Genomic DNA, 72,089 nt, shown 5'->3' with positions numbered 1-72,089 from the left:
TTGCAAGATAATTAATTTTACAAATAATGATTAAATTAGTCCTAGTAATGGCGCAAAAAACTTGTCGCAAATTTTCTTATGATATGCAAGTGTACACAACCGCTAGCAAGTAATATAGTAGTAAATACTAGAGTTATCGTCTCTACAAGGACTAATTTTAAAACATAAATTGCAAAATTAACATGTAACACCCCTAACCCGTATTCGTCGCCAGATTAGGGTTATGAGGCATTACTGAACAAAACATAATTCCAAACATTCACATATTCATGCAAGTCATACTCATACATATTAAGCACATGACTAATTAAATATAATACATGCATTATTAATCACATTGTCATTATGAATCATACCTCAAATTTAAACCAAATCCATGGCATTCAAACAAACATAATTCCAACCCAATAATCATACGCATCTTCAACTGAATAATCTTTATCACAAATCATTTATTCATTAGCAAATATATTCAAACGCAAATACTTTCATTATAAACCAAACCATTATGTCAAGCTTCAATCGAATACACAACATGTACATGTATATAAATATATATAATTAACATCGTATTAAAAATTCATATAGCTCCCATAGTACATTATTACTCGAATCACTATACATTTGATAGATATCTTTATATCACTTACAATCTATATTAAACAATTTTTCACTTTAAATACACATACACTTACATGCAAACCGAACTAAATTCTATTCATTAACACAAAACATATCCTATATCATGTCATTCAAAATATGCGTTAACAAGCTTAGTATACGAATTCACATTTATAATTAACCAAACACGTACCATAACCGAATTGACTAACCACATTTATACATACCATGACCGATTTATTAAGTACAAGCAAATCCAATAATCATTTTCAAGCTATTTCTAAATCATAAAACACTAATCACATATACTTTTCATTCATTTCACATAACATTAAAATCAAAATGAGATAAACCATTGCCAAACATAACCATATTCAAACTTTAAAGATAAGCCATATTCGCATGGCTCAATATATATACACATTCAAAGTTGTACAAAATACATATTAGCTTATACATGCCATAAGTTTCAAGATAAACTTTTAATAATACCGAAAGTTGACGATAGTGTGGATGACTTTGATCACAATCTCCAAGCTTGAAACTTACAACCAAAATCTATAAAACAGAGTAACAAAAACACACACAGAGTAAGCCAACTTAGCTTAGTAAGCCTTAAGCAATTTAAACAACTCAAGTAAATAATCAAATCATTTCATACAAGCCGAATTGTACCATTAAAGTTATACTTTAACTCAAATAAGTTAACTTGGCCGAATGTTCAAGGTCAATAATAACACCACATAAATACTTACCTATATAACCGAAAATATATAAGATCCAATATATCATCTCATAAAAACTTACCTATATAGCCAAATACACAAGGTTCATTATAATATCTCATATGGCCGAATATATAAGTTCAAATTATCATCACATGTAACCTAATGTTCAAGTTCAATAAAATATCTCATATGGCCGAATATACAAATTCAATATAACCTCATATGAAATCGAATATACAAGTTCAATATAACTTCACAAGCAGCCGAATGTACAAACTCAATATGACCTCAAATGTACATACTTATGTGGCCAAATATAAAAGTCATTTAGATCAACTTACTTGCTCATTTCCACATCAATGTGAAGTCTTATAGACATAGTCATAAAATAAATCACCGGTATAAAACCTGCTAGGCATAAGCCTGAATCACACACTGGCACAAAGCCTGCTAGACCGAAGGTCTGATATTTATTCACCGGCACTAAGCCTGCTAGGCACAAAGCCCGATCAAAGTCACCAGCACAAGGCTTGCTAGGCTCAAAGCCCGAATATCACAAACATAAACTCATTCCACAACATTTCATATATCGAATCATACAATAACCCATGTAACACATACACACTTCCAGATGTTTTGATGTCATTCAAATACAACTCAATCACATTGATTCGTTAATATTTCTCATTCGGCTAACATACTAATACATTAAAAAAATTTGAATCATCATAGTAAATCATTTTATGTTCAAAATAAACCATGTTTAACTGCTTAAAGACTTACCTCGGATATTGACGGACGTTACAAATCGGCTATTCGACTATTTTTGTTTTTCCCCGATCCAAGTCTGATTTCCTTTGTTCTTGATCTATATAATTTCAAATTAACCTCATTTAAACATAATTTCATTCAATTTAATCTAACAACACATAAATGGGGAAATTACCATTTTACCCCTGATATTTCATACTTTTACAAATTAATCCTAAATGCACAAAACACAAAATACTCAAAATCTCACAACATTATAGTCGGGCCGAATCTTCAACATACTCATACTAGTCCATATATTTCACATTATAATCCCTCAAATTATTATTTTTTCAATTTAGTCCTATTAACTCAAAATTATCAAAAACTTCAATACAAAATTTGTTAATCTAAAACATATTTTTGATATTTCATCATCAAACATCACAAAACACAAATATTCATCAATGACATAACACAAAATATTCACCAAATTCAAAAATTCAAGCATGGGTCGAGTAGTACTCGAAGCAACGATCTCAAAAACGTAAAAATTATCAAAAATTGACAAAGAAACAAACCTTGTATTTAGCTTGCAAAATGGCTGAACCTTAGTTCTTTTTCTTTTTCTTTTTCTTTCTTATGTATGGTTTCGGTGGATGTTGATATATGAACATAACTTAATATATTTTTATGTTATATGTTATATAATAACTTAACATTATTTTACCTTTTTAACCTTTGTTTTAAACATTTTATGTTCACTTATAATTGTCCATTATCTTCCACCCATTTTAATAATGTCCTATTTACAACTTAAAGTCTCCCACTCAATAAGCCAACATCAATTTGACCCAATACTTAAAACCATCAAATTTTGAATTTACGCGATTAAGTCCTTTTATTTAATTAGAATCCTAAATGACAAAATTAAATCACGAAAATTTCACAGATATAAATTCACACAAAATAAACACAGAAAATAATTTTAAAATATTTTTCTGACTCGGATTCGTGGTCCTGAAACCACCGTTTCGATTAGGGTCTAAATTGGGCTGTTACAGCTCTCCCCCTTAGGAATTTTCGTCCCCGAAAATTTTACCAGTGAATAGGTTTGGATAACGTTCTTTCATTGCATTCTCTGGCTCCCACGTTGCTTCCTCAATTCCATGTTTATACCAGAATACTTTAACTAACGAAATTTTCTTATTTCGTAACTCTTTAATCTCATGAGCCAGAATACGAATTGGTTCTTCCTCGTAAGTCAGATCTGAATGAATCTCAATCTTTGATGGACTAATCACATGAGAGGGGTCGGATCTATATCTCCGAAGCATCGAAACATGAAATACGTTATGGATATTTTCTAACTCAGGTGGCAATAACAATCTGTACGCAACCGGCCCAATTCGTTCGATAATCTCATATGGCCCAATAAATCTCGGACTCAATACGCCTTTATGACCAAATCTGAGTATTTTCTTCCACGGTGAGACGTTCAAGAAGACTTTATCTCCAATCTGAAACTCTATATCTTTTTGTTTCAAATTCGCATATGATTTCTAACGATCTGATGCTACTTTCAGACTTTCACGGTCACTTTCACTTTCTGTTCAGTTTCTCTGATCAAATCAACCCCGTATGCCTTATTTTCACTGAGCTCAGTCCAGTACAATGGTGTACGACATTTACGATCGTACAAAACCTCATAAGGTGCCATTTTGATACTCGATCGAAAATTGTTATTATACGAAAATTCAATCAAAGGTAGGTATCATTCCCACATACCTTCAAACTCAAAAATGCAACATCTCAGCATATCCTCAAGTATCTGAATGATTCGTTCAGACTGACCATCTGTCTGGGGATGAAAAGCAGTGTTAAAATGCAGTTTAGTACATAGTGCATCTTGCAGTTTCTTCCAAAACCGCGATGTAAACCTTGGATCTCTATCTGATACAATAGAAATAGGTACTCCGTGTAGTCTCAGAATCTGAGAAATATATAACTCAGCAAGTTTATCGAGTGAATAATCTGTACGAACCGGAACAAAGTGAGCCGATTTAGTCAATCTATCCACAATAACCCAGATTGCATCTTTCTTGTTCAGTGTCATCGTTAACCCAGATATAAAATACATCGTAACTCTGTCCCATTTCCATTCAGGTATCATGATTGGCTGTAGCAATCCAGAAGGTACCTGATGCTCAACTTTTACTTGCTGACAAATTAAACATTTCGATACAAAGTCAGAAATGTCTTGTTTCATACCTTGCCACCAATAATGCTTTTTTAGATCCTTATACATCTTCGTACTACCCGGATGAACAGATAATCGACTGTTGTGAGCTTCATTCAAGATCATCTGAATCAACTCTGTATTTCTTGAAACACATATTCGGTTCCTGAATCTCAAACAGTCATGAACATCAACTCGAAACTCTGAATCTACATTTAAATCACATTGAACCCGTTTCACTATCAAATCATTATCAACCTTCTGGGCATCACAAATTTGCTGAATAAATAATGGCCTGGCTTTTAAATCAGCTAATATCGTACCATCATCAGACATAGTCATATGCGCATTCATTGCATGCAAAGAAAACAGTGATTTTCGGCTTAAAGCATCAGCAACAACATTAGCCTTTCCCGGGTGATAGTCAATGACAAGTTCGTAGTCTTTTAGTAATTCTAACCATCGACGTTGTATCAAATTCAGATCTTTCTGAGTCATCAAGTACTTTAAACTTTTATGATCGGAATAAACATGACATTTCTCCCCGAACAAATAATGGCGCCATATCTTCATTGCAAACACAATAGCTGCCAATTCTAGATCATGTGTCAGATAATTATTTTCATGCAGTTTTAACTGTCTCGAGGCATAAGCTATAACTTTGCCTTCCTGCATTAAAACACAACCCAAACCATTTAAAGATGCATCACTATAAATAACAAATTCTTTACCTGATTCTGGCTGAACTAACACTGGAGCTTCGGTTAAAAGAGCTTTCAACTAATTAAAATTTTTCTGGCACTTTTCTGACCACTCGAATTTGACATCTTTCTATAGCAGCTTCATCATCAGAGTTGATCGTCTATAGTAACCAGCAAGTCCCAGAAAACTTTTGACTTCAGAAACGTTTCTCGGAGGTTCCCAATCGAGTATAGCTGAAATCTTCCTCGGATCAACTCGAATACCTGATGCTGAAACAACATGTCCCAGAAAGCTAACTTCGTGTAACTAGAACTGACATTTACTAAACTTCGCATACAACTATTTTTCTCGCAAAGTCTGTACCAAAAATCTTAAATGCTCGGCATGTTTGGTTTCATTACGGGAGTAGATCAGTATATCATCAATAAACACGACCACAAACCGATCTAAATACTGCCTAAAGATCCAATTCATCAAATCCATAAAACCTGTAGGTGCATTAGTAAGTCCAAACGGCATAACTAGAAACTCATAATGTCCGTACCTAGTTCGAAAAGTAATTTTTGACACATCGGAATCTCTGACTCGCAAGTGATAATAACCCGATCTCAAATCTATATTCAAAAACACTGAATCCCCTTTCAACTGATCAAACAATTCATCAATTCGTGGCAACGGGTATTTATTCTTTATAGTCATCTTGTTCAACTGGCAATAATCAATACACATTCTCATAGTTCCGTCTTTATTTTTCACAAATAAAACTGGAGCACCCCAAGGAGAGAAACTCGGTCGTGCAAAATCTCTATCTGTTAACTCTTGCAACTATGCTTTCAACTCTTTTAATTTTGTAGGTGCCATCCGATACGGAGCTATTGAAATAGGAGTCGTTCTCGGTACTAACTCAATACCAAATTCTACCTTTCGAATAGGTGGCAAACTCGGTAATTCTTCTGGAAACACATCCGGATACTTACACACAATTGGTATGGATTCAATCTTCTTTTCAGTCACTTTACTATCAAGCACATAAGCAAAGTATGCTTCACAACCTTTCCTCACATATTTTTGAGCTAACATCGAAGATATTACTGCTGGTAAACCACTCAGATCATTAGATTCAATCCGGATAATTTTGTTGTTCTGACATCTCAAATCAATGGTGTTTCTTTTGCAATTAACAACGGCATCATGCAAAGTCATCCAGTCCATACCTAAAATTATATCAAACTCGTCAAATGGTAACAACATCAAATCGGCCGGAAAGCATGAATCTCGAATCATCAACGGGCAATTCTTACACAGTTTGTCAACTAGAACACACCGGCCTAGGGGGTTTGATACTCGAATTACAAACTCAATAGATTCTACAGGAAAAGTCTTACTAGATACTAATGTTTCACACACATATGAATGAGTCAAACCAGGATCAATCAATGCAATAGCACTAGTATCATAAAGAGTGAAAGTGCCAGTAATAACATCTGGGGAAGAAGCCTCCTCGCGAGCTCATATGGCATATGCTCTGGCAGGTGCACGAGCCTCAGATCGAATTGCTATATCTTTTGTCCCTCTCTGACTACCACTTACATTACCCGAATGTCTGGTTTGTCTTCCTCGTGCTGACATGTTACTCGGTCTCGCATTCTGAACAGTGTTTTGCTCAGCTAACTTCGGACAATCTCGAATGAAATGATCCATCGATCTACATTTAAAACAAGATCGATCATGCAATCTATAGCTTCCAGAATTCCATTTACCACAATGCTTACACTCGGATCTATTCTGTCGATCATTACCAACACTAGCAATCGGAGTAACTCGTGAACTCACAGGAGGTCGATTTCGATCTCGTCTAGAAAAGTCAGAAGTAGCTTTAAATCGACTAGAATCATCTCAAAACTTCTTCAATGCTGATTGAAAAGTCTTACTCGGTGATCTTTTATGGGAATCTCTAGCTTCAAAATCAGCTTTTCTTTTCTCTTTCCCGAGCTCTTTGGCTTTGCAAGCTAGCTCAACAAGTACCACAAACTCTTTAATTTCAAGTATACCAACCAGCAATGTAATGTCTTCATTTAAACCGTCTTCGAATCTTTTACACAAGATAGCTTCGATTGAAACACATTCATGAGCATATCGACTAAGTCTCAAAAATTTTCTGCCGTACTCGGTTACAGTCATACGACCGTATTTCAATTCTAGAAATTCTTTGCGTTTCTGGTCGATAAATATCTGGCTGATGTATTTTTTACGGAACTCTGTTTAAAAGAATTCCCAAGTCACGATCTCTTTCGGGACCATTGATAGTAGTGTATTCAACCAGTGATATGCAGTGTCTCGTAATAAAGATATGGCACATTTAAAACATTCATCTGGAGTACATGATAACTCATCGAACACACGGATAGTATTATCAAGCCACAACTCGGCCCGTTCAGCATCATCATCATCATTAGCCTTAAACACTTCGGCCCCGTGTTTTCTGATTTTATCTACAGGAGGCCTGTTAAGTCTTATCTGATCAATCATCGGAGGTATCACAAGTATCGGAGATGGATTATTCGAGGGTGGAGGTTGTTGTACAGCCGGATTAGTCTGAATATACTGAGTAAACCAATCGTTCATCATTTGATAGAAGGCTTGCTTAGCTTCCCCCTCATGGCTACTCGAGATTGGTCGAGTCAACTGGCACTGTCCCATGCGTGGGAGTAGGCGCTACACTCTCGACATCATCAGCTACAGCTCTATTAGGATCCATTTACTATATACGAAAGCACATTTTCAAATGTCAGAAGTCATCACACTATCGCAGTATAAATTATGGCATGTATAGCTAAACTCACACACGCTACGTTAGTCCTAGAATCGACTAAACCGTAGCTCTAATACCAATAAAATGTAACACCCCTAACCCGTATCCGTCGTCGGATTAGGGTTATGAGGCATTACTAAACAAAAACATAATTCCAAACATTCACATATTCATGCAAGTCATATTCATACATATTAAGCACATCGCTAATTAATTATAATACATGCATTATTAATCACATTGTCATTATGAATCATACCTCAAATTTAAACCAAATCCATGGCATTCAAACAAACATAATTCCAACCCAATAATCATACGCATCTTCAACTGAATAATATTTATCACAAATCATTTATTCATTAGCAAATATATTCAAACGCAAATACTTTCATTATAAACCAAACCATTATGTCAAGCTTCAATCGAATACACAACATGTACATGTATATAAATATATATAATTAACATCGTATTAAAAATTCATATAACTCCCATAGTACATTATTACTCGAATCACTATACATTTGATAGATATCTTTATCTCACTTACAATTTATATTAAACAATTAATCACTTTAAATACACATACACTTACATGCAAACCGAACTAAATTTATTCATTAACACAAAACATATCCTATATCATGTCATTCAAAATATACGTTAAATAAGCTTAGTATACAAATTCACATTTATAATTAACCAAACACGTACCATAACCGAATTGACTAACCACATTTATACATAACATGACTGATTTATTAAGTACAAGCAAATCCAATAATCATTTTCAAGCTATTTCTAAATCATAAAACACTAATCACATATACTTTTCATTCATTTCACATAACATTAAAATCAAAATTAGATAAACCATTGCCAAATATAACCATATTCAAACTTTAAAGATAAGCCATATTCGCATGGCTCAATATATATACACATTCAAAGTTGTACAAAATACACATTAGCTTATACATGCCATAAGTTTCAAAATAAACTTTTAATAATACCGAAAGTTGACGATAGTGTGGATGACTTCGATCACGATCTCCGAGCTTGAAACTTACAACCAAAATCTATAAAACAGAGTAACAAAAATGCACACAGAGTAAGCCAACAGAGTAAGCCAACTTAGCTTAGTAAGCCTTAAGCAATTTAAACAACTCAAGTAAATAATCAAATCATTTCATACAAGCCGAATTGTACCATTAAAGTTATACTTTAACTCAAATAAGTTAACTGGGTCGAATGTTCAGGGTCAATAATAACACCACATAAATACTTACTTATGTAACCGAAAATATATAAGATACAATATATCATCTTATAAAAACTTACCTATATAGCCAAATACACAAGGTTCATTATATTATCTCATATGGCCGAATATATGAGTTCAAAATATCATCACATGTAACCTAATGTTCAAGTTCAATAAAACATCTCATATGGCCGAATATACAAATTCAATATAACCTCATATGAAATCGAATATACAAGTTCAATAGAACTTCACAAGCAGCCAAATGTACAAACTCAATACGACCTCACATGTACATACTTATGTGGCCAAATATAAAAGTCATTTAGATCAACTTACTTGCTCACTTTCCATATCAATGTGAAGGCTTATAGACATAGAGTTAAGATAAATCGCCAGTATAAAACCTGCTAGGCATAAGCCTAAATCACACACTGGCACAAAGCCTGCTAGACCCAAGGTCTGATATTTATTCACTGGCACTAAGCTTGCTAGGCACAAAGCCCGACCAAGGTCACCAGCACAAGGCTTGCTAGGCTCCAAGCCTGGACATCACAAACATAAACCCATTCCACAACATTTCATATATCGAATCATACAATAACCCATGTAACACATACACACTTCCAGATGTTTTGATGTCATTCAAATACAACTCAATCACATTGATTCGTTAATATTTCTCTTTCGGCTAACATACTAATACATTAAAAAAATTTGAATCATCATAGTAAATCATTCTATGTTCAAAATAAACCATGTTTAACTGCTTAAAGACTTACCTCGGATATTGATGGACGTTACAATCAGCTATTCGACTATTTTTGTTTTTCCCCGATCCAAGTCTGATTTCTTTTGTTCTTGATCTATATAATTTCAAATTAACCTCATTTAAACACAATTTCATTCAATTAATCTAACAACACATAAATGGGTAAATTACCATTTTACCCCTGATATTTCATACTTTTACAAATTAATCCTAAATGCACAAAACACAAAATACTCAAAATCTCACAACATTATAGTCGGGCCGAATATTCAACATACTCATACTAGTCCATATATTTCACATTATAATCCCTCAAATTATTATTTTTTTCAATTTAGTCCTATTAACTCAAAATTATCAAAAACTTCAATACAAAATTTTTTAATCTAAAACATAGTTTTGATATTTCATCATCAAACATCACAAAACACAAATATTCATCAATGGCATAACAGAAAATATTCACCAAATTTAAAAATTCAAGCATGGGTCGGGTAGTACTCGAAGCAACGATCTCAAAAACGTAAAAATTATCAAAAATCGACAAAGAAACGAACCTTGTATTTAGCTTGCAAAATGGCCAAACCCTAGTTCTTTTTCTTTTTCTTTCTTATTTATGGTTTCGGTGGATGTTGATATATGAACATAACTTAATATATTTTTATGTTATATGTTATATAATAACTTAACATTATTTTACCTTTTTAACCTTTGTTTTAAACATTTTACTTTCACTTAAAATTGTCCATTATCGTCCACCCATTTTAATAATGTCCTATTTACAACTTAAAGTCTCCCACTCAATAAGCCAACATCAATTTGACCCTTATACTTAAAACCATCAAATTTTAAATTTACGCGATTAAGTCCTTTTATTTAATTAGACGCCTAAACGACAAAATTAAATCACAAAAATTTCACAGATATAAATTCACACAAAATAAAGACAGAAAATAATTTTAAAATATTTTTCTGACTCGGATTCGTGGTCCTGAAACCACCGTTCCAATTAGGGTCTAAATTGGGCTATTACAACTCTCCCCCTTAGGAATTTTCGTCCCCGAAAATTTTACCGGTGAATAGGTTTGGATAACATTCTTTCATTGCATTCTCCGGTCTAAATTGGGCTGTTACATAACAAATGGCAACTTGGAAAGTAAATTAAAATTTGATTGAATACAAAGAAATATGCAAAGCATTTTAAAACTAGTAACACAAATTAATAGTAATGAACTGAAAAGCCAGGAAAATTATTTCCCCTAATATGCAACTACTGGTAGTGATGTTGTAACAATGTTGCAGCATTATGATAGTTTATTAATCTGGAATAAACAATTTATAGGCTTGTTTCGAAGTCACTATCTTCAATCCTTAAACTAATTTAACAAATATCTATGCCAATTTAATATCAAGAATACAATTGCATGCACCATTCCTGGAGGATTATGCACGGTATGTCACACCAAAAATTGGGCCTAGAAGTTTCAAGGGTAAAATAGGAATTTTAGCCCATATGTGTTCAGAATTTCTTAAGCATGGTAATCATTAGTGTTCTCGAAAATGGCTTTTAGAAAATTAAATCAATTTTTGAAAATGAGCTTTAAATACCTTTAATTTTAAAAATAGGACTGATTTGTAAAAGAGTCAAACTTGTGAGTTTTTAAGAGGTAACTAGACCAGATTTTAAAATTCCACCTAAAAACCCCTTTCTTCAAGTTGTTTCACAAAAGCTCTTCCCTATTTTTTTTTGACGTCCCTTTGTTCTCCCAACTTTCCCATTTGGTTTTGATTTCCAAATCCTAATTCCTTTTAATTTCTATCATCTTTTAAGCCACAAACCTCCATAGAAACTAAGAAAAACTCCCCAAAACACCATTAATTTCTCTATTGTCAAGCATGTGGGTTTTTCGGGTTTTTAGCCAAAAGTTCATTTTTCTTCCATCAAAGGTAACAGTTCAATTCCCTATTTGTTTTAAATGTGATCTAGTCTCTAAAATAGAATTCTTAGCCATTAAATCTCATGTTTGAAATAAAAGCCAAAAATTGGGTCGTTAATGGTGGATTTTGGGACTTTGAACAGAAACATAGTTTCAAAGTGTTTTTCAAATTATTTTAATAGGATTTTAAGGTTTCCACACTTACTTTGAAGCTTTATTAAGGATTTCTCAAGTTTTAATGAATTTTCATCATAATAGCCATTGTATGTCGAAAAATTTTCATACTATGAATTGAGAGATTTTGTGTAGTTTAAAGGTTAGGAATTAGTCATAGATGAATATGTAGATGAATGAATTTTTTCTTCATGCAAAAAGATTAAGTGCAGACCAAGATATTTGAGTTTTAAGTTTTTTATGTCGAAGGTTTTGGTCACAAAAGAACTTAGCTTAGGCTTATGTTTTTGATTGTTTGAGGTAAGTCATTGGCTACTTTTTGGTTGTGTATTTGTGTGGTTTGTCTTGTTGATACGTTGGAGTTGATTGGACCTTCAACGAGTAGAGACAAAGGCAAAGAAAAGCTTGTTTGAGCTTTCAGCTTTCGGTGAAAGCATATTTGGTGAGTGTTTTGGAATCACTACTCGTAGATGATTCATTTTGTAAATTGGGAATTTAGAGTTAGCCTAAACCCCTATTCTAAATTCTGACTATAAATTTTCTTATACCAAGATTCATTGTGATATAGAGTGCTTGTGCAAATGTGGAAATGTGAATAAATATGTGATGCTATGACATGTGTTATAAGCTTGTGATAACTATTGTGAAATTGAATATGTGGGCATGTTATTCATGCCAAGTGGTAGTGATTATATTGTGCTAATAATGTGAATATGCAGTGAATATGTATGGAAAGTCAATAAGCAATATGTGATAAAATTATGGATATTTTGGCCTTGTGGCCTTATGAGACCGTTGGATATAGTTGGCATGTAATACGATTGTAAGTACTCACCTTTATGTTATGATTTTGAGGCGCTGATGCCCGTGACAGTTTTGAAGAGATAAGGGAATGTGAGATAAGCTTTATTCACCAGAATATGTCTGGTGTGCTGGAGCGTGTTTTAGTCCCTTAATTATTCTTAATTTTTGGTTGTGGATGTTGTAACTCTACCCCCTAAAAAAGAAATTTCATCCCCAAAATTTCATGTCATGCCAAACTTGGAGGTGGACTTAGGGATCTTTCCTTATTCTTATGGTTCACTACACATTCATTTATCCCTCTTACAAGTTCTCCTAATTTGGTTCCCTTATACACTCTCATTACGTTTTAGTTCTACTCGTTTTGTATATTGATTCTATAATTAACGAAGTAGAGGTTCCCGCTTCTAAGTAGATATCTGGTTACTTTGTTGTGGGTATTCCTTGTCCTACAACGTCTCCTCTCTTTTATAATTTGGATGGAAGTTCCATGGTGAACACTGCCTGTCTACCACCTCGTCACTTTATCATTGGTGGATGCTTTCGGAAATATTAAATTTGCTTACGTTCTAACTCGCCCATCTTGCGGATCCTTAACATTAGTGAATCCTAGCTTCCAGTTCATTGACGACTTTTAATCCTACCACTATGCACTCTAACCCATAATCTTTTATCTAATCCCCTAATTTAGTGGATACTCAAAGATGGGTACCACTTGACTTATCTATTATTTTTTCTTGGTTAAACGCCTCAAGATTTCTAAGTTCATTCACATGCTAACCTTACCCATCTGATGGGTCAATTCCTTCTTTTCACAGGGCAACCAAGCTCACATGTGACTTATCTTTTACTACTATTCTTGCATAATGTCAGAGTGATTACCCTGACTCTAAAATCTTACTCCAATGGTAATAAAGGCTTCCTTCCTTACTCAAAAGGGCTCACAGGAGATTACACATCCCCATCTCTGATCATCCTAAGGTGTGTCAACCACCTACTTTCAAACTCAAAGAAGCTTTGGTCCATAGCTTCCCAAATCTGCTCCTAGACTCAGCTCGCTATGACTCTTTCTGCTACATCGAATAGAATCTATATTAGTATCACTTATCTCCTCTTTGTCTTTCTTGGTAGGAGTCTATCTCCAACGTACCTAATGACTTCCTTCCACTATTGGTAGGGTGGGAAGATCCTTGTCTGCCCTTCAAAGTGAAAGCCAAATTAAACTTGCCAGAATCTAGAGGATCACTCTTTCTGAATGACACCCAAGTGTATAACTTCCTAGATTCATTGAAGTCTATACGCCAAAGTTAAGGATTTGCTATTGTTCTCCCACTCTCTGCTAAAAGCTCAAGTAGAGTCGTTCTCACTTCTCTCGAGAGACTCGTCAGGAAACTACACGGACGCCTTTAAGGTGGTCATCACTTTAGGCGTATTAAAAACTCTTACTTTTCTTTGTACCTTTTCTTTAAATAAGTTTCCTATTTTTAGTAATTGTACTTTTCAATCAACGCACTTTTCCTCTTACCTATATTCATCTATTCACATTCCCTTATTTATAGTTTTCTTGTATCCTTGCAACATGCAATTTTTCGAACTTATAGTACTTCATTTTCTCAATCATACTTTCTACGTTATAGTTTCACTTATGGGTACTTACCTCTCAATTCTCTAATCTAGGCGTATGCATCTCTATGGCACATGTTTTCTCTTTAACACTACTAAAGACTTGAGGGACTGGGCTAGTTTGATCACCATGCACGTAGGGGTACTTCTTTCCAATCTTCTAAGTCAGAGGATCGACTAAATCTATAACTCTGATACCACTATATTTGTAACACCCTAAGCCCAACCTGTCCTCAGAATTCGGGTATGGAGATCATAAAGGACCTATATTTAAACTTACCAATTTAACTGTTATAAATAGTATAAAATGAAATTTATCTAATAAAGAAATTAATAATAATTCCTACAACTAAGGCCTTAAGCCACTAAATGCTTAATCCTTGGAATTATTTCTATCTCTACTCAGATAATTTCCTAAGATTTGGCTAAGGGCTAACTAATTCAAAATTTAGACCCTAAAGATGTCATCTGCCTACACTATGGTTGATGCTGAGGTGAAACCTCCAATGATACCATCTCTCTATGTGTATGACTTGATCCATCAGCTATTATTGATCTCCACCCCATCTGGCTTGGTCCCTTCTCGAAGTCCTCAATTATCCTCACAAGTCTTACGAACATCCATCAACTCCGTAAGTTTGAATGAACTTAGTGAGTTCCTTAACTATACCATAATTAACCCTATTGCATGAAGCTAAAAAACATAAAATAAATTAAATGTAAATACTCTGTGATTCTATCAAGGCAAGTTACCTTTCTTGGGTGGCAGAATCCATTAGACTCTTCGAGCTACTCGGCTTGCCATAAGTCCCTTCTCTGATTAGACTCTTTACATGACAATACCCTATGCTGCTTCTCTATAACGGCAAAACCTATCCTTATTTCTCGTCTTTCCTTTCCTCATTACTCTTTCCCCTATACATGGGTGTACATTATCCCAATTAGATCTAACTGCTTACCGGTTTCCCATCATGGACCCTTATAGTAACCTTTCCAACTATCCACCCACAGATTCTTAGAACATACTCTCATTGGCAAACTTGATCGTGCCTGTTCTTTCTGGACTCTTTCTTTCCCATACCTTAGGCCCAGAGGACCCATTGACATCTCTACATTTTGCTAACATTCAACATGACTCCCCATTCTGGCGAGTCTATTCTCCTCCTTTTTCATTGTTCATAGTGAGGGATTACTATTAGTAATTCGCTCTTTAGCGCAACCCTTAATAGGGGACTTGCCTATCTCATTGATCGGTCTGACTTTTTGGATCATAGGTTATAGCCTATGTGGCCACATGACTTGTCATCCAATTTCTCACCTCTTTCCTACCAGCTATTATCATGGTGACGTATCCGCAATAGACTTTCCTTGAAAAGTAAGTCTTGATAGACATACTGTCTCTATGTAACACCCTATACTCGTAACCCATGCCAAGTTGAAGTAAAAGGCATTACCTAACTATATCTCTTGCATACAAACAATTTCAAGTCACCAAGACTTGGCCCAAATTAAATTTTTTTCAATTTTTACATAAACTTCTTACTGTAGGCCCATGAGCCACAAGTCGATCGTTAAAAACTATTCGGAACCATTCCAGGTCCTTAAACCAACCTTAAAAAATTTACCTTAAAATAAGGCACAAGCCCGTGTGGAAAGGTAACACGCCCGTGTGACCATTTCAACATTGGTGCTACTAGCCCGTGTGGCTCACATGGCCTAAGCACCCTGGGAAACGCCCGTGTCCCACACCCGTGTAGAATTAATTTCTAATTCTCACCTACAGGGGTTTTCACACGGCCAGGAAATGCCCTTGTTCTATCCTGTGTGCAAAAACTTGGACATTCTGTTTCTGACATGAGCATCCCTAAAATGTCACATGGCCGTGGCACACACCCGTGTTCTAGGCCGTACCCTCCACACGACTGAGACACACGGCCGTTTCCCTGCCCATGTGTTTATTACCATGCATGCTGACCTAAAATTTTTACATGCAGGGGACACACAGCTGAACTACACACCCATGGGGCAAACCGTGTGTCACACACGATCTAGACACATGCCTATGTGTCTGCCTGTATGGACAATGTGACAGCCCTAATGTGACCCTAGTCAGAAAGTGGTTTCGGGACCACAGAACCAAGTCATAAAAATAATTAACCGTCATATTTGATGCTTATTATATGTATATATGCATGTGTGAAAATTTCATGTTTGAATTTTGTTAATTGTAAGTGAATTTTATTAAATAGGACTTATGTGAGAAAATTTAGAAATGTGTTAGGCAAATGTTGAAGTGACTTATTAATACATGTTAGAAAATGCTTGTACTTGCATGTCAAATTAGCCAAATTTGACATAGTGTCCGGCCATGTTATAGATTAAAGAATATTATAACTATTTTATGCTAATAATTTTATGTTACAAATTGAAATAATGAATAAGGTTAATAAAATACTAGTTAGTGGGAGGAGAAACCAAAGTTAGCCTATGTTTTCTCCTCCATTGCCGTAACTAGAGAAAGAAGAGGAAGAAAAGTCTTTAGGGAAGAAAATTCGGCTAAGGTGGATAGCTAAAGTAAGGTAAGTTCAATGTCATTCTTGGAAAAACTTATGCACCATTTGGATGATTGTTTAAATTCTACCTATTTTATGGTTTGAAGATAGGTTTTGTATGAGTTAAGTTTCGGTTAAGGTGGATTGTTTTGATGTCATTAGCATGCTAAGTGTGAAGCTTTGTAATGATACATGTGATAGGGGATTGATAAATTGGGTTTTATAAGGAAATTATGCCATAGCCGAATGTGTCTTGAAGAAGATGTCATATGTGTTTATTATAAGTATATGTGTATTCGGCTAATGAGTTTGAATTGAAGTTTCGATAGGTTGTGGGTTGAGTGGCCGAGTGAATTATAAACTTTGCAAGGATGGAATTTACTTATAAGTTGTGTGTGTATGGCTTTATTTGTTAATGACATTTAACAATATTATTTGCTTAGAATTGATGTAGTATAAGTTACCAATGTTCTTGCCGAATGTGTGTTTGATAATAGAGGAGTTGTTCTTGAATGTTTAAATAAATTGGATAATTAAAAATGGTAAGTCAATTGAAGAAGCCATACTTTGTGTGCTTAAATTTCTTAGTGAACATTCGGCTATGTCCCTAGTGAATGGATGAATTGATAAAAATTATTTATAGAGAATTGCTTTGCTATGCTTATGTTAATAATATGAGAAATGAATTAATATGGTCTTAGTGTACTGATTAGGAGCTAAGAAGTTGAACTAAAGATAGAAGATTTTGAGTAAATGTTTCATAGACTTTTTCTTTTGGCATTTAGTTCCTATGAATTCAAGCTTATTAAGTGGCCACCTATTCGGCTCTTAATGATTTTTATGTCATGAATAATGAGTTGATGAAAAGGTTTAATATGACTAAACTTGTTTAACATAGCTCAAGAGCATAGAGGGGCAACATCGGATAAAGGAAAAGCTAAAGTCACGGAATAGCCAAACCGAGACTTGTTCAGAAGGATATAAAGTAAGTTTTGAGTAATCGCCTTTAGTATAAGATTTACGATGCCTTGATATGTATATGCTAGATGAACATTATCTTTTAGTCCTATTTGATCTAAGATGTGTGGTAAATAATTTAATTATATGACATTTAGTTGAATGGTTAATTCGGGTTAAATTGGATTGATGAAAGGTAGATGTGATTTGTTTGTATGATCTTCAAAATGAAATGAAAATGATGGTGTATATTTTGCCCTTATATACGAATGGAGCAATTGAATTACCAATGTGATAGGCTATGTGAAAGGTGTTACCATGTGAATATATATATGCGAGAATTATATCCGGACTTCAGGTCCGTAGGCTATAAGCGAGAATTATATCCGGACTTCATGTCCGCAGGCTATATGCGAGAGTTATATCTGGACTTCATGTCCGCAGGCTATATGCGAGAATTATATCCGGACTTTATGTCCACAGGCTATATGCGAGAATTATATCCGGACTTTAGGTCCGCAGGCTATGTGCTGGACATATATCTGAATTTGAAGTCTTGAAGGCTTTATGCTAGTGACTGGATTCGGGTTCTAACCTAGCAGGCTTAATGTCGATAATTCGAGTAAGGTTATGAATTGAATGTACTATACAGTATGAAAAACAGGTACGCATTTCGTACACTTAAGCGAACCCACTTTTAGATTGAAGTTTCATATATAAGGAATGGAATGTGCATATGTATGTATAGATATACGTATGGATGAATATCGCATCTATGAATATGAAAATAACTACTTCGGACGATGTCTTTATTTATATGAAGGTATACGATTAAATTATTTCTATAATTCATGTTTATGATCGAGGTTCAGGTTGTGATCTCTTTGTATGTTAGTGTATATATATACGTAATTTTGGGCAAAAAGGTATACAGCTGATTCGAGTTTAATATTTGGAATGTTGACTTCTATGTCAAATTTTACCTATTTAAAATTACTTAAGACTTACTAAGCGTCATTTTGCTTACTCCGTTACCTTGTTTCCTTGTGTTATAGATTTTGTTCGTCAGCTATCGGACTCGGACGTGTCAAAGTTGAAGTCATCCACACTATTTAAGCCACTTTTTGGTACTCTTCAGTTGAACTTGATAATGGCATGTATAGGGCTGACCCTTGTTGTTGAATTAAGTATCTTTTGGTAATGTATATTCGTATAGCCATGCGAAAATGGCTTGTATATTTTGAGTATAACATTATGATCATTTTTATATATGGTCTTATGATATGGTTATTAAGTGATGTGGAAATGTTTGGTAATGATTAGCCATTAGAATGGCCAATCATGGTCCTATTGGTGCTACGTATGTCAAGGCTAATCGTGATTATACTTGGAAATAACGTATGTCAAATTACTAGTTGATTCATGGAAAACTATGAAATAGGTAAAATTTACCTTAAAATAGATGCTGACAGCAGCAGTGATGTGAATCACTAAAAATAGTAGAAATGGAATTAAATAATGAATAAATTATTTAATCAAATCTTGATGAGTCTATTTTCATATGAAAGAAACGAAACGACCATATGAGCCGTATTTTAAGAGATGTTTAAGTTTTCGTGAAACAGGGCCAGAGCGATTTCTAGATCCCCTGTTCTGACTTTGGAAATTCACCATAAATTAACCAGAGATAATTAGAAGTCATGCTTTATATGTACAGATTTATTTTTGAGTCTAGTTTCATTAGAAACAAACGGAATAAGTATTGAAGCCCTGTACAGGGAGATATCTAAGTCGTAATGCATAAAGGTCAGAGTAGTCAAACCCTGAAATAGGGGAGACTTTAGCTAATAAACTGTACTAATTGGCCTGACCAAAAATTTTAGAAAAAAATTAGTAAATATATGTAGGAGTTTAGTTTCAGGAAAAATTTACAGAATTGGATTTCGAGTTTTGGAACTCGAGATATGATTTTTAGAGTGACTGTGATGCAGTTAGCCAGCTCGTCTGGAAATTTTTAAAAATGAATTGTATAAGCTGTTTAAGTAAGGAAATTAAGTCCGTTAGCACCTCGCGTTCGACTCCAGCAACGGTCTCGGGTTCGGGGTGTTACAGACAATATAAGGCTATTTTCCAAGCCTCATTGCCACCTTTATATACCTAATTCCATGCAAATACCAAGTAATACCAAGACAAACACAATTTCTAAAATCAAACAGCCACAATAGACATTCATTTACCCATGGCAATATATCTTTATAAATCAAAATGAGTGTTAGCCATCATTCAAGGCTTCACAAAATGAAGGGTTCCCAACCCAAGTCATTACCATTAGCCAATTCTCAAAGGCACAAAATAATAAAGTCTAAGCCTTATACATGCCATATTCAAAAATATAAATCCAATTATACTAGTCATTTCAGCTGATATTGTGATCGATATCTCTGACTTTTGGTAATCCTTGAGCTAGATAGGCGGCACTGTAAGGAAATGGAAAGGAAAGTGAGTAAGCATAAAGCTTAGTAAGTTGCACATAAACAGATATACAATAATAAGTCTACCCTTTATCAACAACACATGATACTAAAGTGAGCATAAGTATGACTTACTCTTCACTTCATAAATATCACATAGCATATACAATGAGTTCATATCTTATATATTTGTATCACTTAGGTACCTGTAATACTCACAATATGGTTATACTTTCCTCATTAACTTAAATTTATAACTCTCGCCGTTGAACCATAAGCCTCAATCATGGGTGAGGTGCCGATGCCATGTCCCAGACATGATCTCACACTGGCTATCATCTTTGAGCTGATGCATGTCCCAGACATGTCTTACACTAGCACTTGTCTCAATGCTGATGCCATGTCCAATACATGGTCTTACACTAGCTCTCATAATGTGGCCGATGCATGTCCCAGACATGTCATACACTAGCTCACACAAGTGACCTAAGTGATACAGCATGAATATACAATTTACTTCCTAAGGTTCCAACAGGAATTCTACTATCTCAATGATCATTACACATTCTCAAAATCTCGAAATAAAGCAATTCATGCCATATCTATTCAATGATAATTTCAACACGGATAGTAGTAATGAAGTTATATTATTTACATACCACTTACCTCGGATTTCAAAATGTAACGACTATACAGTTTAGTCGATTAGCTTGGCTTTCCCCCGATCTTGGTTTGGATTTGACAATTCTTGATCTATATTAGAAAAATACACTCGTTTAGTCACTAATTACAATTAGGCAATTGAAAATTCATATTTTCGATAAAAAAACCATTTTGCTGCTAGACTTTGGTAAAATGACCATTTTACCCTTATGCCCGAAAATCAATTTTTATCAAATTTCTTCGCTTCTCAAGCTTAGCTGAACTCTTTTTACTCTGATAGGAACCCAAAATTTCCACTATTTCATACACTCATCACTTATTTTGCAACTTATGCAAAATAGTTCTTATAGGTGTTTTCATGCTAACACCTTTCACAAAAGTTGTCTATAAGATAACCAAGACTCGTTTTCTTCATAAAAACTCAGGAAACACTACAAATCCATTCATGGAAAAACCCTAAACTCTTAATCATTTTTCAAAATAGACCCTTCATTTGAAAGCTTATGCTTCAAGGAGTCAAAAAATGTAAAAATCGTTAAAAGAAACTATCAGAATCACTTACTTGCAAGTGCTTCAAGTTGCTAAAAAATTTAATCTTTCAAACCCTATTTCATGGCTGATATTTTCGATGGAAAGAGATGAGAAGAAAAGAAATTGACAACTTTTTCTATTTTATTTCTTTTTGGTCAAAATAGCTACCAAATTTCCACCTAATTTTGAAAATTGTCTCACCTATGTCTCATGGCCGGCTATACTATCAATTAAGTGTATATTTTCCCATTAAATACCCCTAATTTTTGGTTCTCTAACAAAATAACACCTTTAGCTATCAATTTAGGACTTTTACACTTTATGTGATTTAGTCCTTTTTCGCAATTGGGCTCACAAACGTCAAATTTAGCTCACCAAATTTTTCATGTACTAATATAAACATGCTATGAATCTAAAATAATAATAAAATAATTCCTCAAACTTTAGATTTGTGCTCCCGAGACCACTATTCTAACTAGGCCCTAAATCTACTTGTTACATTTCTCCCCTTTAGGGATTTTGGTCCTCAAAAATCTTACCGGCAAATAAGTTAGGGTACTGCTCCCTCATAGACTCTTCGGGTTCCCATGTGGCTTCCTCGACTCCATGTATATGCCACAAAACTTTCACAAGTAGTATACTCTTGTTTCTCAATTGTTTGACTTCCCGGGCTAAAATCTTGACCAGCTCTTCGCCATACGTCTAGTCCGGAAGTATCTCAACCTCTGTCGGCTCCATCACATGCGAAGGGTCTGATCTATATCGACACATCATGGTCAGATGAAACACGTCGTGAATCTTTTCCAATTCTGGTGGTAAATCTAATCGGTAGGCAACTGGCCCTACTTTCTCGGTAACCATGTAAGGTCCTATGAAACAAGGACTCAACTTGCCTTTTCTACCAAATCTGAGGACTTTCCTCCACCGAGATACTTTTGAAAATACCTTATCACCGATTTGAAACTTAATTTCCTTTCGTTTCAAATCCGCGTAAGATTTCTATCTATCCGAGGTAGCCCTTAAGTAGTACAAATTAATCTAACTTTCTCTTCAGTCTCCTTGACTAATTCGACCCCGTGAATCTGATCCTCTTTAAGCTTAGTCCAATATAAGGGTGTTTGACATTTTCGCCCATATAATGCCTCATAAGGTGCCATTTTCAGACGTGTTTGATAACTATTATTATAGGCGAATTCAACCAACGATAGATACTTTTCCCAATTTCCTTGGAACTCAAGGACACAACACTGCAATATGTCCCCTAATATTTGTATTACCCTCTCTGACTGTCCGTCGGTTTGCAGGTGAAAAGCTATGCTAAAACTCAACTTTGTTCCCAATGCCTCTTGTAACTTTTTCCAAAACCTAGAGGTAAATCTCAGGTCTCTGTCTGAAACAATCGATATGATCACTCGGTGTAGTCTCAGAATATCAAAAATATACAAGTCGGCTAATCTCTCAAGGGAGTAATCGCTAGGCACTGGTATAAAATGTGTCGACTTTGTTAGCCTATCCACAATAACCCAAACAACATCATTTTTCTTTGGGGTTACCGACAAACCCATCACAAAGTCCATAGTGATCCGATCCCACTTCCACTCGGGGACCATGATAGGCTGAAGTAGACCCGAAGGCATTTGATGTTCAGCCTTTACTTGTTGACATATCAGGCACTTAAACACAAACTCTAAAACATCTCTTTTCATACCCGACCACCAATACATTTTCTTAAGGTCGTTGTACATTTTCACACTGCCCGGGTGGACAAACAAACAACTACTAAGTTCTGCTCTCAAAATCTCCTGAATAAGCTTATTTTCCTTAGGTACACAAACTCTATCTTTGAACATTAAACATCCATCAGTACCAATACAAAAATATGATTCAATTCCCGACTCACACTGAGTTCTCTTGGTTTGCAATTTCTCATCATCATTCTGAGCTTTTCGGATCTCTTAAAGAAACATCAGTCTCGCTCTCATCTCTATTAGAATTGTACCATCATCAGACAATGTCATATTGACATTCATTGCTCTCAGCGCAAATAATGATTTTCTACTTAAAGCGTCGGCGACTACATTTTCCTTTCCCAGATGGTAGTCGATAATCAATTCATAGTCTTTTATTAGCTCTAACCAATGTCGTTGCCGTAAATTCAATTCCTTTTAAGTCATCAAGTACTTTAAGCCTTTATGGTCGGTGAATACCCAACATTTCTCCACATACAAATGTCTCCAAATTTTCAGTGCTAACACGATGGCAGCCAAATCTAAATCATGCGTTGGGTAGTTTTTCTCATGTGGCTTCAGTTGTCTTGAAGTGTAAGCTACGACCTTACTTTCTTGCATAAGCACACCCCAAACCATTTAAGGAGGCGTTGCTATATACTACAAACTCCTTGCCCAATTCCAGTTGCACTAACACTAGGGCTTCAGTGAACAAAGCCTTTAATCTCTCGAAACTGCTGGCACTTTTCTATCCATTCAAATTTGACATCCTACTGTAATAGCCTTGTCATTGGATTAGTGATCATAGAAAACCCATTTACAAACTGTCTGTAGTACCCGGCCAATCCCAAGAAACTTCGAACCTCAGTCACATTCTTTAGAGGTTTCCACTCAACAATAGCCGAGATCTTACTTGGGTCAACTCGGATCCCGTCTCCCAACACAAGATGTCCTAGGAAACTGACCTCCTTAAGCCAAAAATCCACTCTTACTGAACCTGGCATACAATCTCTTGCCTCTCAAGGTTTGCAACACAACTCTCAGATGCTGTGATTGCTCACTCTCATCATGCGAATAAATCAATATGTCATCGATAAAGATGACGACAAACTTATCCAAATATGGACTGAAAATGCGGTTCATCAGATCCATAAATACCGTCGGGGCATTAGTCAAACCAAAAGGCATAATGAGGAATTCGTAATGCCCATATCTCGTCTGAAAAGTAGTCTTTAGTACATCTTGCTCTTTTACTCTCAACTGGTAGTAACTGGATCTTAGATTAATCTTGGAAAATATAGTGGCCACCTTCAACTGATCGAACAAATCATCAATTCTTGGCAAAGGAAATTTGTTCTTCACAGTCACCTTATTGAGCTGTCTATAGTCGATACATAATCTCATCGACCCATCTTTCTTTTTCACGGAAAGTACCGGAGCACCCCATAGTGAAAAACTTGGTCTCGCAAAGCCTTTATTCGTAAGCTCTTGCAACTATGCTTTCAACTCTTTCAACTCGGTTGGAGCCATCCTATACGGAGCAACCGAGATGGCGTCATACCGGGAACCAACTCAATTCCAAACTCGATTTCCCTCACTAGAGGCAGTCTAGGTAATTCTTCCGGGAACACGTCTTTAAACTCACAAACCACTGGTATCGATTCAATCTTCAACTTAGACACTCGAGCATTCAACATAAAAGCTAGATAGGTCTCATATCCTTTCCTCAAATATTTCTTAGCAGTTAAAAACTATAGTACTACAGCTAAATTATCTGACGCATCTGGCCTAACTCGAAGAACATTCCCATCTTCAACTTCAACTCAATTATCATTTTCCCGCAGCCCACTACAACACTATGAGTAGTCAACCAATCCATTCCAAGGATTACATCAAACTCATTAAATGATAATAACATCAAGTTAGCCGGAAAACAATGACCTCTAATTGTCAAAGGACAATCCTTACACACTTGGTCCACTAATACCTATCTGCTTAAAGGGTTAGACACTTTGATCACAAATTCAGCGGACTTTACTAGCATGCTCATACGAGGTACCAATTCTACACAAATATAAGAGTTGGTAGATCCCGGGTCAATTAATGTAACAACATATATATCAAGGATAGAAAAAGTACTCATGATTACATCGGGAGACTCTGCCTCTTCCCGAGCTCAAATAGCATAAGTCCTTATAGGTGATCAGCCCTCAGACCTCACTGCAGCGTCTTTGGGTGCACCTCTGCTAGAAGCCCTGCTTCCTAGGTTTTTTTGTGGTCTACCCCTCAACGGGGCAGTACTTGCCTTTATTTCCTGCTTTCTCTCTCCCATCTTAGGAAAATCATGAATAAACCGGTCTAGTGACCCACACTTGTAGCAGCCCCTTTCGTTCCCTAGGCACTCGCCAAAATGACGCCTACCACATTGTAAGCATTTTGGCCTATTTGGTCGAGTGCTACCGACACTTGCAACCGAAGTGGTCTGGGCTCTCAAGGTTGTACTCTACCGGTTCTTGTTTCTATTTGAAAACCCCACTGAGATATTCGATTGGGTAGCAAACTCTCTTGATCTTTTAGACGAGGATTGATATGATTTCCCCATCTATCTCTTCTTTAAATCCCGCGACTCAATTGCTGCTTTTCTCCTTTCTTTTATTAGCTCCTCAACCTTGCATGCTCTCTCGACTAGTACCACAAATTCTCTTATCTCTAAGATGCCAACAAACACTCGGATGTCTTCATTAAGTCCATCCTCAAATCTCTTACAAATAGAAGCTTCAGTGGATACGCATTCTCGCGCATATTTGCTTAGTTTCACGAACTCGCGTTCATACTCCGTCACAGTCTTATTACCTTGCTTCAACTCTAAAAGTTCTTTCCTTTTTTGATACATGAACCTCTGGCTAATATACTTTTTTCGGAACTCTTCTTGGAAAAATTCCCAAGTTACTCTTTCTCTCGGTACCACAGACACGAGAGTATTCCACGATTGATATGCCGAATCCCATAAAAGTGACACCGCACACTTCATGCATTCTTCAGGTGTGCATGATAATTCATCAAATACCCTAATGGCATTTTCTAGCCAAAACTTTACTCTTTCTGGATCATCATCTATGCTGGCCCAAAATTTCTCGGCCCCTTATTTTCGGATCTTGTCTATCGGAGGCTTCTATATTCTAAACATGTTCGCGCCTTGCAGAGCTATTGGGGCATACTGAGGAATCAAGGGAGGTGGGGGAGGTGGAGTGTTCGGGTTCACACGAACGAACTCCATGTACCAAGCATCCATCATCCAGAGGTAGGCTTCTCTAGCCCCTCCGCATTGGCCCATAGTCACGGGCTCACTCTCTACTGGTGCAGTCCCTTAGCGGGAGCTGGCGTGTTATTTTCTATCTCATTCGCTGTGGCTCTATCAGGATCCATTTACTATATAAAGCATAATTTATAATCGTCAAAGATCATCGCACTATCAGTATATAATTATGACATGTATGGCTAGACTCGTACTCTCGCTAAGTTAGTCCTAGAACCGACTAAACCATAGCTCTGATACCACTAAAGGTAACACCCTATACCCTTAATCCACGCCGGGTCATAGTACGAGGCATTACCTAACTATATTTTCGGCATACAAACAATCTCAAGTCACCGAGACATAGTCTAATTTAAAACTTTTTCATTTTCTACTTAAACTTCTTATTATGGGACAATGAGTCCCAAATCGATCATTAAAAATGATTCAGAACCATTTTGGGTCCTTAAACCAACCTTAAGAAATTTATCTTAAAATAGGGCACACGCCCATGTGGAAAGGTAACACGTCCGTGTGACCATTTCAACAATGTCGTGCCGCTGGCCCGTGTGGCTCACACGGCCTAAGCACCCTAAGACACGTCTGTGTAGAATTAATTTCTAATTCTCACCTACAGGGGTTTTCACACGGCCAGACACATGCCCGTGTCAATGACCAGTCTCCCTCACACGGCCATGACACGCCTGTGTTCTAGCCCGTGTCCAAAAACTTGGACATTTTGTTCCTGACGTCAGCATCCCTAAAATGTCACACAGTCGTGGCACACGGCTGAGGCACACGACCGTGTCCTCCACACGGCTGAGGCACACGACCGTGTCCCTACCTGTGTGTTTATTACAATGCATACTGACCTGAAATTTTTACGTGCAGAGGACACATGGCTGAACTACTCACCCATGGGGCAGACCGTGTGCCACACATGGTCTACACACACTCCTGTGTGTCTACTAGTGTGGACAATATAAGGCTATTTGCCAAGCCTCATTGCCACCCTTATATACCTAATTCCATGCAAATACCAACCAATATCCAGACAAACAGAATTTCTAAAATCAAATAGCCACAATAGACATTCATTTACCCATGGCAATATATCTTTGTAAATCAAAATGAGTGTTAGCCATCATTCAAGGCTTACAATACCCCGAAAATTTTTACAGTAAGATATTATCCTTGATATAGTAAAATAAGAAAATAAAGTGACAAAAAGGAAAATTTTGAGTTGTGTCAACCTTGGGAAGTATATTATGATATATTAATTCAAGAAAGAACTAAATTGTAAAGATGAGAAAAGTCTTGTTGCACAAAAGTAAATACTCAAAATTTGAGGGATTAAGTGTAAATATGGAAAAGTTGAAGGACCAATAGTGAAAATATTTTAAGGGCAAAATGGTCAATTAGTAAGAGAGAGAATTCTAGAATGTAATGATTATGTGGATGATATTCTAAATTAATTAATTAGATAAATATTATTTTATTAATATTTTAATAAGATATTTATTATTATTTATTATTATTTATTTAGTATATAAGGAAGGAAAGATGAAGAATTATCATCATCTTTCCATGCATGTAAACGTTAGAAGAGAAGAAAAGAAAGAAAGTTTTCTTGTTTTACAATTTAGTCCTTCCACCAAAAATTTACTATTTTCAAGTAGAAATCAAAAGAATTTCCATAGCTACCAAGAGAGAAAAGTGTTAAGGAGACTATGGGGAGTTAGAATATCAAATTGGATTCAAGGAATAGAAGTTGGAGGAGAGAGAAAATCAAGATGAAGATTAGAACAAGGTAAGAATATCATGATATCAATATATTTTTAAGTTTGATATTATTGAAAAAGCATGGGATTGATGTTAATGTAGAGTTTCCTTACATATGACCCTATGTTCTTGATATGTTATTAAAGAGAAAACAAGAGAAAGTGATGAGAAATAGTATAGAGAAAGAAAATAAGGGTGTTATAAACATGGTAATTAATATCTTGCACTAAAACAGTTTTGGACAGCAGTAGTGGTCTAACTTTGAAAAATCACCAAAAATTGTGAAAATTGAATTAGAATTTGAATAAAATATGAAATTAAATTTTACTGAGTCTAGTTTTTCATAGAAGAAATGGTGTAAGCAATGAAATAGTAAATTGTAAGATATAACAAATTTAGTTAGACAAGGTCAGATTGATTTCGGGTTCCCCTATTCTGAGTTTGGAAGATCATAAAAAAATTGGAGAGACATAATAAAGGTCTAAATTGATATTTTTAGAATCCTTAATGAGTCTATTTTCAATAGAAACAAACAAGAACATCATTCAAATCCTGTAAGAGGAGATAATTAATTTTTAGTGAAGAAGGTTTAGAACTGTCAGATAGTAGAATAGAGGTGACTTTAAAGAATAAACTATACTTATTGGCTAAATAAAAAATTCTAAAAATGTTATGGTAAGAAGATAAGCAAGTCTAGTTTCAGGGAAAATTATCAGATCTTAATTTTGACTTCTGTAGCTCAAGATATAAATAATTTAGTGACTATAACTCAAGTAGACAGCTTGATGTGAACATATAAGTAAATAGTGGAATTATGTATAAATTAAGGATGTGGAATGGAGAGGAGGAGGAAAATATATGAATATTCATTTAGTATGAGCTTACTTTAAAAATGGCTAATTTGCATGTTTTAGGTTCATGCACTAAATTGAATAAGAGTAAAACTTTAGGGGCAATTTTGTAAAAATGTCAAAAAGATCAAATTGAAGAAAATGAATTGTTTTAGCGTTTAAATTAATAAATTGAATGACATTATTAATTTAGATCAAGATCGAGTGAAAAATCAGAAAAATAGAAAATTACCAAGATGCCCCTGAATCTTGATATTTCTGTAATTTAGCCACGTAAGCTCATATAACTTAATTAAGTATGAAAATGTATTGATTTGATTATTGACTTGTGAGAATTATGATATGTAAATGGCATGAGTATGTAGCATGAAAATGTTAACATATGATATATGTGATTGATAAAAAGGGTACAAGAATCCGTTCGAATATTGAATTCTGATTGGACAGGTGATTACCCTTATAAATGAGGTCTTGCGTGTGTTACAGTAAAGGTTATTCCGATTTCATTATGAAAAGGAATTTCACCTGAAAGGGTGACACTTGAAAATGATACATGTACCTAAAAGGTACAACTGGAAAAGGAAATGTACACTGTGTGTGTACAACTTAAAAAGGAAACGTACACTTTGTGTGTACAATTGAAAAGGAAATGTACGCCTTGTGTGTACAATGTAAAAAGTGGTAGCTTCGGCTACCTGATCATTGAAAGTAGTAGCTTCGGCTACCTGATTAATGAAAAGTGGTAGCTCCAGCTACCTGATTAGTGAATAGTGGTAGCTTTAGCTACAAGTGATAAGTGATAAGCAATAGCTTTAGCTACACTTGTCTGATTAGTGACAAGTGAAAAGTGTGGAAGTGCAAGTCCATAGTTGAACTATGGCAAATTAATAAAGTGTGCCAATGATGGCAAAGTGATATAGTGTGCCAAACATAGCAAAGTGTTCAGTGATCAGTGATAAATTGACGGATAAGACCTTGGTTGATCCATGGAAAAGTGTGAAATGTAGATATGGTATTTCCATGCCGAGCTGTGAAACGTAGGTATGGTGTTTCCATATGGAGTTGTGAATCGTGGCACTGAGCAAACGACGGACTCAAATCCGCAAGACGTTCTCTAATTTGACAAAGATTGGTAAGTGACATATGAAAGTCGTATTGGAAGACTTATGGTTATTATTGATATTAATCTAAAATAAGTGTACCATTGATATTTAAATGGTTCAATGGGTAAAGTTTTGATATGAGATAACATGAGTTTGAAATGAATTATAACAGGTATATATCTGAAATATATGGAAATGATGGTGCGTGAAATATTGATATAATGAAATTAATGATATATGTTTATAAAGAAACAGTAAAAGAATGATAGATATCATGACATGCAAAAATGTGATTATCTTTGATATGTTGCTACAAGGAAATTATGTATGTTGAGATGAACAATAAACTCAAGTGTAATATGATGAGAAAATAAGTTTATCTATGTTGAATTTATATGAATATGTTTAAGTATGCTAACATGTGTTACTGTTGATGCTTAGAAAAGTGCCAAGCTATTGGTTAAATGGTAATATGTTTATTTATATGATGTGTTGAAAGGCCAAGTGCTCAAATGAAAATATACTTGTGATCGTGAGAGAGTGACAAGTTTTAAGTTACGCAATATCTTATGAAATGGCTTATCATATGATTAATTGAAAAGAGTTATGTTCTACTGCACTAGCTTGTGGTTATAATGGTATAGTATGCTTATGACCGGTGTGTTATACATAAAGAATGAGTGTGGAAAGTAAAGAGATACATATGAAAATAAAGAAACTAGGAAGAGTTAAAATTATTTAAAATCTTACTAAGCTAGAGATGATATGTAAAAGTGATGCTGTAGATTTATTCACCTTGTAAATTGATCAATATAGCTTCATGAGTATTGTCTGAAGCACACCGCTTGGCCACACAGCCGTGTGACCCCTACAGTGTTGAAAATTTGTAAATATTTTCGATTTTTTTTTTGAGTTTCTGGTTAAGTCCCGATATATATTTTGAGCCTCGATGGCTCACATAAGGGACACTATGATTAAATTACAGGTATGAATGTTATGTGAAGCGAAATTTCTGTTAAATGATCTGTAAACTTTGGTAATGCTCTGAAACCCTATTTCGATGATGGATACAGGTTAGGGGAGTTACATTTAGTGGTATCAGAGCTACGGTTTAGTCAGTTCTCGAACCAAACGTAGTATATGTGGAGTCTAGAAGTACATGCCATTATATAAACTGTGTTTGTAACAGCCCTATCCTGACCCTAGTCGGGAAGTGGTTTCGGGACCGCTGAATTGAGTCGTAGAAATAATTGAATATAATATTTTATGTCTAAAATATGTGATCATGCATGTGTGAAATTTGAATGCTTTGATTTTTGTCAAATTGAATGTGTTTCTAAATAAAAAGGACTTATGTGAGAAGCTTTGAATATATGTGTGGCTTATTTTAAGTGATTAATTATTGAATGATGCAAATAAGTAGGTTTGCATGCCAATTTGCCACTTTTAATGCTAGTGGCCGGCCAAGCTCATAAGTATGGACATTATATGCATGATTTAATATTATTATATTTATTAGTGGTGAGAAATATGTAATAAAAAATGTATTAAATGAATTAAAGATGAATAAAAGAGTATGGGTAATAAAAATAATGTGTTAGTGGAGGAGAAACCAAAGTTGGTTTATTCCTCCATTGTCGTAGCTAGGAAAGGGGGGAGAAGAAATTTCCTTGGGTTGTTAAAATTTTCGGCTAAGGAGATTGCTAGATGAAGGGGCTGTTCGAATAGAGAGGGAAGAAGAGGGTTGCTGCATGTTTAATTTTTTAGCTCACTTAGGAGCTGGTTCCTTAAGAAACTCGCTGAAGGTGGCAGCAAGAAGGGGAAAGAAACTGCTCAAGAGTAGGTTCAGCTGCTGTTCAGTAAGTCCTTGCAATAAAACTTTGAAAAATTTCCATGTTTATACTGTGTTTAATACATGTTAGTTGTTACCAAAATACTGGTGTTAGAAGTGAAGAAGAGTTGATAAATAAATGTATAATTTGGTGTTGAAACCTGCTGTTGAAGGCTGATAGTTTCAGCATGTAATTGCTGTAGTTTATCGTGCAATAAATCCTGGTGTAATTGATCTGCTGCTGCTCTAATTAAGGTAAAATTTTGGTTAATCAATGTCTTGTTTTGTGGTAATAAGCAAAATATAAAGATGGTTGAAATTAACATGCATTACTGTTCGGTTTATGTTTGAAGAGTTATTAACTTTTGGAGGTTAAAACAGTTTAATTTGGGATTTACATTTTCAAATTTCAGTTTTAGTAATGTCCCATTATTATTGGTTGAAGCTAAGGAAATAAGAATTTGTTGAAAGGATGTAGGGAACTGAATTGTCTGAAAATTATTTGCTGTCAGCTAGTGAAATTTTAATGTTCGAATGTATGCTGAATTTTTAAGTGTCCGAATGCATGCCAGAATTTAACATGTTCAAATGCACGCTGGAGTGTTTTGTTTAGGTAGGTTAAATGTGTCTGATATTCAAACCGTCTATACACTAGAGTCGTTGTACCGTTTCAAACAGGACAAGAACTTATGTACTTAAAATTGAGCTATCATGTTGCATGATCTTGTATGGTAAATTAAATGAAAATCGGCGACATTGATATCAAATTTTAATACAAAATATAGGTGAGTACTGGATATATGAAATTATGTAAATATTTAAATTATGATGCATGATTTATGTGTATAGAAATGAAATGTCTTTATTGAGAACTCGATGATGTGTATTTGTGAGCATGCATGTGCATTAGATGCTAAGTGGGAAAATCGGTTAACATGTTGTGTGTATTATGGCCGAATGTGAATCTGGATAATATTGAGTAATGTTTGTGTTTAAAAATGATGAAACGAAGTTTATGATTAAGTGAAATTATAGGTATGTGATGATTGATTTGTGATATGCATGTTTAAATAACATGCATGCAAGGTATGTGTGAAAGAGTGAATTGGTAATAAATCTGCTTGGGACAACGGCAGTAACGTGATTTTGGAAAATCACCATAAATTTTGGGAGATGAGTTAGAAGTTGAATAAATTATGTAATTAAAGCTTAATGAGTCTAGTTTCTTATAAAAGAAACCGTGTAAGCAAAAGAATTGCCTATAATAAGATATTTGAAGTGATGTGGGACAGGGTCAAAATGACTTCTACATCCCCTGTTCTGTTTTTATAAAATCATTATAAATTGTAAAAAATGGTTATAAGATGAATTTTATATGCTTAGACTCCTTAATTAGTCTAGTTTCAAATGAAATAAACAAGAATATATTTTGAATTCTGTACAATGAGAATTTTGATTCGTAGTGAAGAATGGTCAGACTAGTCAAACAGTGAAACAAGGGAAAACTTTAAGAATAATCTGGTATTGATTTGCCAAACCAAAAATTCTGAAAATTTTATGGATAAAAGATATATGAGTCTATTTTCAGGAAAAATTAACGGCACTTGATTTAGAGTTTCGTAGCTCCAGTTATAAATGATTTAGTGACTGTTGCTTGGGAAAAACAACTTGTAGTGAATTTGTGATTAAGTAGTAAACATTGATAAAACTGTTTGAGTTGCTTATAAACTATCAATTAAAATTTTAATCAAAGTACCGGATCCGTATTAAAGTGAGGCTATAAGCCGTAAATGACTAGTATACCTAGTCAATTTTGTTATGATGAAATTGATGTACAAGATATATATATATGTGGTAAAGCAGAATGGCTAATGTAAAGTATGTATGAGATATATATATCTGGTAAAGTCGAAAGGCTAATGTGAAATATGTATGAGTCATGCATATGTGGTAAAGCCAAATGGCTAATGTGAAATATGTATGAGATGTGTATATATATTGTGGCCGAATAACAAATTGTGAAAGGTGTGTATTAGTAGATATTTGATGAGGCAAATGAATTACAAATATGATAGTTGATGTGAATGTTGTAACATGGGATTAAATGTACATGAAACTTGGAAATATATTCCTGGTACGACCCGATGACTACGTTTGGGGATTATCCGAGCTAAAGGTCTCGCTAATGATTCGAGTAAAGCGTAAGATTATATGACTTCACAGTAACAATTGTTAATAAATACGTTTAATGCGTTAAGTTGGACAGGTATGTATTCTGAGCTTATATTTAAGCTTGATTTGAATTAAATCACAAGGTTGTTATGTGATGCATATGTGAGTAAAACAATAAGACTGTTTCTATGATTATTGCGCATTTGGTCAATGTGAAAAGTTAGGTGAAAATATGTAATGTACCTATGTTTATAAGAGATCACTATCAAGTGAGAATTTATCTGCTTATTGTATATTACGTAATTGTGTATATTCAGCCAAAAAAAGGGCAGTATACCTAGAAAGAGGTTATATGAGAATTCGTAAGATCGACTTTAATTTGGTTGGTTAGGTATGTGATAAATACTTGTACCTGTTAGATCCATCAGAATTAAATCATGATTGTAAAGTGGAAAGCAAATATGAAAATGCCATATGAATATGTGGGTATACAGTTATGGAGAAATATTATAGGATATTGGGAGATATACATTTTGACTTGACCGATGAAGGTAACTATAGATATGAAATGAAATGATATATATATGAATCAAATAAACAAATTGGTTATATTTGAGTTCAAGAGTTTTTTTTTTAATTTGCTTAAGACTTACTAAGCTTATAAAAGCTTACTCTGTTGTTATGTTTCTCTATTTTATAGATTGTTGAATTTGGCCTTTTGCTCGGGGATCGTCAGCAACTTGTCACACTATCACTATCCACTGCTTGGTACTGCTATGTTTTGGATTATCTTATGGCATGTATAGAATAGACTAGTGGTGGAAGAATATTTTGGTTAATGTATATAAGCCATGCGAAAATGGCATCTTTTGAATGTTTACTTAGAGAAGTTTAAATTTTATCCCTGGCTGTGATTAGTACTTATTTAAATGAATGATCTTTATTTCAAGAAAAAGTTTAAAATTTTATTGTTCTGACATGAGTTACAAGTCCGGTAATGCCCCTTACCTATTCCGACGACGGTTACGGGATAGGGGTGTTACAGTGTTTGTGTGATATCTTCTGACTCTAATGAGATTTGTTTTACTTAAAAATAGAACTGCTTTCCAACCGAGCTAATTTTGATAATGCTAAAAGTAATACTCAACTATATGAGTAAAAAGTTGATTATGATGAAACAAAACCTGTAAAGGTACGGATAAATGTTTTATAATACTTGAGAATGATAAATGTTATGTTATATGAGTAAATACATGAAAATTAAATTATGAGGCTTTACGATCTTTACCCATTGCCAGTACAGTTATATACAATGAAATTCATGAGATTTGTATTAATTAAGTTCAGAAGTGTAAAAGTGAAAAAGTTCAATGGTTGACCAATTGATAATACAGCCGGAACTGAGAATAAGTTAATAAGTAAAGATGGGTTCTGAATAGAGTTATCAGATTTTTCTTACACTAGTTGAGATATACAGTATCACTGTTAAAGGAAGAAGTTATTTATGGGAAAATCGATTTATTCAAATATGGTATTTACAGAATAGTTAACTGAAAATTTCTTCCAAATTAGTTTTTTTGAGTGAAGTGAATAATGTGAAATTATTGATGACTACACTAGCCAATAGATTGGTGAATAAATTGCAAAAATATTTGAATATAGTCGTTATAATTAGGATATATTATAGTAAATTTTTGGGATTTTATATGGGTATCTTGTATGTACTGATATTTTCAGAGGCATATGCAACTGTTCATGTTTAGATGCTATAATCATTATATGGAAAGGTTGGATAAATATGTGCAGAAAGAAACTATGAAACCAAAGAAACAATGAAGTTCATGATCAAAAAGAAAACAAGGAAATTTCGATGACGAAATTTATTTTAAAGGGGAGAGAAATGTAATACCCCGAAAATTTTTACAATAAGATATTATTCTTGATAGAGTAAAATAACAAAATAAAGTGACAAAAAGGAAAATTTTGAGTTGTGTCAACCTTGGGAAGTATATTATGATATATTAATTCAAGAAAGGACTAAATTATAAAGATGAGAAAAGTCTTGTTGCACAAGAGTAAATACTCAAAATTTGAGGGGTTAAAGTGTAAATATGGAAAAGTTGAAGGACCAACAGTGAAAATATTTTAAGGGCAAAATGGTCAATTAGTAAGAGAGAATTCTAGAAAATATTTTAAGGGCAAAATGGTCAATTAGTAAGAGAGAGAATTCTAGAATGTAATGATTATGTGGATGATATTCTAAATTAATTAATTAGATAGATATTATTTTATTAATATTTTAATGAGATATTTATTATTATTTTTATTATTTATTTAGTATATAAGGAAGGAAACATGAAGAATTATCACCATCTTTCCATGCATGCAAATGTTAGAAGAGAAGAAAAGAAAGAAAGTTTTCTTGTTTTACAATTTAGTCCTTCCACCAAAAATTTACTATTTTCACCTAGAAAACAAAAGAATTTCCATAGCTACCAAGAGAGAAAAATGTTAAGGAGACTATGGGGAGTTAGAATATCAAATTAGATTCAAGGAATAGAAGTTGGAGGAGAGAGAAAATCAAGATGAAGATTAGAACAAGGTAAGAATATCATGATATCAATATATTTTTAAGTTTGATATTATTGAAAAAGCATGGGATTGATGTTAATGTAGAGTTTCCTTACATATGATCCTATGTTCTTCATATGTTAGTAAAGAGAAAACAAGAGAAAGTGATGAGAAATAGTGTAGAGAAAGAAAATAAGGGTGTTATAAACATGGTAATTAATATCTTGCACTAAAACAGTTTTGGACAGTAGCAGTGGTCTAACTTTGAAAAATCACCAAAAATTGTGAAAATTGAATTAGAATTTTAATAAAATATGAAATTAAATTTTACTGAGTCTATTTTTTCATAGAAGAAATGGTGTAAGCAATGAAATAGTAAATTGTGAGATATAACAAATTTAGTAAGACAAGGTCAGATTGATTTTGGGTTCCCCTGTTCTGACTTTGGAAAATCATAAAAAAATTGGAGAAACATAATAAAGGTCTTAATTGATATGTTTAGAATCCTTAATGAGTCTATTTTCAATAGAAACAAACAAGAACATCATTCAAATCCTGTACAAGGAGATAATTAATTTTTAGTGAAGAAGGTTTAGAACTGTTAGACAGCAGAATAGATGTGACTTTAAAGAATAAACTATACTTATTGGCTAAATAAAAAATTCTAAAAATGTTATGGTAAGAAGATAAGCAAGTCTAGTTTCAGGGAAAATTATCAGATCTTAATTTTGAGTTCTGTAGCTCAGGATATAAATAATTTAGTGACTATAACTCAAGTAGACAGCTTGATGTGAACATATAAGTAAATAGTGGAATTATGTATAAATTAAGGATGTGGAATGGAGAGGAGGAGGAGGAAAATATATGAATATTCATTTAGTATGGGTTTACTTTAAAAATGGCTAATTTGCATGTTTTAGGTTGATGGACTAAATTGAATAAGAGTAAAACTTTAGGGGTAATTTTGTAAAAATGTCAAAAAAGACCAAATTGAAGAAAATGAATTGTTTTAGCGTTTAAATTAATAAATTGAATGACATTATTAATTTAGATCAAGATCGGGTGAAAAATCAGGAAAAATAAAAAATTATGAAAATGCCCCTGAATCTTGAAATTTCTGTAATTTAGCCAGGTAAGCTCATATAATTAATTAAGTATGAAAATGTATTGATTTGATTATTGACTTGTGAGAATTATGATATGTAAATGACATGAATATGTAGCATGAAATTGTTAACATATGATATATGTGATTGATAAAAAGGGTACAAGAATCCGTTCGAATATTGAATTCCGATTGGACAGGTGATTACCCTTATAAATGAGGTCTTGCATGTGTTGTAATAAAAGTTATTCCAAAAGGAGTAGTGTTATGATATCATTATGAAAAGGAATTTCACCTGAAAATGTGACACTTGAAAAGGATACGTGTACCTAAAAGGTACACGGGAAAAGGAAATGTACACTGTGTATGTACAACTTAAAAAGGAAACGTGCACTTTGTGTGTACACTTGAAAAGGAATTGTACGCCTTGTGTGTACAATGTGAAAAGTGGTAGCTTTAGCTACTTGATTAATGAAAAGTGGTAGCTTCAGCTACCTGATTAGTGAAAAGTAGTAGCTTCGACTACCTAATTAATGAAAAGTGGTAGCTCCAGCTACCTGATCAGTGAATAGTGGTAGCTTCGGCTACAAGTGATAAGTGATAAGTAATAGCTTTAGCTACACTTATCTGATTAGTGACAAGTGAAAAGTGTGGAAGTGCAAGTCCATAGTTGAACTATGGCAAAGTGATAAAGTGTGCCAATAATGGCAAAGTGATATACTGTGCCAAACATAGCAAACTGTTCAGTGATCAGTGATGAATTGACGGATAAGACCATGGTTGATCCATGGAAAAGTGTCAAACGTGGGTATGGTATTTCCATACCGAGTTGTGAAATGTAGGTATGGTGTTTCCATACTAAGTTGTGAATCGTGGCACTGAGCAAATGACGGCTCAAATTCGTAAAACGTTCTCTAATTTGACAAAGATTGGTAAGTGACATATGAAAGTAGTATTGGAAGACTTATGCTTATTATTGATATTGATCTAAAATAAGTGTACCATTGATATTTAAATGATTCAATGGGTAAAATTTTGATATGAGATAACATGAGTTTGAAATGAATTATCACAGGTATATATCTGAAATATATGGAAATGATGGTGCGTGAAATATTGATATAATGAAATTAATGATATATGTTTATAAAGAAATAGTAAAAGAATGATAGATATCATGACATGCAAAAATGTGATTATCTTTGATATGTTGCTACAAGGAAATTATGTATGTTAAGATGCGCAATAAACTCAAGTGTAATATGATGAGAAAATAAGTTTATCTATGTTGAATTTATATGTATATGTTTAAGTACGGTAACATGTGTTATTGTTGATGCTTAGAAATGTGCCAAGCTATTGGTTAAATGGTAATATGCTTATTTATATGATGTGTTGAAAGGGCAAGTGCTCAAATAAAAATATACGTGTGATCGTGAGAGAGTGGCAAGTTTTAAGTTACGCAATATCTTATGAAATGGCTTATCATATGATTAATTAAAAAGAGTTATGTTCAACTGCACTAGCTTGTGGTTATAATGGTATAGTATGCTTATGACCGGTGTGTTATACATAAGGAATGAGTGTGGAAAGTAAAGAGATACATATGAAAATAAAGAAACTAGGAAGAGTTAAAATTATTTAAAATCTTACTAAGCTAGAGATGATATGTAAAAGTGATGCTGTGGATTTATTCACCTTGTAAATTGATGAATATAGCTTCATGAGTATTGTCTGAGCCATATGGCTTGGCCACACAGCCATGTGACCCCTACAGTGTTGAAAATTTGTAAATATTTTCAAAAATTTTTTGAGTTTTCGGTTAAGTCCCGATATATATTTTGAGCCTCGATGGCTCACATAAGGGACACTATGATTAAATTATAGGTATGAATGTTATGTGACGTGAAATTTCTATTAAATGATCTGTAAATTTTGGTAATGCTCTGAAACCCTGTTTCGGCAATGGATACGGGTTAAGGGTGTTACAAGGCTTAACAAAATGAAGGGTTCCCAACCCAAGTCATTACCATTAGCCAATTCCCAAAGGCACAAAACAATAAATTCTAAGCCTTATACATGCCATATTCAAAAATATAAATCCACCTATACCGGTTGTTTGGCTGATAGTGTGATCGATATCTCTGACTTTTGGTAATCCTTGAGCTAGATAGGCGGCACTGTAAGGAAATAGAAAGGAAATTGAGTAAGCATAAAGCTTAGTAATTTGCACATAAACAGATATACAACAATAAGTCTACCCTTTACCAACAACACATGATACTAAAGTGGGCATAAGCATGACTTACTCTTCACTTCATACAAATCACATAGCATATACAATGAGTTCACATCTTATACATTTGTATCATTTAGGTACCTGTAATACTCACAATACGATTATACTTACCTCATTAACTTAAATTTATAACTTTCGCCGTTGAACCATTTAGAACACTACCGGATATTCCATAAGCCTCAATCATGGGTAAGGTGCAATGCCATGTTCCAGACATGGTCTTACACTAAATCTTGCATAACTGTGCCGATGCCATGTCCTAGATATGTCTTACACTGACACATCTTGTAGCCGATGCATGTCCCAAACATGTCTTACACTGGCTTATGTCCTGAGGCCGATGCATGTCCCAGACATGTCTTACACTAGCACTTGTATCAATGCTGATTCCATGTCCCAGACATGGTCTTACACTAGCTCTCATAATATGACCGATGCATGTCATAGACATGTCTTACACTCACTCACACAAATGACCCAAGTTATACGGGATGAATATCCGGTTTACTTCCTCAGGTTCCAACGGGAATTCTACTATCTCAATGATCATTACACATTCTCAAAATCTCAAAATAAAACAATTCATGCCATATCTGTTCAATGACAATTTCAATATGGATAGTAGCAATGAAGTTATATTATTTACATACAACTTACCTCAGATTTCAAAATGTAGCGACTATACGGTTTAGTCAATTTGCTTGGCTTTCCCCTAGTCTTGGTTCGAATTTGACAATTCTTGATCTATATTAGCAAAATACACTCGTTTAGTCACTAATTAAAATTAGGCAATTGAAAATTCATATTTTCGGTAAAATGACCATTTTGCCCCTAGACTTTGGTAAAATGACCATTTTACCCTTATGCCCGAAAATTGATTTTTATCGAATTTATTCACATCTCAAGCTTATATAAACTCTTTTTACTCTTATAACAAGCCAAAATTCCCACTATTTCACACACCCATCACTTATTTTGCAACTTATGCAAAATAGTCCCTTTAGGTGTTTTCATGCTAACACCATTCACAAAAGTTGTTTATAAGGCAACCAAGACTCATTTTCTTCCATAAAAACTCAGAAAAAAACTAAAAATCCAGTCATTTTAAAACCCTAAACTCTTAATCATTTTCCAATATAGACCCATCATTTGAAAGCTTATGCTTTAAGGAGTCCAAAAATGTAAAAATCGTTAAAAGAAACTATCAAAATCCTTTACTTGCAAGTGCTTCAAGTTGCTGAAAAATTTAAGCTTTCAAACCCCCTTTCATAGCTGATATTTCTAGTGGAAAGAGATGAGAAGAAAAGAAATTGACAACTTTTTCTATTTTATTTCTTTTTGGTCAAAATAGCTACCAAATTTCCACCTAATTTTGAAAATTGTCTCCCCTATGTCTCATGGCCGGCTATACTATCAATTAAGGGTATATTTTACCATTAAAGACCCCCATTTTTTTGTTCTCTAACAAAATAACACTTTTAGCTATCAATTTAGGACTTTTACACGTTATGCGATTTAGTCCTTCTTCGCAATTGGGCTCACAAACATTAAAATTAGCTCATCAAATTTTTCATGTACTAATATAAACATGATATGAATATAAAATAATAATAAAATAATTCCTAAAGCTTCATATTTGTGGTTTCAAGACTACTATTCTGACTAGCCCCTAAATTGGACTAGTACACTTTACTTACCTTTCCATACTTGGCCAACTTGTGAACTGCCTTATCTTTCTCTAATTCTTGTTGGGTCCTCACCCATTCCTTGTTGCTTCAATCTCTATCACCATTTTTTGGTGGTTTCTTCAAGATCTGGTACCATGTTTACACATTCTTTACTCTTCTTCCACATGCATGGATTCTCATACTTGGCACCAAGGCTTGTAGTCTTCACTTGAGGTTCTAGCGTACTTTCCATATCTGCTCCATGGTGAATCTAGGTCACCATAGCCAAACTATGGTCTTATATCCTTTTTACCTCTTTCTCTCTTCCTAGCTGACTTATTCATGTTTACTGTCCCAGGGGACTTACTCTCTGTAGATACCATGGAGTCTTTCATCCATAGTCTTACTCATCATACCTGGCTGTAGTAGAAGCTTTCATCTATGGTGTCACATTGTATACCGTATACCATATACCTTGTTGCCATGGCATCTTTCATCCATGATTATTACCATGCACCATGCTACCATAGCATCTTTCATCTATTGCATGACACTACGCACCATATACTAGACTACCATAGAGAAACATCTTGAGATAGGGCCTGGAAGTTTTAGCCTAACAAGAGAGGGTTCACCAATATTTCAGTGAAGGAGAGGTTCGCCAAAAGAATATTAGTAAGGAGTTTGCCAAAAATTCAGTGAAGTAGTGTATTCCAAAAGATGGGTAAGGAGGTTCACTAGATTCATTGCAAGTTGTGTTCTCCAATTGGCGAGCTAGGGTTCACCTGTTGGTTTGGCAAGTTGGGGTTCGTCAGTTGGTTTGGTGAGTTGAGGTTGTCCTGTTAAGTTACGAAGTAGAGGTTAGCCCTTCAATTAAGAAATTAAGATATTGTGTATCTAGGATACTTTTCGTGCACGTAACACCTTTCCTAAGTCAGGTAGGGTATCCTAATATTATTAAGACACTCAGTGCCTATAAATATAGCCCTTATTCCATGAAAAATATATCTTTGAATATCTTGTTGTCAAGTCTTTGTTCTGAACCAAGTTCATAGAAAACGAGGTAAGCCTTTCTCTTGTTAGGGTTAGTTGACCAAAAATCTAGGTTCGCTCGTATGTTCATATTCTTTGTAAGTCCTGTTTGTTTAGTAATTTATGTATGTGTATGTATGTTATGAACTAGCCAAACCATCAACCAGCAAGGATAAAGGCAAAGCAAAATTTGTTTAAAATTATCAACTTTTTCAATGAGTGTCCAATAATCACTATATAAGTGCTAACTGTTATGCTTTTCAGTGTGTGAGTGTTCATGGTTTGTTACTTGTGTGTGAACTATTATGTTTTCCAAGAACTCTGGGTTTTTAAACTAAGTTCCAAGAGTAAATTTTACAAAACATCCAAATAAACCATTTTAGGAAACTAAAATTAACATTTTGAATTTAAATGTTTAAATCCATGTCATGTAAATTTTCAAAGCATTTTCTGGTGTTTAAGGCCTCCAATTTTATTGAGTAAAAATCAAGACTTATTTTCAACAGTTTCAAAATATGCCAAGAACAATCTGAACATTATGTTGTGACCACATGATTTCTACATCGAACATTATGTTGCTACTATGTGTGCAACTGTCTTCTACCCAGCCCTTTTGTTGTTACCACTTTTGCGTCAGTCTCTAACAAGTGTAGAACTCTGTGTCTGAACGATATCAACCCTATTCGAACAATCTTTGAATCGATACTCTTTCAATCCACATCGAAGACATGTTTCAATCAATCTCAAACACTTGTTCGAATGCCTACGACCATAATGCTCACATGTTGCACGTTCAAATAAAACCTTTTGAAGCAACCATGGTTGTACTCTGCGTACGAGACTAGTTCGGCCAGAACTGACGTCGAGCACTTTTACTAGACCTCTGCGATTCTTAGCTCCTCTTATCTGCACGCTCCGAATCACTTGATTGGTTAGAACATTTCTTTCTGAACTTAATTAGCACTGATCTTAATGGCTCGATCAAAGCTTCCTCCACAGTTTTAGCCTTCTCGACCATTTCGCCAAAAGCCTCAGCACCATTTGCAACCAAGAACACACGAATGTCCCTTTTTAGTCTGATTAGGAACCTCTTACACCTATCCTTCTTCTCAAAACACACCATTTTAAGAGCATACTGGTTTAGTTATAGAAAATCTGACTCATACTCAACCACTAACATTCTGCCTTGAACTAAGTTAAGGAACTCTCTCTTCCTCGTATCCAAATACTACTCTCCCATTTAATTCTTCCAAGACGCCTCCAGAAAGAAATCCCAAGCCAGTTTATCAGCTGTCGTTCCCCTCTTAACTATACTCCACCAACAATGAGCTTTACGGTTAGGTAGGGATACGATGCAACCCAATTTCTCCTCATCTGAGCAGTTCATCTGGTCAAGGAATCTTTCCACACCCTTAAGACAATATTCAGCAATAGTTGGATTGACTCCCATTACTCCTCTAAATTTTTTTCCATCCAAAGCTCGTAAACACTCAAGTAGCAATCTTTGATTCAAAGGTGCAGGGTTCCCTTTAGCTATTCACTGGAAATCCCTGATCATCGCTTGTACTAAGGGCTCAACACCCGCCTCAAGTATCGCTTGACCAGGAGTAGGCATCTCAAGTACATTCACATTAACTCTCCCTCATTGAGAAGACAAATCAACTATAGTATAAACATAAACATAAAAATAAACAATACCAAATAGTGAGAAGTGACAAGTGATCCAAGGCAATTCCTGCAAAGAAAATATTTTTAAAGAAGGCAATGCGCTCCCATTCCTACCTCAAAAACAAGCAAATTCCATATAAGGATATTTTCGTCCAAAGTTTCAAATTCTTGATTTTGTTTCAAAATTAAATTGCCATTTTAATTTTTAAAAATTTGAAACCCAAGAGTTAATAAACCCTAGCTAACCTGGCTTTTGTGAACCTATTGCTGCCAACCTGCTTTTGCAAACCTGACTCTTATACCACCAAATATGACAAACCAAACTCGGTCATAATGCACCGACCCAAATCTAGAACATCACATTAGCCACTTACGTGACTCTCCTTACCGATCATCCAAACACACTACAAACCAACCATCACACCAACTAAAAACATGCTTAAATAAATAATTTTAATCAAACAAGCCTAAATCATGTTTCGGCTAACATAATACAAAAAAATATAAATAGGGGTAAAATTGACATTTTAAACATCATAAGCAAAACTCATAATTTTTATATTTGGCTCATTCAATGTCTTAGGTATTCTATTTTAAAAAATTTGTGAAAATTTTAGCTTAAAGCGACATTTAAAAATCACTTAATTTCAAAACCAAATTTAAGGACTAAAATGTAAAATTTACAAAATATCTTGATAAATCATTTTAGGAAGCTGAAGTTAACATTTTTAATTTCAATGTTTAAATCCATTTCATGTAAATTTTCAAAGCATTTTGTGGTGTTTAAGGCCTCCAATTTTATTGAGTAAAAATCTTAACTTATTTGCAACAGTTTCAAAATAAACCCAGAACAATTAGAATGTTGTGTCACGACCACGTGATTCCTACGTTGCAAAATTGACCTGGTATCGCGATATCCTATAGGTCTCATCACGATATCAAGTAAAAATTTTTTAGAAAAATTGCAACACTTACATAAGACACTTTAACACTTCCATACAAATACTATTTTGTGATTTCATGCCATCTTCCCCATTCCAACATGTCATATGGCATACATAATACACATAAATCATGCTCAAATACATAAGTTCATACATTAACATGCTTTGGCATCCAATTCAAACACCTATGTTAGCATGCTTTTCTAAAGACTCTTTTTAATTTATTCAACATACCAAGTTTGCATATAAGGCGATTTAAGTGCATAAATGGTACAAAACATACCAAAAGGTCATTTTGGACTTACCTTAATGCTTAGCAAGCCAAACCATCTGCATTTTATATGTTAGCCATAACAAGTACACAACACCTTACTTATTCAACCAACAACATGCCTTCATAAATCATCCATTAAAAAAGTCCATCCAAAACAATATTAAAAGTTCCAAAAACAGTTTACACAGTCCATAATGTCTATTTACTAACCATTAACAATTCAAAAATTAAAACCCTCTAGATTATTCCCCCATTGCGTTCCTTATCGAGTTGGAAACACATCAAATACACTCAAATCGTTAACTTGTTTTAGATCACTAGGAATGCTCACTTTTCCTCTTCTCAAGCTATTTTTCTACAAATTTTTCATAAAGAGTGTGCGGTTTTTCAAGCGTAGAGAGTGCTCAATGATTTCCACAAATAAACATATTATCCATAGTTAAAATAAGGCATACTATCTCAATCAATCATGGCAAGTTATCTAGCATGTCTCATAGCATTGACATTAATATATTGGCATAGTTGTGACAAAGAAACATGCAAATAACATAATGCATTGGATAAGTGGATCTCCAAACACACCAATTGACTTATAGAGTCTGTCTTTATCTTCTTTAAATGTAGCATTGTAACATCCTAATTTTGGGTCTAGTTAGAACAGTGGTTTCTAGACCACAAATCTGAAGTAAAAATAATTATTTGATGATTATTTTGAGGTCTGTGGCATGATTGCATGATTGTGTGAAAATTTCATGAAGAAATTTTATGCATAAAGTGTTCAATTTTATCTTTAGGACTAAATTGAATAAGTTGCAAAATGTGTGTTTTAGAAGCTTTAAGTATGAAATTGATATGCATTCTTAATTAGAGGTTCTCATATTTTAATTTGATCAATTTCTAATTTTATGGACAAAAATGGATATCTTTTTGAAAATTTTCAAAGAAAGGCTTTAGGGGCATTTTGGTCAGTTGATTAATAAAAGAATAAAAAGGGAAAATAATGCCAAAATTTGCTCATATTTCTTCAACCTTGGCTGAATTTTACAAGGAGACCATATCTAGGGTTTCTTCAACTTTCAAGCTTGATTGTAAGTACATCCTAGCCCCGTTTTTAATGCTCTTTACATTTTTGAAGTCCTCGTAACCTGATTTACCTATTTCTACCATTATTTTGAAGTATGGTTCATGTTTTAAATTTTACCCATGTGTGACATGCTTGTATTTTGATGTTTTATGGGAGATATTGTATGTTTAAGGTGTGATAAACAACCTTTACTAAGTGATTTTTAGTGAAAAAGCATAAAAATGACTTATTTGTGAAAGTTGTAAAAATGGGTAGTAGAAATGTGATTTGATAAAAAATATGGGCTGTTATGAGCATGATTTAGGTTCAGTTAGGCTTGGGTAACAAAGAAAATGGATACATTTCATTTAAGAGCCTAAGGACTAATTTGTAAAAATGTGAAAAGTTAGGGGCAAAACTATAATTTTGTCATAATGTGATTTTTGGACAGCGTTGAGTAATGTGATAATTAAATAAGTTAAATTTTCTATTATAGATCAAGAAAAAGAAAGTTCAGACCCTGATCGGGGGAAGAACAAGTTATTGACGATTAGGTCCATTTCTTACTATTTTGTACCGAGGTAAGTTTGTGTGTAAATAATGCAATGTTATATTATGTATTTAATGCTTAATATTGCATAAATTGTACAATTTTCTCCATGGAAATATTCAACAAAGTTTCGATGATGAGAAAATCCCGGTTGAGGCTTAGGAATAGTTTAGGATACAAGTGAAATGTCACTAGGAAACTGTGTTATGTTATCTACGTGAATTCGGGTGCTGGTCGTGTACGTCCTACCTATAGCTAGGTAGTCCGACATGTGTTGCGGATACTTGATAGCTTTTTTGAGTGATTCGTGTAGCTACGTCTTGATGATAGCTTGTGTGAGTAGGCCCGTGATTAGCTCATGTGTGAGCCCTATGTTTTATTAGATATGAGGTAGAATTGGCTACATATGTGACACTTATGTGCAAGACTTTCCGTGTATCCGATAGTATTCCAAGTGTTCAACGGGTAATCTGAAGAGTATGTCAAAGTATGTGACTACATTACGAGTTGGTACAGGTATGTATGTAAAACTCATGAGTATGAATCCGGGTGTAACACCCCTAACCCGTATCTGTCACCGGACTAGGGTTACAAGGTATTACCGGACATATCGGAATGTTTTGCAATCATTTCACAATCAAAAGTCATACACCGTCAAATCATAGTCAAATATCAAAACTAATTCGCACAAGTTTCATAATTTCAAATTTCAAACCATATAGCAACCATTTCTATAACATTCGAATACCCAAGTCATAACTCAACCATAATTCATTTCATATACAGAGCATATAACAAGACATCTATATCCTTAGCTAAATACAATCATAACAGTTTGAAATCTATATACATGCACTTATTAAACCAATTTGGCCTTATATCACGGTTTAATATCCATTTGCGCATAAAACTTTAGGTAACTATAATGATCCAATTAACAAATAAAGCACAAACCAAACTGCTCCATCTATAAATCAATCTCCAATCCATTTAAATTCATTTATCATTAATTTATATCTTTGGTCAATTATATACTAATTGGGCTGATTACCTTTCTCTTCTTTCTCTCTTCCTGAGAATTATCTATTAATATACAGATATAAATCAAGTTCCATGTCTAATATCCATGCACATTTCATTACTCCCAGTTTAAAGTTTTAAACTTTTTCATTTGCACAAACAATTCTCTATGATTGATATCGCACACTTAGTGCTCGATTTAAAGGTCCGCACACATAGTGCTCTTACTCATTCGCACACATAGTGTCGTGTTTCCTCACACACATAGTGCTATATAATCTCGCACACATAGTGCCATGTTGTGACACCCCTAATGTGACCCTAGTCGGAAAGTGGTTTCGGGACCACAAAACTGAGTCATAAAAATAATTAACCGTCATAATTGATGCTTATTATATATATATGCATGTGTGAAAATTTCATGTTTGAATTTTGTTAATTGCATGTGAATTTAATTAATAGGACTTATGTGTGACACTTTTAAAAGGTGATAGGTTAATCTATAAGAACCTATTAATGCATGTTATAAAAATGATGGGTTTGCATGTCAAATTTTCATTTATAATAAGTAGTGGCCGGCCATGGTATGGGTCATTGATGATAATATGTATTTTCTATTAGCATTATTAGTTTACAAAATAAAATAAGGAATTAAGAATAATAAAACATGTGGTAAATGGGAGGAGAAACCAAAGTTTTCCTCTTTGCTCCTCATTGCCGTGACTAAGAGAGAACAAGCTTGGAAAAATTCAGCTATGGTGGTTAGCTAAATCAAGGTAAGTTCAAGGATGATTCTTGGATTTCTAGCATTTTTTTTGAGTTAGTCATTAAGCTCCTTGCTTAGCCCATGTCCAAATTTTGAATCTTGTTGGTAACATGAGTAATCGGTTAAGAGAAAATGTTCAAGAAATGGTTGTTGTTCATGTTATTTGGATGAAAAGAAAAAAAATTGGTAGTTAGGTGAAGTAGAGTCTAACAAATGAGCACATATGTGCATTAGTTGCTAGATGGAGAAAAATCGGCTAGCAAGTTGAGTACTAAGGCCGAATATGATTTTGGATATTATTGGGCAATGTATGTGTTTTGAATTGATAGAATGGAGAGGATGCTTTAATTGTGTTATGAACAATTATATGTTAAATTAAGGTTTGTTAAGCTAGCTATTAAGGTGAAGTGCAAATGTTAGTATTTGATTGCTAGTGTATATATGTGTAATAGCCGAAATGAAGATGCTTGATGTCATGAATAAATGTTGTTTATATGTTTGGGAATTGAGTAAAAATTTGATGTTTAATCACTTAAGGATTCGGCATTGTTTAAGATAATTTACTTAAAATGTGATTTTGAATGTTATGAGTATTGGGATGTAAGTATATGTGTGTGCTTGATCATAGGTGTTTGCTATGAAATTTTGTTTGGTTGAGTGATGAATGGCCGAATGAACTATAGGCTAGGGTGGATAAATTTTTGTACATAAGTAGTGTGTGTGACTATTGGTTAATGAATATTCGGCATAATGGGGTTTATGAGTAAATGGCATAATATATATGTGTGTGAATATGTGGTAGTGCATAAAACAAGAAATCGATTAAATTGGGATTGTCACACATAGGTATATTCGGCTTGTAGTTTTATAAATGTGATATGAGTATTTTGTTTGTAAATGAGTAGTAAATATGTTAAGAGTGGTTCTAAAATGTATATGGATGCCGTGTGATTGTGTTTGATTGGGAAGTAAATTGTTTGATTTAGCTCAAGAGCTTAGAGGATCAAAGTCGGATAGGGGAAAAGAGAAAGTAAATGTATAGCCGTGGATATCTAGTCGTCGACCACTTCCGAGGTAAGTTTTAAGTGATTAAACATTGAGTAAATTCAATCATAATAGGACATAATGAGTTGATTTAATAAGATATGATGTGGCCATGATATGTCTTAATGGTAAGTTCATAAGTGTTTGGACTTGGAAATTTAAGAGCAAATTGTAATAATTTGCTTAGGACAGCAGCAGTAACGTGATTTTAGAAAATCACTATAAATTTTTGGTGCGGAATTATAGGCTGAACAAAATATTTAATCAAATCTCAATTAGTCTAGTTTCTTATAAAAGAGACCGTGTAAGCAAAGAAATTTCCTATAAAGAGATATTTAAAGTTGTGTGAGACAGTGTCAGAATGACTCTGAAATCCCCTGTTCTGTTTTTAGAAAATCATTATAATTTGTACAAAAATGGTTATAAGATAAAATTTATATGCTTAGACTCCTTAATGAGTCTAGTTTCAAATTAAATCAAATAGAACATATATTTAATTCTTTACAATGAGAAATTTGATTCGTAGTGAAGAGTGGTCAGATTAGTCAAACAGTGAAACAGAGGAAACTTTAAGAAAAATCTAGTATTGATTGGCCAAACCTAAAATTCTGAAAATTTTATGGATGGAAGATATATGAGTCTATATTCAGGAAAAATTAACGGCAATTGATTTTGAGTTTTTTAGCTCCAGTTATAAATAATTTAGCGACTATTGCTCAGGAAAAACAGCTTGTAGTGAATATGTGAATTTGTTGTAAACATTGATGAAACTATTTGAGTTGCTTATAAGCTATTGCTGAAATTGATGTACAAGATAAATATATATGTGTGTGGTAAAGCCGAATGGCTAATGTGAAATATATATGAGATATGTACATGTGGTAAAGCCGAATGACTAGTGTGAAATATGAATGAGATATGTATATGTGGTAAAACCGAATGGCTAATGTGAAATATGTATGAGATATGTATATGTGGTAAAGCCGAATGGCTAATGTGAAATATGTATGAGATATGTATATGTGGTAAAGCCGAATGGCTAATGTGAAATATGTATGAGATATGTATATGTGGTAAAGCCGAATGGCTAATGTGAAATATATATGAGATATGCATATGTGGTAAAGCTGAATGACTAATGTGAAATATATATGAGATATGTATATGTGGTAAAGCCGAATGGCTAGGGTGAAATATGTATGAGATATGTATATGTGGTAAAGCCGAATGGCTAATGTGAAATATGTATGAGATATGTATATGTGGTAAAGCCGAATGGCTAATGTGAAATATGTATGAGATATGTATATGTGGTAAAGCCGAATGGCTAATGTGAAATATGTATGAGATATGTATATGTGGTAAAGCCGAATGGCTAATGTGAAATATATATGAGATATGTATATGTGGTAAAGCCGAATGACTAGTGTGAAATATGAATGAGATATGTATATGTGGTAAAGCCGAATGGCTAGTGTGAAATATGTATGAGATATGTATACGTGGTAAAGCCGAATGGCTAGTGTGAAATATGTATGAGATATGTATATGTGGTAAAGCCGAATGGCTAGTGTGAAATATGTAGGAGATGTGTGTATATTGTGGCCGAATGACCAAATGTGAAAGGTGTGTATTATTAGATATTTGATGAGGCAAATGAATTACAAATATGACAGTCGATGTGAATGTTGTAACATGTGATTAAATGTACATGAAACTTGGAAATATATTCCGGGTAAGACCCGATGACTACGTGTGGAGATTATGTCCGGGTAAGACCCGATGACTACGTGTGGAGATTATGTCCGGGTAAGACCCGATGACTACGTATGGAGATTTTGTCCGGGTAAGACCCGATAACTACGTGTGGGGACTATTCGAGCTAAAGGTTTCGCTGAAGATTCGAGTAAAGCACAAGATTATACGACTTCACAGTAACAATTGGTAATAAATATGTTCAATGCGTTAAGCTGGTCAGGTATGTATTTTGAGATTATATTTAAGCTTGATTTGGACTAAATCACAAGGTCATTATGTGATGCATATGTGAGTAAAGCAATAAGACTGTTCTATGATTATTGTGCGTTTGGTCAATGTGGAAAGTTAGGTGAAAATATGTAATGTACCTATGTTTATAAGAGATCACTATCAAGTGAGAATTTATCTGCCTATTATATATGATGAGATGGGCATATTCGGTAAATGGATGGTATGCCCGAAGGAAGAGTGAAATAAAAATACGACCAACTATGTTATAATTTGATTGATATCTGTTGACACTGCTTAAAACTTACTAAGCATTGTAATGCTTACTCCGTTTACTTTGTTCCCTCTGTTTTATAGATCTCATTTGGAAGCTACAGGCTCAGGGATCGTCAGCAACTAGTCACACTATCACTATCCACTGCTTGTTACTGTTATATTTTGAATTATTTTATGGCATGTAAAGAATAGACCAGTGGCCGAAGAATATTTTGGTTAATGTATATAAGCCATGCGAAAATGGCATCTTTTGAATGTGTACTTATAGCAGTTAAATTGTATCCCTGACTGTCTTTAGTATTTACCTAAAGGAACGTTCTTTATAAAAAATATATATTCAAAAATTTTAATGTTCGAATATGAGTTTCAAGTCCGGTAATGCCCCTTTACCTATTCCGGCGATGGATACGGGATAGGGGTGTTACACATGTAGTTTTTGCACACATAGTGCCGCATAACCTTGCACACATAGTGCTGAAATTTCTTATTTATAGCTACCACTATGTCATAGATAGGTTGATAAATCTCACATTTGATTTTCACAAATTCATACATACCATGATTTCTTATCCAACCTATTTTATGTGCAATATTAACCGTAACTTAAATTACTTAGGAACTTACCTTTTTAGTTGGATGAACAACTCCGATCAGCTACTCAACCGCTTTCGCCTTTCCTTTGGCCGAACTTGGCTCCCTTTGATTTTGAGCTCCAACTAAGCAAATAAAATAATTCAATCATCGAAGCCCCAATTTATATTCATTCCTCATAGACACACACACATATTCGGTATTCCATCTAATATTAACCAAGCCATAACAATTTAAAGTTTAACCCTTAAACTTAATGCACATCCAAACATACTTCTCATCTATTCCATTTATTCGCTACATATACAAGATAATTTCGGCAATTCACATTTCCAAACTATTTTAATCAAATTCTCCATATCACATAAACTAAAATATGTACATATCTCATTCAAAGCATCCACACCAATTTATTATCCAATCAACCATAGCCGAAAACCTATCATACAATTAAAACCCTTGTTCAAATTATTATTCACTATAATACTATGGCTGAATCCCTCAATTAGCTAACATAGTCTCTTGTATTCAATCTAATCACGTATATACAACCTAAATTCCTCTTTTAACACATAATTCACTATCTTGGAACTCATTTTCTAACTAATTTAACTTACTCCAAAGCCGAATGCTATTTGAGCATTAAGCTCATGTTCTTTTCATTATTAAGCAAATATTATAACTCAACTAACATCCATTTTCAATTTGAAACATCAACATTCAAAATTAAACACGAAAATTCATAGCCGAATATATATACTTTGTCCCGAACTCATAAATTCATCCATTCTAAGCTCAATTTGACAATTAAACAAGTACTACTAATATTAAGCATTATTTCACAATTTATCTTAAATTGCCGAATGGACTGATGCTCCTAATTCATATGTTTAACTTTTAATTTCAATATTTAGCAAACTCAAACATTATCTTTCATCCATTACTAATTCAAAACATTAAAATATTCAAGATCCAACACATAGTAGCCAAAACCAAATATCATAAGCTAATGACTTCACCTTAAACTAACTTATTAAGCCTTTAAATCGACTTCTAACCATCTCACATTTAAAGTTATCCATCATCTAATCTTCATGCTTACATGCCATATCCATATGGTTCTTATCACACTTGGACCACAAAATGCATAAATTTCACAAATTCTAATTACTATCATAAGCTCAATTTCGGCTAACACTCAATTAAATACTTACAATTTAGCACTAATTTAGCATTTCAACATAGCCGATTGTCATTAAACAATTAAGCCACAAATATTAAATTTTATCAAACTCAACCAATTCAAGAATTAACAAGCTCAAACCTTATCCTTCTACCATATCTATTTCAAAACATTAACACACTATCCATGAAGTAGAAAACTTCCATGGCCGAATATACATGACAGCACCAAACTTAAAATTTACAAATGGGCTAATTAAAAGACTTAGCAACTATCTCAAATTCACTAAAATTTTAAAAGCAAACTCATGGAACATACCTTAATTCCCAACAAAAGATGGCCGAATGCCTTAGGTGTTCTTTCTTCAATTTCTTGTTTAGTTTCGGCAAAAAGGGGAGAAAAATTAGAAACTTTGTTTTTTTCACCCTTTTTCTATTATTAATTCATGGTTTTCTAATATAAAACTATTTAATATTATTTCACTAATATAAAATACACAAAATGCCACATTTTTCATCATCATTACCGTCCACTATAATCATAGTGGTCCAATTGACATGCAAGTCCTCTATGATGCTATCCATATACAATTTGGCCATTTTAACTTTTACCTATCACATTTTTATGGTTTCTCAACTAAGTCCTTTCAAGTAAAATTCCCATTCATAAGACTAAATTAAAACATCAAATTTTCACACATGCACTATCACACATAGAAGTTATGCAAATAAAATTTTAAATAAATTTTATGACTCGGTTTTATGGTCTCGAAACCACATTCCGACTAGGGTCAAATTAGGGCTGTCACAGTAACTATATAACATAACCAACTATACTTTAAACATTATCAAACCATTTTTAAATACAAGTACCAAATCTTACCATTTTAAACATTATAACATTATTCCCATTTTACCAAATCTAATTGAACCATTTTTTATCACAACGTCAAATCATACCATACCTAATTCACATCTAACTAATATAATCAACTACACACATGAACCACATACTTAAGTCGAATTTTTACTGTTACATATATATGTCACATTTCAACTCAAATATTAAACCTAACAATCTAATCTTTCATTACCAAACCTCAAACAGAACATATCAATCCCAATAATAATATAAGCTATTCAATTAACTACATGATTTAAATCACCTATGCCGAATCACAATTTAAACTAAAACCGTTATCGATATTTACAATTTAGGCTAATACATATAAATAAAAATGATATTTATATATTTGGCTATAAATTCATCAACTACTCCATTACCAATGCCAAATCTCAAGACTAACCAAATTTGCAAATCATACCATATACCAAACTTATTAAATGAGCTAGTTATAAGTTGTTCATATCATTACCCAAATCAAGACATAAAAACAGACACCATTCAAATATGTCATATAGCATTCTTGCCAAAATGAGCTTAAACCATGATCAAATATAACCTAACATAAGCATAATGATCAAGCCATTTTCGCATGGCTATATTTATATACACTTTCAAAATCAACCAAAACAAGTACTAGCCTATACATGCCATAGGTTCGAAGTTCAAACCATTTAAAGTACTGAAATAACAATCGATAGTGTGACGGATTTCCTTGACGATCCCGTAGCTTAAATAGCTTCCAAAACCTATAAAACAACAAACGAACACACACAGTAAGCTTAAATAGCTTAGTAAGTCATAAGCAATTAAATCAATTCAATGACATTCATCATTCAACTTAATTAAACCGAATCATATAACCATAACCATATATACAATTATTAAGCTTGCAACTTCATGCATCAATACATATACTTTAGCATTATTTTCCACTTGGCCAAATACAAATATATTCATAAGCATATTTAACTCTCATTTTCATAATGTACATTTCATATATTTATATAAAGTATATACTTACCTTACTATTCGATCATTTTACTTAGCACATACCTATCCTTTTAGCTCTATTTCACATTCGATCTTAACTCGATATTTCCCGTTGAACCATTAAGAATTAATGAGGATACTCGGATAATTGAAAAGCTCGTACAACGCCAACGTCCCAGAAATGGTCTTACATGTAATCACATATCAATGCCACTATCTCAGAGAGGGTCTTACACGAACTCATATAGATGTCGATGTCCCAAACATGGTCTTACATGCAAATGAAAAATTGATGCCAACGTCCCAGACATGGTCTTACACGAAATCACATATCAGAATCTTATGTCATGACATATGTATCCTAACTATTCCTAAGGTTCGTACGGGACTTTCGGATGTCATAACTCGATCGATTCAGACTTATAAATATTTCTCCATACTTAAACAAATTCAGCTTGAACATATATATACAAGCAATAGTTAAATTCGGCACAAATATAATATATACAATTGAATTTAACGACATGTATTTACTTATGAACTTACCTCGTACGAAGACAAACAGACCTGGTCGACTATTCAACAACTTTAGATTTCCCCCGATCCAAATCCGATTTTCTCTTTTCTTGATCTAAATTAATATAAATTAAACTTATTTAATCAAATATTCAATCAAATTCATCCAAAAACACATAAATGGGCGAATTACACTTTTGCCCTTGACATTTCACATTTTTCACAATTTAATCCCTATTTCACAAAACACAAAATATTCAAAATTTGACTACACCTATGTTAAGCCAAATTTACCCCTAGCCCATATAAGCCCATATGTTTCATTTAATTCACATTTTGACCCCTCAATTTTCAAAATTTATAATTTGGTCCTAAATAGACATTTTTATCAAAAATCACTTAATTAAATTTAACAATCTAATAACATATATTTATTTTTCATCATCAAACATAAAAATCATCAAACTTTCAACAATGGAAAAACACAAAATCATCATAAATTTCAAAAATTGAGGTATGGGCTAGTTAGAACACAAAGCAACGATCACAAAAACGTAAAAGTCATCAAAAATAGAGTAAAACACATACCTAATTCAAGCTTCCAAGTGTGCTGAACCTAACAAGCTTATTTTCTTTCTTTTCTCTTTTAACATTCAGCAAAGAAAGATGAACATAATGGCCATTTTATGTTTTCTTTTAATTATATTACATTATAATATGTTAATTACCAAATTAGCCTTTTTATTTTCATTTAAAATCCACTAACCTTAGGCATTTTTGTCCATCCATAATTTCAATGGTATATTATCAACCTAAGGACCCCACATTAAGAGAACACATCAATTCAGCACTTTAACAATTAGTTTTACATTTTACGCGATTAAGTCCTTTTATTAAACCGAGCACACAAACGATAAAATTTTTACACGAACACACATATAAATTAACATGCTATAGACACCACAAATAATATTAAAATATTTTTTTGACTCAGATTTGTGGTCCCAAAACCACTATTCTGATTAGGGTCTAAATCGGACTAGTACAACTCTCCCCCTTAGGGATTTTCGTCCCCGAAAATCTTACCAGTGAATAGGTTTGGGTAACATTCTCTCATAGCATCCTCGGGCTCCCATGTAGCTTCTTCTACCCCGTGTCGATGCCATAAGACTTTCACTAAAGAGATTTTCTTATTTTTTAATTCTTTAACCTCACGATCTAAAATTCAAATCGGTTCTTCTTCGTATGTCATATCGGATCAAATTTCAATCTCAGACGGGGAAATCACATGTGATGGGTCAGATCGATATCGTCAAATCATCGAAACATGGAATACATTATGGATCTTTTCTAACTTAGGTGGCAATAATAGTCTGTAAGCAACTGGCCTAATACGCTCAATAATCTCATACAGCTCAATAAATCTCGGACTCAATTTGCCTTTACGGTCGAATCAGAGTATTTTTCTTTCACGGTGAGACTTTCAAAAACACTCTGTCTCCGATCTGAAACTCAATATCTTTTCGTTTAAAGTCTGCATACGATTTCTAATGATCTGATGCTACTTTTAGACTATCAAGAATCACTTTTACTTTTTGTTCAGTCTATTTGTGTAACACCCAATACCTGTATCCTATACTGAAGTGGAATACGAGGTGTTACCTAACTTGAACTCATACTTACAACCAATTCCGAGTCTTCATGACTTGGAAATTTTAAAACTTCCCTAAACTTATCAATATATTCTTAATATGGGCTTACAAGGCCCAAAAAAACACATCGAAAATCATTCAGGACCAATCTGGGTTCTTTTTCCAACTATAGAGAAATGTCACTTGACATAGGGGCACACGCCCGTATGGGAAGGGCAACACACCAGTGTGAGCATTCCAACATGGCCGTGCTAATGGCCCGTGTGTCTCACACGGCCTAAGCAAGACAGGGACACGCCCATGTTCTCGACCCATGTGGAATTAATTCTAAATACACACCTCTAAAGGTTTTCACACGGCCTGTCACACGCCCGTGTCCTTCACACAGCCATGACATGCCCGTGTCCTAGTCCGTGTGCAAAAACCTAGACACTTTGTTTCTGGTGTTAGCAATTCTCATGGGCCACTCGGCCAAGTCATACGCCTGTGTGCTAGGTCATGCCCTTCACACGGCTGAGGCACACGGTCGTGTATCTGCCCATGTGTTTACTACCATGCACACTGACTTGAAATCTTTTACACTTAGGGGACACACGGCTAGACCACACACTCATGGGGTAGACAGTGTGTCACACACAGTTGTTTATAAGACACCCAAGACTCGTTTTCTTCCATAAAATTTCAGAAAACACCCTAAATACTCTCCTGGTCAAACCCTAAACTCTTAATCATTTTGCAGCATAGACCCCTCATTTGAAAGCTCATGCTTCAAGGGTCTCAAAAATGCAAGAATCTTCAAGAAAACTCATTAAAATCACTTACTTGTGAGAGGAATAAGTTGCTGCAATTTTTGAAGTTCAAAACCCTTAACAGTGGCTCAGTGGAATGAAGAGAGAATGAAAGAAAAAGATGATAGCTAGGCTTAGGTATTATTATAATACACCTTATGTCATCAAATTTCACCTAATGTTGACTTTTCAACATTTCCATCTACCATGGCCGGACATCACCTATTTAATGGCCCAATTTCACTTAAACCCCCCCAATTTATGATACATGGCAATTTGGCACCCTTAGTATCAAATTAAGACTTTTGCACTTTATGCGATTTAGTCATTTTTCGCAATTGGGCTTACAAATGCTAAAATTAGCTCACCAAAATTTTCATGCACTATTATAAACATGCTATGAATCTATTTTAATAATAAAATAATTTTTATAACTTCAAATTTGTGGTCTCGAGACCACTATTCTGACTAGCCCCCAAAATCAGGCTGTTACATTTCTCCCCATTAGGGATTTTCGTCCTCAAAAATCTTACCGATGAATAAGTTCGGGTACTGATCTCTCATAGTCTCCTCGGGTTCCCATGTGGCTTTCCCCACTCCTTGTCTATGCCACAAAACTGTCACAAGTGCTATACTCTTATTTCTCAACTGTTTGACTTCCTGAGCTAAAATCTTGACTGGCTCTTCACCATAAGTCATGTCTGGATGAATCTCAACCTCTGACGGTGTAATCAAATGCTAAAATCTATATCGATGTAGCATGGACACATGAAACATCGTGAATCTTTTCCAATTCAAGTGGCAAATCCAATCGGTAGGCAACTGGTCTTACTCTCTTGGTAACCACATAAGGTCCTATGAAATGAGGACTCAACTTGCCTTTTCTACCAAATCTTACGACTTTCCTCCACGGGGATACTTTTAAAAAAACCTTATCACCGACTTGAAACTCAATTTCATTTTGTTTCAAATCCACATAGGATTTCTTTCTATCTGAGGCAGCCTTCAAGTAGTCGTGAATCACTTTAACTTTCTCTTCAGTCTCTTTGACTAAATCGACCCCGTGAATCTGACTTTCTCTAAGCTCGGTCCAATATAAGGGCATTCGACACTTTCGCCCATACAAAGCTTCATAAGGCGCCATCTTCAAACTTGCTTGATAACTATTGTTATAAACAAATTCAACCAATGGCAAGTACTTTTCCCAACTACCTTGATATTCGAGAACACAACACCGTAAAATATCTTCTAAAATCTGAATCACTCTTTCCGACTAACTGTCAATTTGCGGGTGAAATGCCGTGCTAAAACTCAACTTAGTCCCCAAAGCCTCTTGTAACTTTTTCTAAGATCTCGAGGTAAATCTCAGGTCCCTATCCGAAATAATCGATAAGGGCACCTCGTGTAGCCTCACGATCTCAGAAATATACAAGTCGGCCAATCTTTCAAGGGAGTAGTCAGTACGCACTAGTATAAAATGCGCTGACTTTGTTAGCCTATCCACAATAACCCAAACAACATCCTTTTTCTTCGGGGTTAATGGCAAACCCATCACGAAGTCCATCATAATCTGATCCCACTTCTACTTGGGGACCGTGATGGGCTGAAGTAGACCCGAAGGTACCTAATGTTCAGCCTTCACTTGTTGACACACTAGACACTTGGAAACGAACTCTGAAATGTCTCTTTTCATTCCCGACCACCAGTACATTTTCTTCAAGTTGTTGTACATTTTCACACTACCCAGGTGGACGGACAAACAACCACTATGTGCCTCATCTAAAATCTTCCGGATCAACTCGTTGTTCTTGGGTACACAAACTCTATCTTTGAACATTATACAACCATCGGTACCAATACGAAATTTGGACTCATTCCCTGTCTCACCCTGAGCTAGTTTAGCTTGCAACTTCTCATCGCTTTTTTGAGTTTCGCAGATCTCTTGAAGAAATGTCGGTTTAGCTTTTAACTCTTCTAAAACTGAACCATCGTAAGACACGGTCAATTGAGTACTCATGGCTCTCAACACAAATAGCGATTTTCTACTTAAAGCGTCGGTAATTACATTTGCCTTTCCCGGATGGTAATCGATAATAAACTCAGCTCTAACCATCGATGTTGCCGCAAATTTAACTCCTTTTGAGTCATCAAGTACTTAAGACTCTTATGATCAGTGAACCCCCGACACTTCTCGCCATACAGATGGTGTCTCCAAATTTTCAATGTGAATACGATGGCAGCCAACTCTAAATCATGTGTCGGGTAATTTTTCTCATGTGACTTCAACTATTTTGAAGCGTAAGCTATGATCTTACCTTCTTGCATAAGCACATAACCCAAACCATTCAAGGAGGTGTCGCTATATATCACAAACTCCTTACTCGACTCTGGTTGTACTAATATTGGAGCTTCAGTCAACAAAGCCTTTAATTTCTCGAAACTTTGTTTGCACTTTTCTGTCCATTCGAACTTGACATCTTTCTGTAATAGCCTCATCATTGGAGTAGCGATCATAGAAAACCCTTGAACAAACCTTCTATAGTACCCAGCCAAGCCCAAGAAGCTTCGAACCTCAGTCACATTCTTCGGTAGTTTCCACTCAACAATAGCCGAAATCTTGGTTGGGTCAACTCTAATCCTATCACCCAACACAATGTGTCCTAAAAATCCAACCTCCTTATGCCAAAATTCACTCTTACTGAACTTGGCATACAATTTCTTGTCTCTCAAGGTCTGTAACACAGTCTCAAATGCTCTGCGTGCTCACCCTCATCATGCAAGTAAATCAATATGTCATCGATAAAGACCACTACAAACTTATCCAAATATGGCCAAAAAAGCAGTTCATCAAATCCATAAACACTGTCAAGGCATTAGTTAAACCAAAGGGCATGACGAGGAACTCATAATGCCCATACCTTGTCTGAAAAGCAGTCTTCGATGCACCTTGCTCTTTAACTCTCAACTGATAATAACCAGATCTCAAGTCTATCTTGGAGAACATTGCGGCTCCCTTCAACTGATCGATTAAATCATCTATCATTGGCAAAGGATACTTGTTCTTCACTATTACCTTATTGAGTAGTCTATAGTCTATACATAACGTTATCGACCCGTCTTTCTTTTCACAAAAACACTGGTGCGCCTCACGGTAAATAACTAGGTCTGGTAAAACCTTTATCTGTTAACTCTTGCAACTGTACTTTCAACTCTTTCAACTTTGTTGGGGCCATTCTACACAGAACAATAGAAATGGGTGCCGTTCCTGGTACCAACTCGATTCTAAACTCAATTTCCCTCTCTGGTGGTAGTCCTGGTAATTCTTCTAGAAATACATCTACAAACTCATAAACCACTGGTACCGATTCTATCTTCAACTCAGACACTTGAGTATTCAACACAAAAGAAAGATATGCCTCATATCCTATCCTCAAATATTTCTCAGCTGACATAAACAATATCACCACAGACGTTTTGTTCGGTTCATTTGGTCCAACCTGAAGGACATTCCCATCTTCTCATTTCAACTTAATAACTTTTCTCCCACAGCCCACTACAACACTATGAGCAGTCAACCAATCCATCCCAAGGATTACATCAAATTCATTGAACAGCAATAACATCAAGTTAGCCGAAAAACAATGACCCCTAATAGACAGAGGACAATCTCTGCACACTTGATCAACTAGCACATGTCTGCCTAAAGGATTGGACACTTTTATTACAAACTTAGTGGACTCTACTAGCATGCTCATACGAGGTATCAATTCTATACAAATATAAGAGTGGATCGACCCCCAGTAAATTAAAGTAACAACAGATATTTCATGGATAGAAATGGTACCCGTAATCACGTCAGGAGACTCTGCTTCTTCACGGGCACGAATAGCGTAAGTCCTTGCAAGCGCTCTGCCCTCAGACCTCGCTGCAGCATCTCTTGGTGTACCTCTACTAGTAGCCCAACTTTTAGGGTTCTTTTGTGGTTTACCCATCAATGAGGCACTACTTGCCTTCGCTTCTTGCTTTTTCTCCCTCTCTTCCATTTCGGGGTAGTCTCAGATGAAGTGGTCCAGTGACCCACATTTAAAACACCCTCTTTCTTTACCTCGACACTCGTCGAAATGGCGTCTGCCACATTGCAGACACTCTGGCCAATTTGGCCGAGCACTACTGACACTCATGATAAAAACGGTCTGAGCTCTAAAAGTTGAATTCTACCGGTTCTTATTTCTATTCAAAAACCCCACCGAAGCATTCCATCAGGTAGTGAATTCCTTTGATCTTTTAGATGAGGACTGATATGATTTCTCCATTGTCTCTTCTTGGAATCTCGCAACTCAATAGCCGCTTTCCTCCTCTCTTTTATCAGCTCCTCTGCCTTGCGTGCTCTTTCAACGAGCACTACAAATTCTCTCAATTCTAGGATGCCAAAAAATACTCGGATATCTTCATTAAGACCATCCTCAAACCTCTTACACATAGTGGCTTCTGTAGACACGCACTCCGGCGCATATTTACTGAGCCTCACAAATTCACGCTCATATTCCGTCATCGCCATTCGGCCTTGCTTTAGCTCTTGGAATTCCTTCCTCTTTTGATCTATGAATCTTTGGCTAATATAGCTTTTCCGTAATTCTTCTTGGAAGAATTCCCAAGTGATTCTTTCTCTAAGTACAATTGACACGAGAGTATTCCACCACTGATACGCCGAATCCTGAAAGAGTGACACTGCACACTTCACACACTCTTCAAGTGTGCACGATAGTTCATCGAATACCCTGATGGTATTTTCCAACCAAAACTCTGCTCTTTCTGGGTCATCATCTATACTAGCCCGAAATTCTTCAGCCCCTTGTTTCCGAATCTTATCCACTGGAGGTTTCTCCCTCCTAAACATGTCCGCGCTTTGCGGAGCTATAGGGGCATACTGAGGGATTGGAGGAGGTGAGAAAGGTGGAGTGTTCGAGTTCGCACGGACGAACTCCGTATGCCAAGCATCCATCATTCAGAGATAGGCTTCTCTAGCCCCATCAGCTTGGTCTATAGTCACGGGCTCACTCTCAATTGGCGCGGTCCCTTTAGCGGGAGCCGGCGCATTACTCTCTACGGCATCCACCGTAGCTCTATCAGGATCCATTTACTATATGAAAATACAATTTATAATCATCAAAAGTCATCACACTATCAATATATAATTATGGCATGTATTGCTAGACTCGCACTCTCGCTAGATTAGTCCTGGAACTGACTAAACCATAACTCTGATACCACTAAATGTAACACCCAAAATACGAAGCGTTACCTAACTTGGAACATTTAAGACTTTCTTAAACTTATCAATATATTCTTAATATGGGCTTATGCGGCCCAAAAACACACATCAAAAATCATTCAGGACCAATCCAGGTTCTTTTTCCAACTATAGAGAAATGTCACTTGACATAGGGGCACACGCCCGTGTGTGTGGAGCAACACGCCCGTGTGAGCATTCTAACATGGCCGTGCTAATGGCCCATGTGTCTCACAGCCTAAGCAAGATAAGGACGCATCCATATTCTCCACCCGTGTGGAATTAATTCTAAATGCACACCTATAGGGGTTTTCACAAGGCTTGGCACACGCTTGTGTCTTTAGCCCGTGTCCTTCACACAGCCATGACATTCTATTTTAAGGGCCATTCTGTTTCTGACATAGTAATTTTTAAGGGCCACACGACCAAGTTATACACCTGTGTGCTAGGCTGTGCCATTCAAACAGCTGAGGTACACGGTCGTGTCTCTGCCCGTGTGTTTACTACCATGCATACTGACTTGAACTCTTTTACGCGTAGGGGACACACAGCCGGATCACACGCCCATGGGGTAGACCGTGTGTCGTACACAGTCTAGACACATGCCCGTGTGCCTACCCGTGTGGACAATATAAGGCTATTTACAAAGCCCCATTGCCACCCTTACATATGTAGTTCTATACAAATACCAACCAATGCCAAAACAAGTTCCTATAACCAAATCTGCCACAATAGACATTCATTAAACCATGATAATGCATCTTTTATAAATTCAAAATGAATGTTAACCATCATTCAAGGCTTAATACAAATTGAAGGGTTTCCAACCCAAGCCAATACATGCCATATTCAAAAATATAAATCCAATTATACCGAATGCTTCGGTTAATAGTATGATCGACATCTCTGACTTTCGGTGATCCTTGAGCTAGTTAGATGGCACTGTAAGGAAATGAAAAGGGAAGGGAGTAAGCATAACAGCTTGGTAAGTTGCATACAAGTAAGTATACAACACCAATTTATCAAAAATCAACCTGCTCATAACAACAAGGTAGGCATAAGCATAACTTACTCATTACCATCGATACAGGTCACATATTATATAATGAGCTCATATCTCATACATACTAATTAGGTACCTATACCACTCACAACAGGGTTATACTTTCCTCATTAGCTCAAGCACATAACTTTCACCGTTGAACCATTCAGAATACTACTAGATTTTACATAAGCCTCAAGCATAGGGTAAGGTGCCGATGCCATGTCCTAGACACGGTCTTACACTGGCTCATATCTCAAGTCGATGCCATGTCTCAGACATGGTCTTACACTGACTACCATCTCACAGCCAATGCATGTCCCAGACATGTCTTACTTTGGCTGTAATAGCCCAAAATTGGGTCTAGTTGGAACAGAGGTTTCGGGACCACAAAATTTATAAATAATTATTTTATGATTATTTTGAGGTCTATGATATGATTGCATGATTGTGTGAAAATTTCGTAAAGAAATTCTATGCATAAAGTGCTTAATTTGAAGTTAGGGACGAAATTGAATAAGTTACAAAACTTGCATTCTAGAAGTTTCTAGTATGAAATTGATTTGAAATATTAATTAGGAGGTCTTAAATATAAATTTGACCAATTTCTAAGTTATGGAAAAAAATTGGACATGGATGGAATTTTTGGAAAGTTTAGTAGTAAGGGTATTTTGGTCATTTAAGGGTAAAATGAATTAAAATACAAAATTAAAAGCCAATTTTGCTCATCTTCTTCACCATGGACGTGTATACCAAGGGAGACTCCATGGCTAGGGTTTTAAATCTTCTCAAGCTCAATTTTAAGTCCGTTCTAACCCCGTTTTTCAAGTTCTTTACGTTTTTAGAGTCCCGGTAACTTGATTTAGCTTATGCTAGCAATAATTCAACCTAGGGTTCATATTTGGAAAAATATCCATAGGTAAAATTTGTGTATTCTGGTGTTTTATGATACAATATGAGGTTTTAAATTATGTTAGACAACTTGTGCTACTCGGTTTTAAGTGAAAACGAGCAAAAGGGCTTAATCGGTAAAAATACCTAATAGTCATAAGTATATGTTAGAGTGAGAATTTGATGTTGCCATAGAAGGGAAAAGCGATCATCATGCCATAAAACATAAGAATAAGGGATGAAGTTTAATTCCCGAGCCTAGGGGCAAAAGTGTAAATATGCAAAAGTTTAGGGGCAAAATTGTAATTTTTCCAAAGTTTGAGTTAAGGACTGTTTTGAATAGTAAATTAATTAAATAAGTAAAATATGATGTTTTCGTTCCCGAAAAACGAGATTAGAACCTAGAATGAGAGAAAAATCGAAAATTGGGAAAGTTGGTAAAATGGCCGTTTTAATATCAAGGTAAGTTCATATGTATAATAAGCATTAATTTATGCATGTTTCAATGTAAAATTGATATATTTACTATGATCTCCGAGGTGTTGAAAGTATGTAAGTTGGTATGATAATAATACAACAATAATGCTGTAATTTATATTTGAAAGTTAAATTTAGTGAATTAATTGAATTATGTTAAATTAAATGATTATGGTGCCAAGTTTATGAATTGATTTAAAAATATGTCTATGGTATATGAAGTGCATTGAATTATCATACATAAATGTGATTTCTATGATTATGGATATTATGGGAAATTGTAAGTTCATATGATTTTTAATAAGACAATGAATAAAATTTTATGGCTCGTATTGTATGTTTTTCTGGTAACGCGTCGTACCTTAGCCCGGCCTCGGATACGGGTAAGGGATGTTACATTTAGTGGTATCAGAGCAGGTTTAATCGATTCTCGGACTAACATAGCAAGTGTAAGAGTTTAGTTATACATGCCACAAATATGTGATAATGTGATGTCTCCCGACACTAATAAGGACTATTTTGTTTAAAATGAAATATTCTCCAACCGAGCTACATCTGACCATTTGACAGCGATATTGAAGTATTTGAATAAAGTGTAGCTATGATGTGTTAAACTCGGAAAGGTATGAATAAGAATTCGTGATATATGTATATGTGATAATATGTGAGATGAAAGTTTATATAGTGATATATTTATTCATATTTGTTTGGCCTTCATATGCTATTACATGCTTGACTAAATTAATTAGTAAATGTGATGATTAAAGTTATTCAAAATTCATAGAATGTATGAGTGAGTGCACTTGTTTGAAATGAGATAATTGGAAATTTTATGTAAGACAGGTATGAATAATAATTTTTTTGAACTGGATAGTATGATTATAATGACATATGTGGATAATGAAAACAATGTGTCATATAGATATATGTCAGAATCGAGTTAGAGACTGTACGACCTCACCCTCTTACCGATGAGGTGTATATAACGGAAATTCATGAGAATCATGTTGACTATGTTCCTAAGTGTGGAATTAAAGAGTTCAATGATAAAATAATTATAGATATGACCAGAGTCTGATAATGATTGACAAGTGAAGGACAGAGTTAGAGAAATATCAGAGTTTACTGAGTTATCTTGGGATTCAAATTGATGACAGAGTGTTTCTGAAAGTATCGTCTTGAAAAAAATTAGTTAGTAATGCTGGAAATTATGAGAAAGAAACTAAACCTCACTCCGGTAAGATTTTCGAGGACGAAAATCTCTGAAGGGAGGAGAGTTGTAATAGCCCAAAATTGGGTCTAGTTGGAACAGAGGTTTCGGGACCACAAAATTTGAGATATAAATAATTATTTTATGATTATTTTTAGGTCTATGATATGATTGCATGATTGTGTGGAAATTTCGTAAAGAAATTCTATGCATAAAGTGCTTAATTTGAAGTTAGGGACGAAATTGAATAAGTTATAAAACTTGCATTCTAGAAGTTTCTAGTATGAAATTGATTTGAAATATTAATTAGGAGGTCTTAAATATCAATTTGACCAATTTCTAAGTTATGGACAAAAATTGGACATGGATGGAATTTTTGGAAAGTTTAGTAGTAAGGGTATTTTGGTCATTTAGGGGTAAAATGAATTAAAATACAAAATTAAAAGCCAATTTTGCTCATCTTCTTCACCATGGACGTGTATACCAAGGGAGACTCCATGTATAGGGTTTTAAATCTTCCCAAGCTTAATTGTAAGTCCGTTCTAACCCCGTTTTTCAAGTTCTTTACGTTTTTAGAGTCCCGGTAACTTGATTTAGCTTATGCTAGCAATAATTCAACCTAGGGTTCATATTTGGAAAAATACCCATAGGTAAAATTTGTGTATTCTGGTGTTTTATGATACAATATGAGGTTTTAAATTATGTTAGACAACTTGTGCTACTCGGTTTTAAGTGAAAACGAGCAAAAGGGCTTAATCGGTAAAAATACCTAATAGTCATAAGTATATGTTAGAGTGAGAATTTGATGTTGCCATAGAAGGGAAAAGCGATCATCATGCCATAAAACATAAGAATAAGGGATGAAGTTTAATTCCCGAGCCTAGGGGCAAAAGTGTAAATATGAAAAAGTTTAGGGGCAAAATTGTAATTTTTCCAAAGTTTGAGTTAAGGACTGTTTTGAATAGTAAATTAATTAAATAAGTAAAATATGATGTTTTAGATCCCGGAAAACAAGATTTGAACCTAGAATGAGAGAAAAATTGAAAATTGGGAAAGTTGGTAAAATGGCCGTTTTAATATCAAGGTAAGTTCATATGTATAATAAGCATTAATTTATGCATGTTTCAATGTAAAATTGATATATTTACTATGATCTCCGAGGTGTTGAAAGTATGGAAGTTGGTATGATAATAATACAACAATAATGCTGTAATTTATATTTGAAAGTTAAATTTAGTGAATTAATTGAATTATGTTAAATTAAATGATTATGGTGCCAAGTTTATGAATTGATTTAAAAATATGTCTATGGTATATGAAGTGCATTGAATTATCATACATAAATGTGATTTCTATGATTATGGATATTATGGGAAATTGTAAGTTCATATGATTTTTAATAAGACAATAAATAAAATGTTATGGCTCGTATTGTATCTTTTTCTGGTAACGCCTCGTACCTTAGCCCAGCCTCGGATACGGGTAAGGGATGTTACACTTAGTGGTATCAGAGCAGATTTAGTCGATTCTCAGACTAACATAGCAAGTGTAAGAGTTTAGTTATACATGCCACAAATATGTGACAGTGTGATGTCTCCCGACACTAATAAGGACTATTTTGTTTAAAATGAAATATTCTCCAACCGAGCTACATCTGACCATTTGACAGCGATATTGAAGTATTTCAATAAAGTGTAGCTATGATATGTTAAACTCGGAAAGGTATGAATAAGAATTCGTGATATATGTATATGTGATAATATGTGAGATGAAAGTTTATATAGTGATATATTTATTCATATTTGTTTGGCCTTCATATGCTATTGCATGCTTGAATAAATTAATTAGTAAATGTGATGATTAAAGTTATTCAAAATTCATAGAATGTATGAGTGAGTGCACTTGTTTGAAATGAGATAATTGGAAATTTTATGTAAGACAGGTATGAATAATAAATTTTTTGAAGTGGATCGTATGATTATAATGACATATGTGGATAATGAAAAAAATTTGTCATATAGATACATGTCAGAATTGAGTTAGAGACTGTACGACCTCACCCCCTTACCGATGAGGTGTATATAACAGAAATTCATGAGAATCATGTTGACTATGTTCCTAAGTGTGGAATTAAAGAGTTCAGTGATAAAATAATTATAGATATGACCAGAGTCTGATAATGATTGACAAGTGAAGGACAGAGTTAGAGAAATATCAGAGTTTACTGAGTTATCTTGGGATTCAAATTGATGACAGAGTGTTTCTGAAAGTATCGTCTTGAAAAAAATTAGTTAGTAATGCTGGAAATTATGAGAAAGATACTAAACCTCACTCCGGTAAGATTTTCGAGGACGAAAATCTCTGAAGGGGGGGAGAGTTGTAATAGCCCAAAATTGGGTCTAGTTGGAACAGAGGTTTCGGGACCACAAAATTTGAGATATAAATAATTATTTTATGATTATTTTTAGGTCTATGATATGATTGCATGATTGTGTGAAAATTTCGTAAAGAAATTCTATGCATAAAGTGCTTAATTCGAACTTAGGGACTAAATTGAATAAGTTGCAAAACTTGCATTCTAGAAGTTTCTAGTATGAAATTGATTTGAAATATTAATTAGGAGGTCTTAAATATCAATTTGACCAATTTCTAAGTTATGGAAAAAAATTGGACATGGATGGAATTTTCGGAAAGTTTAGTAGTAAGGGTATTTTGGTCATTTAGGGGTAAAATGAATTAAAATACAAAATTAAAAGCCAATTTTGCTCATCTTCTTCACCATGGACGTGTATACCAAGGGAGACTCCATGTATAGGGTTTTCAACCTTCCCAAGCTCAATTGTAAGTCCGTTCTTACCCCGTTTTTCAAATTCTTTATGTTTTTGGAGTCCCGGTAACTTGATTTAGCTTATGCTAGCAATAATTCAACCTAGGGTTCATATTTGGAAAAATACCCATAGGTAAAATTTGTGTATTATGGTGTTTTATGATACAATATGAGGTTTTAAATTATGTTAGACAACTTGTGCTACTCGGTTTTAAGTGAAAACGAGCAAAAGGGCTTAATCGGTAAAAATACCTAATAGTCATAAGTATATGTTAGAGTGAGAATTTGATGTTGCCATAGAAGGGAAAAGTGATCATCATGTCATAAAACATAAGAATAAGGGATGAAGTTTAATTCCCGAGCCTAGGGGCAAAAGTGTAAATATGCAAAAGTTTAGGGGCAAAATTGTAATTTTTCCAAAGGTGGAGTTAAGGACTATTTTGAATAGTACATTAATTAAATAAGTAAAATATGATGTTTTAGATCCCGGAAAACGAGATTTGAACCTAGAATGAGAGAAAAATTGAAAATTGGGATAGTTGGTAAAATGGCCGTTTTAATATCAAGGTAAGTTCATATGTATAATAAGCATTGATTTATGCATGTTTCAATGTAAAATTGATGTATTTACTATGATCTCCGAGGTGTTGAAAGTATATAAGTTGGTATGATAATAATACAACAATAATGCTGTAATTTATATTTGAAAGTTAAATTTAGTGAATTAATTGAATTATGTTAAATTAAATGATTATGGTGCCAAGTTTATGAATTGATTTAAAAATATGTCTATGGTACATGAAGTGCATTGAATTATCATACATAAATGTGATTTCTATGATTATGGATATTATTGGAAATTGTAAGTTCATATGATTTTTAATAAGACAATGTGTAATTTAATGTTATTGCGTTGATATTAAATGAGATGTAAGTTTATATGTAAGTGATACATCACTATTACTTGTATTATGATATTTTATAAAAATATTGGAAATATGTTTGTGGATAATTACTTGATTGGTGAAATTGTTGGAAAAGAGAGAGAAATCCCGGTTGAACCTTCGGAAAGATTGGATGATACAAATGGTATGTAGCTA

The sequence above is a fragment of the Gossypium hirsutum genome, chromosome A13 (assembly GCF_007990345.1).
Source record: "Gossypium hirsutum isolate 1008001.06 chromosome A13, Gossypium_hirsutum_v2.1, whole genome shotgun sequence".
NCBI classification, from domain to species: Eukaryota; Viridiplantae; Streptophyta; class Magnoliopsida; order Malvales; family Malvaceae; genus Gossypium; species Gossypium hirsutum.
Note: the sequence above shows the minus strand (reverse complement) of the source record.